General features: G+C 36.1%; 1 protein-coding gene across 10 annotated transcripts; it reads right to left on the minus strand.

Annotated features, from left to right (window-relative positions):
• Positions 1-14,753: 14,753 nt before the first annotated feature.
• Positions 14,754-48,457, minus strand: LOC129278928 (X-linked interleukin-1 receptor accessory protein-like 2). Of its 10 annotated transcripts, none has more exons than XM_064111726.1 (12): positions 48,247-48,457; positions 41,218-41,272; positions 36,573-36,736; positions 35,343-35,422; positions 32,139-32,340; positions 30,856-31,036; positions 28,552-28,679; positions 27,710-27,853; positions 24,739-24,894; positions 20,943-20,960; positions 17,284-17,365; positions 14,754-16,773 (listed from the first exon to the last, which is right to left on the minus strand). In XM_064111726.1, exons 3-12 carry the CDS (start codon positions 36,721-36,723, stop codon positions 16,320-16,322), a joined length of 1,596 nt encoding a protein of 531 aa, XP_063967796.1. In that variant the 5' UTR covers positions 36,724-36,736; positions 41,218-41,272; positions 48,247-48,457; the 3' UTR covers positions 14,754-16,319. The 10 variants fall into 10 exon arrangements, with proteins under 10 accessions (XP_063967796.1, XP_063967794.1, XP_063967793.1 ...); XM_064111724.1 differs by lacking the exon at positions 48,247-48,457 and adding an exon at positions 41,431-41,668; XM_064111723.1 differs by lacking the exon at positions 48,247-48,457 and adding an exon at positions 41,600-41,626.
• Positions 48,458-72,089: the final 23,632 nt, after the last annotated feature.

Raw genomic sequence — 72,089 nt, forward strand, 5'->3', positions numbered from 1 at the left:
TTGTTACCCTTTGGAGGACGGAGCGGATCCAGGATTTTCCAAAGGGGGGGGGGCAAATTTTCCTCCGAAAATTTTTGACACGCAGAAAAAAATAAAAAAATTCAATTACAAATTAAGGATATTTCGTACCCGCAAAAAATTGACAAGCAAAACAATAGGGGAAAAAAAGGTCTTCAATTTCAAAAGAGGGGGCACACCTCTGTTTTAATGGCATTTTTACATTACAAATTTTAATTTTGCTTCTCAAAAAAAGGGGGGGCACGTGTATCCGCTGTGCCCCCCTGGATCCGCCAGTGTCCTTTGTAATTCTGCTTTTTACTTGTATTACTCCAATCCTTACATCTTCTTCTTTCTTAAATCCTTTTCTCATTCCCATCCTTCTGCCGTGTCTACCATTTCTTCTTCTGCTCCCTTTTTGATCATCATACTCCGCGGGTTTTTTTTAAATTCAATTCGATTCATGAACTTCTAAGAAAATTATATACCAAAAAGGGGATATTTATGATATGGAACATTTTGAAAACCCCAGTGACAGTGAAATTCATGCAATTGATATCTTGACAGTTTTCGAAAGTTTTCTGACCGCGTCCTCATATCAATTGTTGATAATCATCGATTACGATGAACAAGATGAAAGATCTAAGATAGGACTTGTAATATGTCAATCATAAATTGGAAAAAGTACTCATGTGAAACTTAAAAGGGGAATCAATTTTTACACCGCAAAAGTGGTAGTTACGAAGGAGGAGTGAGAAGGGGAAGTGATTCCCCTTATATGGGGGAAAACCGATTGACTTCTATAGCTGACCAAACTATTTTGCTCTTCGTTAAATTTGACTTGATAGAGCTCTTAATAAGTATGTTTACAGTATATCCTGCCCAATTTCTTTTTTTAAATTCTATATCCATTCTTATATGTTTTTTTTTTTATCCAGCCAATCTCTTGTTAATATTGTAATTCTTGTTGATTTATAATAAAAGCATACATAAAAAAAATTACTTGATAGAAAGACATATAGGGGTGGAGAAGATTATGCCGTGTTGTAAAGGGAAACTAGATATCATGTTTTACATTGAATTTCCAAAAAAACTTTGAAATATGCATTGCCTTTTCCTCAGCGTGCGTCCTTAAGCATGCGCTAGGTAATGTAATGTCGCATACATTCGTAATTCCGAAGCTTCGTTATTCCGAAGGTTCGGATATTCCGAAGGTTCGTTATTCCGAAGGTTCGTATATCCGAAGGTTCGTAATTCCGAAGGTTCGTTAGTCCGAAAACGAAATGAGGTTCGTAATTCCGAAGGTTCGTTAGTCCGAAAAAGAAGTGAGGTTCGTATTTCCGAAGGTTCGTTAATCCGAAAACGAAATGAGGTTCGTAATTCCGAAGGTTCGTAATTCGTAATTCCGAAAACGAAATGATTAACGAACCTTATTTCGTTTTCGGACTAACGAACCTTCGGAACAACGAACCTTATTTCGTTTTCGGATTAACGAACCTTCGGAACAACGTACCTTATTTCGTTTTCGGATTAACGAACCTTCGGAATAACGAACCTTCGGAATAACGCCACAAATGTTCGGATTAACGAACCCTTTTACGTTTTCGGATTAACGTACATCGAGGTATAGGCAATTTACGTGTTTCGGAATTACGAACCTTCGGAATAAAGAATCTTCGGAATTACGAACCTTCGGAATTACAAAGTGTAACCATGTAATGTTGCAAGAAATTAACGATCAATTATTTGGGTGTTGCAAGAAAATTTAGTTGCAATATTGCATGTAAATCAACTCATTCAAGACTTATGCCTGATTTGCGGACTCACATTTTACTTGGGATTGAACACAAGCTTCTTGTAACGCTTCATTAAAATTATAAGATCCTATTTTTAGAATTTATGTTTCGATAATCAATGAAATTCATATTTTTTTTTCTGGAGGTACTGTGTTTCACCACTATCGAGTAATATCTCGAGTCATCAAAAGTCATCATTATGAGTGTGCTTAATGTATGTTTAAAGTGTAAGGTGGGTGGTATGTATTTTCCCGCACATTCATTTTCGCTTTTAAACCCTTTTTAATTCAGCCTTTTTGTCTATTTTTAACGTGTACTTGATAATTATTTACTTCCAAAGTGCAATGTGGTGGTCAATTGTTTGTTGGTAAACCTATTCTTTGATAAGGAAAACATCATGTGATCTTGATTTACATTCGGTTTGATGAGAATGACGTCATTTCAATTGTGAGCACTGATATCACGTCATGGAGCCGACCATTTTTTTTTCAGATGGGGGGGGGGGGGGGGGCTGATAGTTAAGAAGCCAGCAAACTCGGTACAATCTCTGAAATTTAAGTATTATAATTTGATTTATGTTTATAGATTCTGAAACTATTACCAATGTTTTTTAGTATTATTATTATCATTATTATTATTATTATCATTATTATTATTATTATCATTACTATGTTATTTTCTCTCTCTCTTTCAAAGCTTTTCTGTAATAATAATAATAATAATACTTCTCTTATATAGCGCATAATAAACTGAAAGTTTCTCTACGCGCTTTACAATAAAAGATACAAAGTACACATATGCGTGCTGGCCCAGTGGATTAGTCTTCAGACTGTACATCAGAGAGTCGTGGCAGGGCCCAGGGAACGATTTTTTTGACCGGTGCTGATGTAAATTTATTTAGCAAAAAACAAAAAAAAAAACAGGTTTCATTCCTAAATGAAGGCCCTTTTTTCGTCCCGAGAAACTCGACAAGCAAAAAACTAAAACAAGTGATTTCGACATTTTTGTTACATTTATCCATTTTATTGTCATACCTTTCAGAATTCTTCCAGTAAACATTCAAACCTCGAATTTCCTCTTTACTATTTATGATTTTTTTTAAAGTGCCACTTTAACACACGAGTCTATGGGAAATTAATTAGGCGCTGCACAGACCCGGGGGGTGGGGGAGGGGGGGGGGGCGGGGGCACTTCCATTTACGAGTTACGAGTGGATACCATGCGTGATCATGGGGTTTTGAAAAGCACCCCAAACAAGCTAGTATTTTCCCTGTTCTGAAAATGCACCCCTTAACAGGTATTGGCGTGTGAAATCTTATATCCTTATACAAGTATTGGAAACAAAACGTTATACCTTGACAATTATTCCCTGAATGGACCCCTAAAGAAGTATATCGATATCTTAATGCCACTGACTTGATCACGGACGTCGGCTTTAAATTTACTTTCATTGAAGTGTGAAGTGTGGGGGTTTGCGGAGGGAAGGGGGGGGGGGGGGTGGGTAAGGAGGGGACAGGTACAACGCATATACTTTTATAAGTTTTTTTCTCTGATATTTGTTTGTTAAACTCATCTGGTAGTGGTACCATGCAGTGTCTTATAGAATATTATTTCATGATATGTGCATAATGCATGAGTTTAAGAAATTTGTTCGAATTATTATTTACAATAAATTGTTTCTTTGTACACTGTATTGTATGAAATTTGATTTGAGAGAAAAACAATAAAGCATCTTTAAAAAATGGGTTTAGTCGCACCCCACACACCTCGCTCAAACATGCAGTGTTGGCCTGTTAGGGCAAAAACGACATAATTTATAAAGTATATTGTCTTTTTATACCCTCGCAAATTGGACCGTAAACACGCAGTTTTCCTAGCGAAATATATACCCTTTTATTTTTATTTTAATATTTTTGACATCCTTATCCCCCCCCCCCGGGTGCACAGACCAGTTCGTAGTTACTTCATGGATAATTTTGGTCAAACGACCTTTCATTTCTTTCATTATGATAGGCAGATTTCAAAGGAAGATTACGTAAGCATGCCTTGCATAGCAGGATGAAGAAATTGAATAGACCAGGTGATTAGAATAGCACACCAATGAACACTCAATGAAGGTATATGTTGCATTTCTACTTTGAATGCATATTAGGCCTATAGCATGCTGTACAATGTACTTGGCAAACTGTGAAATAGCAGTCGTTCGTGGACGCATTGTTGTTTTTTGTTGATGTAAATGAAAAACGAAATTCAAAAGAATACATGAATAATCAAGACATCAAAGTTGGTGCTTATCTCATTAAATTTAAAACCACCATGTCACTTCTGTACCAATGACCTTCCTCTGATCATGCGCAGAATCTTCTGATCATGAGCAGTGTGGAACAACGCAGTGCACATAACAGCTGCACTCCAGAAATTACGTGATTTTTTTTGTTATCTGTTCTCTCGACTCCATGAAAGATTAAATTTTCTACAATCGAAATGAGAGGGTCATATCCAAGCTACCTTAGGTCTGCACTAATGTTGGTTCGCTTTTTTTTTAGGGGGAGGGGTGTAATAATTAAAAACTGTCATTTTATGTGATGACTAAACTATACTTTAGATCAAGGGCCGCAAAACGGTTTTTGACAGTGTGTGTGTGTGTGTGTGTGTGTGTGGGGGGGGGGGTTGCAATACAACCCCCACAATAATATGATAATGTTCAAGTGTCGTAAACGTTTTCTTTAAAAAGTGGGGCAAATGCCTTCTCAGCCCCCCCCCCTCCCCCTTGATTCCACAACTTTTGTACCCTGGCTAGTCAAATTGTTGACATATATTCGAATTCGAACTAAACATCAAATGTATCTATATTACCAGCATCATTTTCAAGCGCTACCTATGAATTATTGCTGTCAATTAATGAAATGACCATTTTCCCGTTAACCAGATCGCCACTCATACTTCCATGGTTATAGTTATTCGGAGAAAGCTGAATCTTGCACTTTTATTTTCCTATGAAACCTCAACTAGCCAGAAACACATCCGCGTTGTAATCATTTGACACCATACCCCCTTTTATCTCTCTCCCGGACTCATCTTTCTCTCTTTTCATATCCCCTTCTCTCTCTTCCCCTTCACCCTCTATCTCGACCTCTCTTCCCCTCTCTCTCTCAAACTCTCTCTTCTCATAGTTTGTGGCAATAAAACCAGAATATTTCTCATACAGAAATTTGTCCACTTCTGCATAGAAATTTCAAGATCGTACTTTCAACAGCTAACTCCGTCTTGATCCTCTGATCAGCATCGAAACACGCAATACACCAACAACTGGTTTTGATATCATTGTAGCTATAGGATATGGGTATTGTAATAGACTATTATACCCATTCCAAAATTATCAAATACATTATTTCAATCATCATAAACTAAATACTACTTATAAGTCTAATCTACCAAGTCTTTTTTACAAATAGGTGGATAATTTAACTTGGCATTGGAGGACTATTCAGTTTATGATTTACACTATTAGAATTCATATTGTAATTATGATAGGCCAATTTTACACCAATTTCAATAATACAAATTTGATATCAATTTAAGTCATTTCCAAGGGTGCTAGAACGAAATGAGCTGTTGATACACGATAATACAATACACACTAGCTCTTAATGAAGATTTAGATATAAATGGCAACCACTAAAAGATAAATCATTAGATAAGAGTAGTTTTATGCAGCCCCAGATTATGAAATAAATTAAACCTACAAAATAAAGAATATATCATCATTACAATGAGATACATCTAGAATCTAACATATCCATTTAGTACCTAACTTTATTCTGAATTTTTTGTTTTTAGATACTGCAGTACAAGAGGATCCAGTAAGATACTGCCTTCCAAAACAAACCAATCATTGGTGCATACATTTTGAGAAATAATTATTAGATAAGTTTACTATCAAGCTCCCATACAGTACAGTCTAACAATTATTATCCCAGGCAAAAAGGATGGATATAATTTCCATAATCACTGTTAATGTTTAGTAATCATAACTAATTCAGGTTTAATTTGATTTAAAAAAAACACATACCAATTCATGCGGTCTGCATTTGAAAAATATCTAACTTCTATCATTGCTGTCATCGAACAATCTTAATAAAGGCCAAAGAGATTATTAAATATTTGAGATATGCAAGAAATGGCTTAATACCAAAAAATACTTGTAGCTATTCATGTACATGTAAATCGAGAAAGATATAACATATAAACATATCGAGAACTAGAAAATGAAACATCAGTAAGGCATATAAACAAAAGCAGTAGTTCCTTGGTACTTTTATGTGTTGACATGCCACTTGAGTTCTAAAAAATATACAAATACTCACACTTTCTCTTTACAGCTTAAAGGTCAAGTCCACCTGAGAAAAATGTTGATTTGAATCAACAGAGAAAAATCAGACAAGCATTATGCTGAAAATTTCATCAAAATCGGATGTAAAATAAGAAAGTTATGACATTTTAAAGTTTCGCTTATTTTTCACAAAATAGTTATATGCACAATTTAGTCACATGCAAACGAGAGAATCGATGATGTCCCTCACTCACTATTTCTTTTGTTTTTTATTGTTCGAATTATACATTATTTCAATTTGTGCAGATTTGACAATGAGGACCAACTTGACTGAACCATAAAATGTTAAGCAATGGTAATTTAACATGTTCAGGGAGAAATCAAACTTTGTTTCACAGGACAATGAGGAGAAAATTAAAATATTTCATATTTCATATAATAAAATACAAAAGAAATAGTGAGTGAGTGATGTCATCAGTTCCCTCATTTGCATACCGACCAGGATGTGCATATAACTGTTTTGTGAAATTAAGCGAAACTTTAAAATGTCATAACTCTCTTATCCGATTTTGATGAAATTTTCAGTGTTATGCTTGTTGGATTTTTCTCTTTTTATTCAAATAAACTTTTTGTTGGGGTGGACTTGTCCTTTAAAGAATTCATTATGGATAAAAGAGTTTGTATCACCATAAGATAGAGCAAAAAAAAAAAAAAATTGGGGGGGTATTTTATAGTCCATCACAGGGAAAGTTCTTCACATGTGACATCGCACATCTTTGTCGCATTGCCAATAGGAGGATCTGCATAGCATTAGTGATCGCAATATTCAAATGCTCAGAACTTTCTCATTATTTGTCTGATTTGTCTAAAACTTTCTTTGATCTTATTCTTTCATTTTTCTCTTTCAACACAAGCCCACTTGTTCCAAAGGTTTAATTCCCCTTTAAGAAATTCTAAACCGAGTAATTGCCCTTTGATAAAAAAGGATCGAGTTTCACTACCCAATCAAATGTAGGCCTAATGTTTTTTTTCTTTTTCTCTGAACACAGAAATAACATCCCAGATGATTCTCTGCAGCTTATTTATTTTGGTACTTTTGAAAATAAAGAATGAAAGTTAAAAGAAAAGAATAATCGCGTTTACAAGGACTTCAGAAGGGTATGATGAAAACATGTCCCTGTGACCTTTGGACCTCAAAATCAATAGGCTTCTTGGGATCCCTGCTAGTATCACCCACCAAATTATATGAGCCTAGGTTAAGTTAAACTTAAGTTATCGAGTACCCAAGCGAGGACCCTTTTTTTTTGCTTGTCAAATTTTTCCTGGGACCATTTTAGAATTGAAATTTGAAAACCTTTTTTTTCTTAGAATCAAATGACTTCCATTTCAGTTGTGAAAATATGTTTTTTCCTTGAACAAAATGACCAAATCACCTCAATTTTTTTAGAGAAAACCTCTTCTTTTCCTTGTCAATTATTTTTTATACATAAATGCCCCCCCCCCTTGGAAAATCCTGGATATGCCCCTGACCTGAATGAATTATTATATGTTCATTTTCTCAAAGAAAGAAAAAGGAGCAAAAGGGCAGAAAAGAAAGACAGAAATATGAAATCCCACAAATCATAAAGCAAACATGTGACAATTAAAAAATACGATGTCATTGTAATCATACTTAATTGTCTGACAATTCAATTTAATTGCATAATTCTTCCTGTGTCCCACATGGTTAAAAATATGTTAGTACTGCAGTTCAGTACAACCAGTATATCATGGCCAATAGATATATCATATACCGGTACATTGAAATTTTTCCTCTAAGTTACACCTTTAAAAGAGTACTCACAATTATACAGAAAACAATTTACACATGAGATTAATACTACATCGACACTTGCTAGTATTATAGCTTTAAGATAAATCATCTCATTATTGAACATACATTATAACATCTACATAATTAAATTCCAACTGTTCATTAAACATGATTAAATACGACACATACATTTATTCACATAGCATTATAGTTACATAATATCATTATTACATCATTTCATTATTGAAAATGTTGAAGTATAAAAAGACACCTTCAGAAAGTATTCGAACTGAATATAGAACATACATTTATATATCTTTCTACATCTACAGTTAAGGCAATTTTTTTATCTTCTTTCAGTGTTCGCAATGCGCCTTAATGCCCTCTACCTTCGACTTAACGTCTAAATGTGTATTATAACGGAATAAACCCATTCATAGACTTCGCCCTACGTAGGATGTATGTATGCATATATATATATATTTCTCTACATCTGTGTTTAAGGCAAATTTTTTTGGTCTTCTTTCGTTGTTCGTAATGCGCCTTAACGCCCTCTACCTTCGTCTTTACGTCTATATGTGTATTATGACGGAATAAATCCATTCATAAACTTCGCCCTTTCGTAGGATGTATATATGTATGTATATATTACCTCACATTGCTAGAAGACATTTCTAATTTGTGATGCCATATGCTAGCAGCTGCCCCATGCGTCATGAGATATAAATTCCATTAAATGAAGATTTCCTCAGAAAGTTTCGACGGCCCTACCTGTACATTCAATATCACCAAACACCTCTGGGCCCCGTCTTACAAAGACTTACGAATGATCCAATCAATCATAACTCTATGGAAAACCATCAGTGTCATAATTTTGTCTACAGAAAATTTGCAAAATGTCCTTTGTAAACAGAGGAGAACACCAAATTGTCAAGAAAATCAATGGATTAATGGATATATATTCATATCTAGAAAACTTTTTGAACAAACATGCATTTTAGACGTTGACGTTGCTGGCTTTCCATAGTTGAGGTTGATCGGATCAATCACAACTCTTTGTAAGACAGGGCCCAGTTCATATTTGCCTCCGTGAAAATCCACTTTCCAAGCGTCATAAACCAATTAGAAAATAAGAATTCATGGAATTTTATATTACATGACATAAAAAGGAGCTGTTCACATATGATATTAATCCGAAACTTGAAAAATTCACAACTTCTTTATTCTTTCACTCTTGCTGCGCTGATGATGCAATTTTGCACATTCGTACAATTGAATTCAACAATTGTAATAATTATTTTTCTCCCTGAACTTTATACCGGAGTATGTGATAAATAGCTAAAGTTCTCGGGTAGGATCTATTCAATAATAATCAATATCGATGGTGAAATTTTGAACTCTATATTCAAAGAAAATATCATCAGTACAATTGTCATTATTATTTCTCCAAAAATTCATTCAACGTCCAAATAGTTATTGGATTTTTTTTCTCTCATTTGTATGTCTTCATTGAAATCATCTTCTTGTCAAGGGGAACATCCTCTTGATAAGATGACCCAGAGCTCAGGGTAAAGGCGTAAGACTTTGAAAGCAGGGATTTTGAGATGAAAATGTTTACTTGAATGCAGAAGAAGTCACAACTGAACATTTATTTTTTTATGATCTACCAGTTGCAGCATATCTTAAGTTGTGGGGTCTTGTTTCATCCTATAAATAATTGTAAAAGAACATTAAAATTACAAATCCAAACAGTTCTGAAAATTAGAAGTACAAAATAGTAACATGTAGATTTTACACAATAAAATACAATACATTGTTTATTGCACAAATTTAGCTGAATTAATTTTGTATAGAGGATCCATCTACAATGAACTCGTAACTATGAGAGTCATCTTGCTAAGAAAGGCACATTATGTTAAATAGTTAAACAACTTATAATTACATGATTGTTTAATAACCAAATTAATTAGGAATTTTTGTAGCTGTGATGCAATTGTACATACCCATTGGCCTGGCACCAACCAATATGTTTTTCAATCACATCAAAAGTTTCAAAAGTCTTCAAAATAAAATGCATTATGGATATCAAATATACAGTAAGAAATACCATAAAACAAACTAGATAGATTCATGACAATTATTGTGCAAATGTTCACGTTTGTCTGTGGTGCCTTTGGGGTCCTTACAAACTGGTGAAAAAAAACCCATACATACATGATTGAAAATATAATTCTAAGGTCAAAAAAAAAAATTATGACTTTTGAACAAAATGGATTCATTTGCGAAATTATCAGAACCTAAGAAATGGATGAGTCGTGGTCTTGCGTTTCTGACTCTCGCATTTTTGAACATAGGGTCATGGGTTCGAAGTCCAGCCATGTTTTCCTTCGGCAAGAAATTTATCCACACTGTGCCGCACTCAACTAAGTTGAGGTAAATGGATGCCCGCTAGGATGAATTCATTGAATGTATTGAGTTCTGCTGATAAACTGGTAGCTCGAGCTGAAGAGGGGGTAATAATAGTTTTGCTTTGTATCATCCGGCAAAAATCACAAGATAAATCATTAATATCACCATTAAACAAGTAGAATGTCATTGGTATATAATAGTTAACAAGAGATGTTCATACTCAATTTGTTTGAAAGCAATCGCATTAATAATAATAGTTACATTCATATAGCACTTAATACTTTGCATTTCTAAGCGCTTTACATATACGTATTTTACCCCAGTCATCGGATCCTGACATGCCTGCACACAATGTATGCACTTTCTCCACTCCCTGGGGAGCATTCCAACAAGAGTTCCAAGACTCAATTGCTAGCCAACCTACAGGCGTTTACGTCCTACTGGGTCCCCATTTAACACCTGGGTGGAGAGTGGCAAAGTGTGGATTAACGCCTTGCCTTAGGACGCTAGGCCGTGGTGGGATTTGAACACACAACCCTCTGATTACAAAGCGAGAGTCAGAACCACTACACCCCAACACTTCCACATAGTGCGATGACAGCAGTGTCCCGTAACACAAAAGTTAGCAATTAATTGTACGCTTGATTTTTATAATTGATTGTATGATGTTGTCAATGCAATCAATCATAGAAAAATGTTCTACGATCATCGAATCCCAGCCATGGCGTATTTCCTTCGGCAAGAAATTTATCCACATTGTGCCGCACTCGACCCAGGTGAGGTGAATGGGTACCCGGTAGGAAGAAATTCCTTGTATGCTCGAGCGCCCGATCAAGGTAGCCGTGCAATTAAGCCGGGGTAATAATAATAGCAGGGCCCGCTGGGAGAACAGTTTTCGGAACTGAAGTGGCTACCCTGGGTAAATATGCCGATATTATTATTATTATTGCTAAACTTTGTGTTACGGGCCTCTGATATGGCAGAATGGCAGTGATGCAGCTTTAGATATAACTTCACTACATTCTACATTAAAGATAAATTCCAGTTCTGGTAACGATCTCAAAATGACTTTTTACAGAATCTAATATAATGACCACCCAAATGTCTGTTTAGCCCCTTTCACAATTGACGTACGACCTGTTTACGACCACCTGCAACAGTTTTTTCTAGTTGTTGCACGATCGATCCCTTGGTGTCTTGCGAGCACTCGCAGTCGTTGTAGACGATCGCACAAACTCGAGGTGGTCGGAGGTGATCGTGACTGGTCGCATCTGAACCTTGAACATGTTCAAAATCCAAACGCGATCAAATACGATTGATTCACTCGCAACAGGTCGTACCATCGGTCGGGCGATCATCGTGTGAGTGTTGTTCAACGTTGTACGACTTGGTGCGAGAGGTGGCACAACTAAGTATAGTCGCATTTAGTCGACTGGAGGTCGTACAACACTTGCACATGTGCTGGAGACCTACAGAGACCAGTCTTGCGACTGGGTGCGATAATATGAGACTGTTGCAAGACCGATCGAAATTACGGCTTACTACATTCCACTACCGTTGCATTCGCATGTATGCGACCGTTCGGCCCCTTTCACAATTGACGTCCGACCAGTTTACGACCGCCTGCAACAGTTTTTTCTTGTTGTTGCACGATCGATCTCTTGGTGTTTTGCGAGCACTCGCAGTCGTTGTAGATGGTCGCACGAACTCGAGGTGGTCGTGACTGGTCACATCTGAACTTTGAACATGTTCAAAATCCGAACGCGATCAAATACGATTGATTCACTCGCATCAGGCCGTACCCGGGGTCGTACCATCGGTCGGGCGATCATCGTGCGAGTGTTGTTCAACGTTGTACGACTTGGTGCGAGAGGTGGCACAACTAAGTAGTCGCATTTACTTGACTGGAGGTCGTGCAACACTTGCACATATGCAAGCGACCTACATGTACAGAGACCTGTCTTGCGACTGGTTGCGATAATAATATGGGCCATAAGACTGTTGCAAGACCGATCGCAACGGCTTACAACATTGCACTACCGTTTCATTCGCATGTATGCGACCGTTCCACTCGCAATCCCTCGTGCAACACTCGCATGTGATCGCACGAGCACAATAAGAGCATATGCGACTTACTCGTGCAACGGGGTTTCCTGGTTGTTTTTGTTGTACGACAGCTGTTGCAACTGTGAAAGCCTCTGTGCGATCTTATGAGATGACTAGCGATTGATGGCTGTTGCAACCTGTCGCACGACCAAAAGGTCGCAAATGGTCGTACGTCAATTGTGAAAGGGGCTTTTGTATGAATAAAAAATATGTGCCAAAGGATTCTGGAAGAAATTGTGTAATTGCTGAGAAATAAGCAAAATAAGCGCGGATTCGGTCACTTCCGTCGGGTCTTTATTCCAGCAATAATAATACACTGTCCCACGTGTGCCTATCTGTGTTGGTGATTTTCAGTGTGATCGTATTTCAGCTTAGATTTTATGATTTCACAAAGTTCAGGTTATGTAACTGTACCAGATCTAGATCCACGATGATATATAGTCTTACTTAACCTTGGTTTTACAGACTTTCTCACAAAATTTGTGTTTTACTGCAACTACTATCATTTAGCTTTAAGTGTGCCTCCCAAACCCCCACATAAGTAATTAATATAAAGTATGTTGCTAAATAGTACTTATTGCCAACTTAAGGAGGAACAGAAGATTACTATAGACATTAATTCATCTATGCTTTGCAATGGATTTATCAGCAATTTCAGGAAAATTAGAAGTCAATATTCAACTTTTAACATTTTTTCCTTGGATAACATGAAAAATTATATATTTTCTGAAGCACATTGAGGACATTTCAGAGAGAAAAAAGAATTTTCTAAAAAAAAATTAAAGGAAAAATTTCAAACCATTCAAAGTGTAAACTAAAAGTTAAAAACTCAATTATTTGACTGTAATTTTCACATTTTTTTGTGGCATGGTAGGATTAAAAAAAAAATTTCTTGTGGAAATATCAAGATGAAAATGCTCGCTATACCAAATAAATGATAATCGGTCACATAATAACCATGCGGGTTTATCCAAATTCAACAAATTAAGGCAAGTTTCTTTCTTCTTCATATCTCTTTTTTTGTTGTTCTCATCTAATCAATTCAAATACAGTTTTCCAACCACTATGACTCTTCAGATTCTGGGTTTCACAAAACTTGATGTCAATGGTAAGCCACTGAAATCCATCAGTTTGATTGGTTGACAGTTAATTTGCAATGCCATTTTATGAAACAGGACCAGACTTCTACAATTCTGGAATAGTATACAAATAATGCACAAAAGCGCGTGCATGCAGGGCCAAATAATGAACGATGTGCAAGAAGAGCCTATGGATATACCGCACCGAGGTCCGCAGGACTGATCGCGGTATATCCATTTGGCGAGTCGAGCACAGAATTCATTATTCAGGTCCTTTATGCACAAGAATGCATGCATTGTTTTGTTTTATACAACCCCCCCTCCCCCATGTTACTGAGTTGCCCCGAATGCTATATTTGATCTAAATTCTAGATAATTCCAGACCTCGCTCTCTCCCGCTCTTTGACGTCAGAGTGCAGGATAGTACATTTGGTATGACGTCAGAGTCCAGGATAGTGCATTTTGGATGCCATAGTGCAATTCGCTGAATATCATGTGATCCGATTTGGACCAATCAGATTACAGGACATTCTTGGGAGTTGTATATAATTGGATTATGAATTATTAACTTTTTTTGGACATGTATATTAATTTTGGTCCCAACAACATAGATAGTATCGTATAAAACCTAATGGGCCCGCTAAAGAAGGGAGGGGGGGGGCAAACGTGTACAAATACATGTACATGACCATCAGACTGTGAGCTTATATGTGATCCAGCACCACAAAACCAACAACAAGTCGCCAGGGAAGGTTCTCTGTAATTAGCAAAAATAGTAATTTGGTCTTCGGAAGGTAACAAATGAAAAATTAATTATTTGAAAGAACAACTCTTCTTCTTCATACTGTTAAAATTTCAAGTTGTAAAGTTGAATAGAATACAAAATACAAAAGTTTCTTGGACACAAGTTTTTGAAGAAGACTGCTTGGAAGTTTTATTGAATTTGCACAGGGTGCACTCTCATGCATGGGCGGAAATCCCAGGGGGGACGCGTCCCCCCTACCCAAAATAGTGGGGGGGGGGACACAATATCAAATGTCCCCCTACTATTTTTGGTCTTTTATGATGGAGAAAAATTCATCATTCACAATCAAAATAATACATGTACTTTGGACTAAATGACCTTACATTTCGGGGTGAAAACCTTTTTTTTTTTGCGTTAAAATCACCTTACACTTTGATTGATAACCTTTTTTTTTTGCTTGTCAACTTTTCTAGCCCCTGGTCCCCCCTACCTTTTGGGACAGATTTCCGCCCATGCTCTCATGAACCAAGAACTTTTTTTACAAATTATACATCATTATAAAGAGTAGGATGTGCTTGTTCAAACTCAATAAAAATCTCAAAATTCATTTTGGGCGACTTATTGGTTTTGGGGTGACTGATCATATATGTACGTTCAAACCCCCCCTTCCTCACAGCCTCTGCATAATTTGAACATTAACGCTAATAGCACCAGTGAAAATGACAATATACTGCTTTTTTTTTGGTATTACTATCTGATAGTAAATTATACGTAGATGAACAAAAAGTTGGACAATGACTAGTCAAACACATACATTGGCAGGTTTTCAATTTACATAGCATAAAAAAAGTCCAACAATACTACAGAACTTTCCATAGGTTTGCAATTATTACTTAAGAATATATAACATATATTTGATCAAGACTTCTAACTATAAAAGCATTATCAGTTACATAGTTTGAGTTGATAAAAGTATTACAAAAATTTCATTCATGATATAAATGTGTGGTACACAATGATAAAACAACATAACTTGGGCAAAAATTGCGATGAAAAAGCAGGCAAAAGTCGAGTTGCAATGTAAAATCGAAGAAAAAAATGTAAAAGCAAATTATGACACGGCAGAAATATTGCTGAAGATTCTCAGACATATATACATGTAGATAAAGATTAGTTGATTTCACATCAATCATAATTCATCCTAAGATTGACCTCAACTCTGAGTTAAGGTTAACCATAAAAGAATACGGGCCATGGAGTCCAAAGAGCACATGCTGTAGCACATACATGTAGTGAATTACCATGCTCAAGTCAGTATTCATTCACTTGTGCTGATAAAACCTCCTTGATACATCAAAACTTACACATCTACAGCCCATTGAAGAAGAGAAGCATTCAAACGCAACTAAAACAAAGTCACATATAAGCCATCAATGGATACTGCTGATTGGTTGAACATTGAGTTGTGTTTGATTACATCTCTTCATGGAACAGGGACCTGGGGCCCGTAACACAAACTTAGCAATGATTGAAGAACAATTTTCTACGACTGATTGCATTGACTACAATGTACAATCAATCGTGAAAATCAAGCGTAGGATCGGTCGCTAACCTTTGTGTTACGGAACCCAGAACAGACTATTTAAAGATCCAGGTTAGAGATAAATTACTAGCTGTGGTGATGACCTAAAAATAAGTTCAAACAGAATCCAATAAAACAACCACCCAATCGTTTGTAAGGATAAATGCAAAATGTGTTGAAAGTGATTGGGGCAGAAACAGTGTTTTTGCTGGGAAATGGACAATAGCATTGTCTTTTTTTTAATCAAACTATAAAACACTCGGTCCCACATATGCTTATCCGTGTTGGTAATCTTCATGGTGATCATCTGCATCTTAGCTTTCATGATTTCTCGGGTTTATGCACATAAACCAGATGTAGATCTTCCATGATATGGTGACGGTTGATTTTTAAAGATTTCCTCATGAAATCATTGTTTGCTTCAAGTATGTGTACTAGGATTTAACTGCAACAATTGCCATCACACCACACAAGGCGACCGTCTCATTTCAGGTTTTCTCCTAGGCACAGAATCGTCCTGCAAATCTTCGATCCAACTATCACGCTCTTCACTCAGGAGCGGCTGCTCCGTTGGACTGGAACGCTGCCTTGGAATAGGTGGCATCTGCAATCGGAGCATCCTCCAGACGTGCCTCTCGGCTCTCCTCAGCTTCGGGGCTTCGCGGATGGTTGCGCTGGCTTCCAGCTCGATAGCGTTTCCATTGTCCATCGAGTGGGTTCTGACGGGCGCCTCCAGGGATCGGGTGTCCTCGAAGATCTGCCAGTCGAGTCGTGGGTGAGTGCTGATGATGTGGTCGAGGGCCACGTAGGATTTGATGACGTCGGGTGAGATCTGTCGGATGAAGATTGGTATGATCTCTTTCTTGTGCTGCTTGATGATGTCAAGGCACTGCTCCGTCTCAAGTGACACGTACCTATGAATAATGATAAACATTATATCAATAATGGTGATGATGATGGTGATAATGACGGTGATGATGGTGACGATGATGATGTTAAATTGTTGGTGCTGCTGGTGATGAAAATGATGAAGATTCTACTAGTACTGCTACAACTACTACTACTTCTACTACTACTACTGCTGCTGCTGCTTCTGCAACTACTACTACTACTATTTCTATTACTACTACCACTACTACTACTGTACTACTACTACTACTACTTAACCTGCTACTTCTTCTTTCTATTAAACCTTCCAAACGACCACTTACAATGGCAGCCACCACCAAAAATAACAACTTAGACCATGATAAATCATATCAATAAGCTGAAACATTAACCCCAACCAAATAGATAAATAATTTACATTACTTAACTTTCAATATGCAATGTAATGATTAAAGAATACTAAAATCCCAATGCTCATGAATCAAGTTAAGAGTTTGAATGGCCTTATTCTGCCATGGGGGTAAGATATTTTTTACCTGTATGTCAGAAACTGTGGAGACAAAAGAATGATGTAACGACGACTCCTGGTCAATGACTCAACGATTTCTTCTGATGTTTCTGCAAAGAACAAGGTGTAAAAATAAATGAATTACATTTTGTCCGGCAATTCCCTATACATGCACGGGACCTCCCTGGAATGAATTAACTTTTTCTTAAAATTCATATGGAACTTTTAATGCTGTCAATTATCTTGGCTTGGACATTTCATGAAATTTAAAATGGTGGGTGAGGAGTACCAAAAGCTCAAATATTTCATTTTCATCATCACCATCATCAATCACCATCACCATCACCACCACCACCACCACCACCACCATCATCATAATCATCACCATCATCATCATTACCATCACCATCATCACCATCATCACCATCATCACCACCATCATCACCACCACCATCATCACCACCATCATCACCACCATCATGACCATCATCATGTCCATCATCATCACCACCACCACCATCATCATCATCACCACCACCATCATCATCATCATCATCATTACCATCATCATCATCATCACCAACATCATCATCATCATCATCATCACCATCACCATCACCACCATCATCATCATCATCATTGTCATCATTATCACCACCACCACCACCACCACCACCACCACCATCATCATCATCATCATCACCACCACCATCACCACCACCACCACCATCATCATCATCATCACCACCACCACCACCACCACCACCACCACCACCACCACCACCATCATCATCATCATCATCACCACCACCACCACCACCGCCATCATCAACATCAGGGAAGGTAGGTGCAAAGTGTACATCTAGGTCTTGATTATTATTTAAAAAAAACCTTGGTGCTGCATTGGGATTCGAACAAATGACCTTCTAATAAAAACCACAAACATTCTTCCAAGTTGCTTTGCAGGATGACAGCACAGCAAGGGCATTTGGAAATACAACTATGCAATTTTATACCACAATCACACCAACAAATCAAACCGACCAATGGTAGGTCAAGATATAGTCAGTCGGGACCCTGTCATATAAACCTTAGCAATTGATATTTGGGCTGATTTTACGATTGGTCAAATACAATTATCAATGCCATCGTTAATTTCCATGTTACAAGATCATGGAGTTTGTTTTGTTGGTGTAACTGTTATATTCATAGTACACAAGCTCTGGGGCCAGCAGACAGGGAAAAAATGGGTATGATTGATCCATTGTTAGTATTCAACAGAATCTCATTATTCCATGCAAACTTCTAGCACAAGTTTGGTTCCAACATACTGCCATAGAGCTATTGGTGAGGGTATGCCAATGTATTAATGACCACAGTCCATTAATAATAATAATAATAATAATAGGCATTTATATAGCGCCATCTATCTAGAAATATTCTATTCCGAGGTGCGTTGTTATTATTATTATTACCCCGGCTTTAGCTCGAGCTGCCATTCAGCGCTCATGCATTCAAGGAATTAATCCTGCCGGGTACCCATTCACCTCACCTGGGTCAAGTGCAGCACAACGTGGATAAATTTCTTGCTGAAGGAAATTACGCCATGGCTGGGATTCGAACCCACGACCCTCTGTTTCAAAGTCAGAAGACTTATCCACTGGGCCACAACGCTCCATTAAGCAACTACAGTAGTTGAATCACACATATAATAAAATAACAAATAAATACATTTATGTTCAGAACCCTGTAAATCATTTGATTGATATCTTTGCTGAAAGATGGTATAACTTATTACACTATGGGTAAAGGGGTCAGTAAAATGGTAAATTGCAAATTTGTCTACTGCTAACTCATCTACTCACCACATGGTCTACTTTCAATTACCGTAGTCTAATGCCATTCCGTCCATCAACATTCCGTCTAACAACCATTTGGTCCAATCATCACTTCGTCGAATCACCATTTCGTCTATGACCATTCCGTCTCATAACCAGTTGGTCTGATATCCGTTTCATTTTCATTCATTTTGCACGATTTAACACTCGGTCCAATTAGACCAAATGGTATATGGACCAACTGGTTATTAGACGGAATGGCATTAGACTAAATGAAAGTAGACTATGTGGTGAGTGGACAAACTGATGGTAGACCAAATGTTAATTGACGAATTGGAAATTGGACGAATTGGCATTGGACAAATTGGAAATAAACCAGTAAAATACCCTACATGTACAGATCATCGATATAAAAAAGCTGGATAGAGCTACAACCAAGGAGTAACTCCTTGTTACAACACACTCTTTTTGAGGACACACTTGTTTTATCTAACATGTGCATGTTGTTTCTTATGCGTTGGTATGGCCCCATATACTGTTAATCGTGTCATGGAGTATTTTTACTAGGCTTCAAGGCCATGCTTGCGGCAGCAGACAACAAGCAGAACATCAATGGGTAATTAAATCAACATTAAAATTATTTTATCAATTTTGCTTGCAATTTTTTGCATCCTCAAAATACCGGTATTATATTTGCAAAGATGAAACCTGAATTCTTTTTATTAGGAGATCGATAACTAATTTTCTCTACCCAAAAGCCCAAGAATATACCATAGAAAATATCAATAAGATTAATAAAGCACTTTTGGAAAAATATAAGGATGTAAAAGGCCCAGTTTAGCAAAATACAGCATTGAATAAATATGCAGTTTGGATGGATTAATCATGTTCCAGAAAAGAAGATATAGGGGAAGGCGGGGTAAGTTGTGACACTTTTTGCATTTTGCATGTTAGAATTGATATGACTAATAATATTGTAGTATTATTAAAGTACCTTGCCTTTAAATTTGATTCTTGGGAAATATTTTTCACCCATATATAACTTTCTACCCCCACACTGAAAGTCATTGTGACCTTTGAAAAAAACGATGTCAAATGGCTCAACTTGCCCCATCTGTGGGGTATGTAAGTTGTGCCACCTTCTGTGGTAAGTTGAGCCACAAAAACTATGTACAAAATGTATACGGGAAGAACCGGCATGCCATTTTTTTTTAATTTAAAGTCTTTTCACTTGCTAATTCTCTATAAATACTAACATCCTCTAAAAGTAACAGAACTGTCATGTGAATTTGCTCTGTTCTGCCTGCATATCAATGGCTTTTTAAGTTTGTTTTTTTCATATTATACATTACCATAAGAATTACCATGGCTCAACTTGCCCCATGTTGGCTGGCACATATTACCCCATTCCCAACATAATGCGATATTTTCACATCCACACATTTCTTATGCATCCATCATGTAAAAGACTATGACAAGAATGAGAATCCATACATGGACTGACAAAATTGTTCTTATTTCTTTATTATATTTAAAAACGTGTGTGGGTAAAAAGCACTGATCTATCTACACCCTTTTAAAACTTTTTTGGCTGAAATTTGTATTTTTCTCTCTAAAAAAGTACTTTTTGTTTCAAACTTGAAAACATTGTGGTGGGGTTAAGTGTTATATAATGGGTCATCATTGCACGACACTGACACAATGTCTGACTTATTCATTATTGGCATGGGGGTGGTGGCTCAACTTGCCCCTATGCTCAACTTACTCCGCCTTCCCCTACTGCATATAATACATGTATGAATGATTTCTTTTTAATTCATGTACATATACAGGGCACCCAATTACTTACGAACGAGTCTCTCATTCTCTGCATATACAAGATAAATGTCAATTCATAAATAAATCAGTGATGAAGTATAATACCGGGTATACAAATATACCAGGCTTTGAGTAAGTATAGCGGGAATTATTCATCAGAGGTTGGACTGGCATTACTATTTTTCCCCGAGGGGCGAAGCCCCCGAGGGAAAAATAGTGATTTTACCAGTACAACCGAGGATGAATAATTCCCTCTATACTTTCGAAATAAAGGCCTGGTATATTTGTTTTATATCCTACTTTAATAAGTTATAGGAATAGATCTTGATAATCTAGTTCTTGTACTCTTAGTTCATCTTTTTTTCAATCTAAATCAAACTAGCCGCGCTGACTGACCTACTTTTCCTGAAGTGCTTAGCTACGCACTCAGTGCGCGGAACGCGTATTTGTGCTTGCGCTATCATGATCTGTGACGTCAATGATGGAATAGTCGACTATTCCATCATTGACGTCACTGAACAGCACATTTTCTTCGGTGGGCATTTCATTTTCGACATCATCGCAAAATAGTGAGAATATGTTTGGTCACATGATGTTATTTAAAGTAATCAGCAGACAGGATTTAATTTATGTAGGATATAATACTTTTTAAAGAATGGGTATCGAAATCCTTGCTATCTGATTGGTCAATTGTTGTAAAGTTTATTTTACTGGGCAGATATAAACGTGCTATTGTGAAAGTAGGATATTTGATGGCATTGTGCATGAAAGCTGATGCACACGACATGAATTGTTCACACTCAGATAGTGGGCATCCATATTTTGCAGACCCCTTTAATAACATCTTTTTATTGCTGATTCGCATGCCCACAAAACCAATCAATGTACACATGTCTGTATACTATTCATATGGGTCTCATATATGATTTGCGGAAATCGAAACTTCTCTAGATTTGCGTGCTTTTTCAGACCAAGTATTATGTTTTTAATTGTAGTATCATGACCTTTCTTGTTGATTTTGTCAAGAATAAATTCTTCAGATAGAATGCAAATTTATATGATGTTAGTTTCTTAGATGTAGTAGTAAGGGAGGGGAAATAGAAGCGAAATAATTCCAGGATAAGTCCACCCCAACCAAAAGTTGATTTTAAAAAAAAGAGAAAACCCAACAAGCATAACAATGAAAAATTCATCAAAATCAGATGCTAAATAAGATAGTTATGACATTTAAAGCTTTGCTTAAATTCACAAAGAGTTATATGAACATCCTGGTTGGTATGCAAATGAGGGGACTGATGGCATCACTCACTCCCTATTTCTTTTGTATTTTATGATATGAAATATTCTAATTCTCTCATTGTCCAGTGAAACAAGGTTTTATTCCTGATTGAACATGTGGAATTACCACTGTGTTAACATTGTATGGTTCAGTCAAATTGATCCTTAATTTTCAAAAATCAAAATCTGTAAAAATTGAAATATTGTATAATTCAAACAATAAAAAACAAAAGAAATTGTGAGTGAAGGATATCATCTACTCTCTCATTTGCATGTCACTGAGATGTGCATATAACTGTTTCATGAAAAATAAGCAAAACTTTAAAATATCACAGCTTTTTTTGTTTTACATTTTTTTTAAAGGAAATTTCCGGCAATATAAATTGCTTGATTTTTATCTAATGATTGAAATTAAACTTTTTGGTGCATAGACTTGACCTCTAAAATGAAGAGAGGTAGAAAAAAGGGGAATAAAGAAGAAACAAACGGGGGGGGGGGGGGGGAGGGGAGGGGGAGGAAGAAAGGTGAGGAAGGGGAAAAAGAAAAAAAAAGGATGTTTCCGAGTGCTGTATACATGTAATTACTACATTTTAATCCAAACTAAAATAATAACATCAGCAAGAACAAAAAAAAAACAAGTGGAACGCCTCTGGCAGTCTCGCCTGCATTACGCAATCTAATATAGCAGCAGTGCTAACTTTGAAAACTACTATAAAATAATCATTCACAAAAACATCATTCATATAATGACATAATACCACGTTCATTGACCATAAATGACATTTGAACGGAAACTTAAGACTGTCAACTACACCCATGTCCACATTTCATTCACTCTATCCATAAACTTTCAAAGTTATGATGGCACTTCAACACTTGCCCCAACATGGCCTAAGTTTATTGACCTTAACTGACCTTTGACTTGGTTTTGTGACCTGAAACTCACAGGGGATGTTCAGTGATGCTTGATTACTCTTATATCCCAAGTTTTATGAACTAGATCCATAAACTTTCACAGTTAGGATGGTAATTCAACAAATACCCCCAACACGGCCAAAGTTCAATGACCTTTAATGACATTTGACCATGGTCATGTGACCTGAAACTCGTACAGGATGTTCAGTGATACTTGATTACTCTTATGTCCAAGTTTTATGAACTAGATCCATAAACTTTGAGAGCTAGGATGGTAATTTAACATATACCCCCAACACGGCCAAAGTTAATTGACCTAAAATGACCATTGACCATGGTCATGTGACCTGAAACTGGCACAGGATATTCAGTGGTACTTGATTAACCTAAATGTCCAAGTTTCATGAACTAAATCCATAAATTTTCAAAAATATGATGGTAATTCAACAAATACCCCCAACTTGGCCAAAGTTCATTGACCCTAAATGAGCTTTGACCTTGATCATGTGACCTGAAACTCAGGCAGGATGTTCACTAATACTTGATTAACCTTATGTCCAAGTTTCATGGACTAGATCCATAAATTTTCAAAGTTATGATAGTAATTCAACAAATACCCCCAACTTGACCAAAGTTCATTGACCCTAAATGACCTTTGACCTTGGTCACGTGACCTGAAACTCAAGCAGGATGTTCACTAATACTTGATTAACCTTATGCCCAAGATTCATGAACTAGGTCCATATACTTTCTAAGTTATGATGTCATTTCAAAAACTTAACCTTCGGTTAAGATTTTGAAAATAATTTTCCCAACATGGTCTAAGTTCATTGACCCTAAATGACCTTTGACCTTGGTCATGTGACCTGAAACTCAGGCAGGATGTTCAGTAATACTTGATTATCCTTATGTCCAAGTTTCATGAACTAGGTCCATATACTTTCTAAGTTATGATGTCATTTCAAAAACTTAACCTTAGGTTAAGATTTGATGTTGACGCCGCCGCCGCCGCCGTCGGAAAAGCGGCGCCTATAGTCTCGCTCTGCTATGCAGGCGAGACAAAAATTACAGAAAAAATCTGTCCTTGAACTAAATGGTAAATGTGATCATGATTTGTTTATGGTAATAATGATGATGATGATAAAGATGGTGATGAATAAGGTGATTATGATAAATATTGATGGGGATTATTAAAGATGATGATGATGATGAAGATGGTGATGATGATGGTGATGATAATGATGATGATGGTGATGATGATGATGGTGATGATGATGGTGATGATGATGGTGATGATAATGATGATGATGATGGTGTCGATGATGATGATGGTGACGATGATGGTGATGATGGTGAAGATGATGATGGTGACGATGATGATGAAGATGATGGTGATGATGGTTATGGTGATGATAATGAAGATGATGATGAAGGTGATGATGATGATGATGATGATGATAATGAAGATGATGGTGATGATGGTTATGGTGATGATGATGATGATGAAGATGATGGTTATGGTGATGATGATGGTGATGATGATCATAACTTAAAATGATAAAGATGATTTAATGAAAATGTGATGATAAAAAGATGATTATAATAATAGTTACATCAATGATAAAAATACCTACCATTTCCAGGAATAAAGTCTGTCTCAGCGAGGCACACATTATAACCAAGCTTAGTCAAGCGTTTTTTGAGATCAAAGGCATAGATTCTATCTGGGTTCTCAGAACTCTCACTGTCTGACCAGTAGTAAGATATATACGCATCGTAAAGTCGACCATCTGAAAGAGAAAATAAATTATGTATTTTTCAAAAACTCCCCCATACATGATTACCAAACGAGACAACGTAATTGTTATCACCTACCATCACCCACACAATATTAGCAAAAAACTCTTTCGTCTCTTTTGGACCAGTGTATTGGAAGTCACTGCCCAATGACTTTAAAGAATCACCAAGCATTAATATTTTCAAGCGCAAACATAAAGAGATGCTAATTTGTCAATACTCCACACTAGCAAGTCACCCTGACATATAAAGTTATGTAACTAACAGTATTTAAATCTAATCTTTAACTATCAATAAATTTGTCTAATATTATATATTCTAAATAATGTCACTACAGTGCCTAACGACCTGTGTACCTGCCATGTTCCTCTTTTCAGTTTCAGTTTTATTTGCACCACCCTTTTCTCCCTCCCTCTTTCCTTTGCCTCCCTTTTCCCCTCTTATAATTTCTACTTAAAATTTACCATTACTATTTGTTATCATTACAATTATTATCTAAATTATTTTCAATTTTTTGTTATCGCTTATTCGCTCTATTTTGGTATTTGGTAGATTACTTATTTTAGCTCGCATTCCGTTCGTCTCTTGTATATAGGTTATGTTAACTAGTATTGGAACTAAGTTTAGGGACTTGCCTTTATTACAAGCTCTGCTTTTCTTGGCAAGTCCCTCCCGTTCAGTTAATTTAACTTCAATATTTGTTATGAAATGTCACTGAACTGTATGTTATTATTTTGCACATGTATTTGTACTGTTACTCCGACTATATTTTTTTGTTGAACGGAAATAAATAAATCTAAATCTGAATGTTCAATTTAGGGAATGGAGATAAGGGGGTGTTTCACAACAGAGTTGAGTGTGATACTAACGTCATGACAGTGGCGTACCTGGGATTTTTCACAGGGGGGGCAAAACCGTCCGCCAAAAAATTTGACAAGCAAAAAAAAAAAAAAAAAAAAAAAAAAAAAAAGGGTCTTCAAGCTCATCAGGGGGGCAATAAAGGTCTTCAAGCTCGTCAGGGGGGGCAGGGATACGTCCTTTGCATGGGTTGTGGCTCGTCAGGGGGGCAGACTGCCCCCTCTGTAGGTACGCTAGTGCGTCATGCTTAGTGCTGTTGCGCACATGACAAGTAACGCTAATCTCATGGATTAATCATATGCTATAGCGTGCATCCTCTAAGCACGATTGGACCAATGCAGCGATGCCTTTTACACCTCGTGTTACTGGGAATTACTTCAATCTTTGCGACACACCCAGACCTGCCAACCTCTGGGAATGAAAAACTGTATTCTGTGATTAAAAAAACTGTATTTTTCACAAAAAAAGTGGATTTCATAAGAAAATGCTTGGCGCACTCGCTCATCGCGGCGCTCAAGCTGCATGCAAGCTAAAATGCGCACTGCTCTTGCAGATGAAAAAAAAAAAACATTAAAACATGTGTATATCTTCACCCTGGTTTCAACAAAATGATTGAAAAAAAAAACAAGTTACCTGAAATTACATTGATCTAATAACCATATTTGTGCACGTTTTATGAAATAGAGACATATAGAGATTATTTTTCTCAATTAATTACGATTTAGTTTAAAAAAAAATATTAAAAAAAAACGTACTAAATACGGCTAACACGTACTGGTTGGCAGGTCTGCACACCCTCCTGTATGTATAATACAAATATACATGTAGTCAAGAGCATTGGTAAGAATCACAAACTTGAGGTACCTTTGGAACCATTCACCATTCTAAAAGGCTGGAGGCATAGCTGAGGGTGTATGGACTATTTCAAAGGTGTCAAGCATGCATAATTACTCCTATTATTATCCCATCTATTCTTGGTGTTTCAACAAAACTTGGGGCCCATTTCATATTAAGAGTTACAACAGTGGCCCATTTCATAAAGTACTTGCAACTGTTGTAACTTTATCATTATGGCAACTACCATGGAAACCTTGATTTTGATTGGCTGCTGAGCCATGTTACCATGGTAGTTGCCATTATGGCAAAGTATCAACAGTTGTAAGTCCTTTATGAAACGGGCCCCAGTGTAACTTTGCCATAATGGCAACTATCATCGCAACAGGGCTCAGCAGCCAATCAGAATCAAGGTAGCCATCCATGGTAATGGCAAAGTTACAACAGTTGCAACACATTAAGAAACGGGACCTGATTTTGACATGAGATAAACTTTGCATGCCGATGCTCGTTTCTGTAATTACAGTGATTGGATTTCAAATGTAGCTGATGGGAATTGAAATGCTTGATGGACTAATTAAGCACCAAAGAACAACAGGAGAATCTCTTGAAAGAAATAGTCAGTGACTTTCACAGACAACTGTTATAAGCTACTGAAATCCTTGCATCTGATAGGTTCAGGATAAGTCAGTGAAAATTTCTGAGTAATTGCTTCACGAAACACTCTCCAGTCATCAATTATACATAAAGTTGTGTGTAACTTGCAAACATCATCTGTGAAACATGTGGAGCGTTGTGGCCCAGTGGATTAGTCTTCTGACTTTGAAACAGAGGGTCGTGGGTTCGAATCCTAGCCATGGCATTATTTCCTTCAGCAAAATATTTATCCACATTGTGCTGCACTCATCCCATCTGAGGTGAATGGGTACCCGGTAGGAAGAAATTCCTTGAATGCTTGAGTGCCTAGGCAGCCCAGCTAAAGCCGGGGTAATAATAATAGCAGGGCAAACTGGGAGAACAGTTTTCAGAACTGAAGTGGCTTCCCTTGGTAAATATACCAATATTATTATTATATTATTATTAAACATCCCACAGAATAAAAGCCTGAATACTTACCATCTTTTTCTTGTTTTCCAAACTGATCTTTTAAGAGAAGGCGTATCTCAACCCTGTTGATCCGGTAGATGATACCGATGAGGATAGTGACAATGACGAATGCTACCAACCCGCTGATGACAGGTATCCACCATCTTGATTTTACTGTTGTAGCAAACAAAGAGAGGAACCTTTATCTACATCATCATCATCATCACTACCATCACCACTACCAATACCAACACTGTCATCATTAATATCATAACCACTACCACAATCATTATCATCATCACTATCTTGATTAAATTAAATTCATTCATTCATTTGACAATCAAAGGGATAAACAAAAACAAGATTAAAGATTCACAAAGTAGCAAAAATATAAAAAGATGGCTTGGAGACCCCATTATCATCAGCATCGTCATCATCACCATCATTGTCATCATCATCATCAAGACTATTAGGAACACAATCACCACTATTATCACCATCATCAACATCATCATCATCACCACCATCATCATCACCACCATACCATACCATCATCATCATCATCATCACCACCACCACCATCGTCATCAACATCATCATCATCACCACCATACCATCACCATCACCATCATCAACATCATCATCATCACCACCACCACCATCATCATCACCACCATACCATTACCATCACCATCATCATCATCATCAACATCATCACCATCAACATCATCATCACCACCATCATCTCATCACCACCATCAACATCATCATCATCATCACCACCACCACCACCACCACCACCACCACCACCACCACCACCACCACCACCACCATCTTCATGATCATCAGCATACCATCGAATGCCATCCTACCTTCCAAAACAAGTGTATTAAAACTATTAGCTTCGCTGGTAGAGCAGTAGAGTGTGTAGTTACCCGCAGCTGACTGATTCACATTGTGTAACGTGATGCAAGATGCCAATTCCTCTTCTGGATCATAACTGCCAATCAAAAATATTAATCATTAATAATGAAGACGGACAGTCAACCTGCCCGAAACGTCAAGTAACCTCTCTTCACTTCATCCTGCTACTACTCAAACCATCGCTACTCAAGCCATATTCAGCTCATCTCATCTGGTTTACAGTCCTTTTCAGGACTTCACTCACTTTCAAGAAAACAATATTTCTAATTTCCTCTTGTCATCCTTTCTCGTCTTCCATTTCAATCTTTCTGCCTGTATTCCCTTCCCTTCTTCATATTACACATGGTGAACCGTAAACCTTCTCCACGATATAAACTCCACCATGCAAATCTACAAAGATCATCGAATAATTAATCATTAGCAGGGTTGGGCTCAGTTACTCAATTACCATGGCGTAATTTCCTTCAGCAAGAAATCTATCCACATTGTGCTGCACTCAACCCAGGTGAGGTGAATGGGTACCCGGTAGGAAGAAATTCCTTGAATGCTTTGAGCGCCTAGGCAGACCAGCTGAAGCCGGGGTAATAGTAATAGCAGGGCCCAATGGGAGAACAGTTTCAGAACTGAAGTGGCTACCCTGGGTAAATATACCTACATGTATATTATTATTATAATTAATTACTTTCTTCAATAACAATTATAATTAAGTAATTGAAGAAATGTTCAATTACTTTTCAATTAAATTACATTTTTTCAATTACAATTACCAATTACTTTTGTCAATCAAAATTACAATTTCAATTTTACTTTCTATAAAAGTCATGAATGAAACCAATTTGTATTCTATATGTATCACAGGCTATTTCAAAAATAATTCTAAGATACAAAAAAACTGACAAGATGAAGGTTTATGTTAAAGAGCATGGATTCTGCCTAGTACACTCTTTGATGCTAAAGCAGTTGACATGAAAAAGGTCATGATATTAAATCATAAATTATTGAGTTTATTGTAACGTAATTGAACGCATTAAAAGTAATGGACAGTAACTGAAGTCAATTACATTTTTTTTTAATCACATCACATCAGGTACGGAAATGAAGGACTTCTCCTGTAGATTTTCCGATCTTAACTTCTGGTAATTGACGATTATCTAGACAGTTTAAACTTGTGAGACTTTACGTACGTTGAGAAATGGAGGTTTTAAATCTTTCCCCCCACCAAGATCTATCCAACAGATGTTTAAACATTTCCACTGATTTTGCTTCCACTACTCCTGTAGGCAGTTTGTTCCAGTCAGAATTACTTTCCCTTTCAAAAAAATTCAAATACAATAACAATGACTCACAAAAATGTAATTAATTACACATTGATCAATTAACTTGTTATGGAGCCCAATCATTAGAGACAGCAGGTCACAAGGTGCAGGATTAAAACAACATTTTGGCACTTACATCAAGGGATTCAAGGTTTATTAATATCGTTATTTCACATTTTCACACATCAACAACTCAATACAAACAATAACTTATGATACAAATTTTCATAGATAAACATACATACATATCATAGTAAATAAAGAGGCTTTAATAGGAGGTAATAATAATTTGTAAACAAATTTTCGGCATTGCTCGATCTGTAATGAAAATCATAAGTCAGACAAAAACTGGAACCAGTGGGATTCGAACCTGCCATCTACTGCTTGCCGGGCAGCGACTCAACCACCAGGCTATTCTGGTTCACGGCTAAGTCACGATGAAGTGGAATACAAATACCCTCGATCCTCTTCTTTCTGACTCATTAATATGCAAATGCAGGCTTTAATAGGAGGTAATAATAATTTATAAACAAATAAATAAAAATTTTAAACAAATAAATAAATATCCTTGAAAACTATTAAATGCATACATAATCAAATAACAATAAGATCCTCAGGCAAATTATCATTGTGTTCACAGCAAGACATCAGTAACTTTCTCTCTTTGAACAGTATATTGCTAGCCTCTTGTTTATAACACTCATTTCATAAATCACTATGTATCATTGTTATCTCTCTCTCGTTTCAGTTCCTCCGCTGTTCGGAGATCGGCAGGTATCACTGCAGAAGTTGAGTCAATGAGTCTGGTAAATGTCTAGTCCACAGGGATTAAAAGACAGGCAGGTTACTGAGAGTTGACAGGTGTAGGGGACAAGAAAAGGACATGCGACATCATCATCAAAATTGTTCTCTGGAGTACGGGAAGGGAATAATTACCTCACACGTTTTTCTGCCTCTTCGTCATCAGGCACCATGTCGTCCATGTTGAGCCAGTAGGCAAAGGTGCTTTCGGAGGTTGCGCCGACCTGACAAATACAGCAAAATGTCACATCTTCTCCTGGGTATGCAATCTTATCCTGACACTCCTCGTTATAAGTGATAATAGGAGGCTTTGGTTCTAAGATTAGTAAAAAAAAAAAAGGAACACACACACAAAACATATAATGAAATAATCAGGCTTTTTTACACTGTGAGGATTTTTATTACAAGTTAATGCCCCATTAGAAATAAGCCACCTCTGTTTTCATTGGCTATCCCATCGAGGTTTTTTTATTTTGACAAGCTATACATGTATCTTAAATTTGTTATTGTAATACCTGTCACATAAACAAATAAATTAATAAAAAATCTACTTATCAGTCAGTCAGTCAATCAATTAGTCATTCATTCAGTTAATTAGTCAGACAATCAGTCATTCCGACCGACCGACCGACCAACCAACCAGCCAATCTATCCATCAATCAATCCATCCATCATTCCATCTGTCAGTCAGTCAATGCATCCATCCATCCATCCATCAAACAATCAATCAATCAATCAATTTAAAGACAACTGACAGAACAGAAACAAAGATGTTTAAAGGAATGGTCCGGGCTGAAAATATTTATATCTAAATAAGTATAGTAAAGTTCACGAAGCAAATTTGCTCAAGATTTCATCAAAATCGGATAACAAATAACAAAGATATTGAATTTAAAAGTTTATCAATATTCTGTGAAAACAATTATATGCACACTGTCATGAATATTCATTAGGTGGGCTGATGATGTCACATCCCCACTTTCCCTTTTCTTATGTTAATACATGAAATCATAAATGTTTCATTTTTCATACATGTGTAAATGATGTGTCTCCATTAAAATGAAATAAGTTGCAGCAAAAAATAACTAATGCACTTATTCAGTTGTCAATCCAATTGTTTTAGTTCTTGGTAGAAAATTTTGAATAAACCAAATTTCAAATAAGAAAATACAAAAGAACAAGTGGGGATATGACATCATGAGCCCACCTAATGAATATTCATAAAGACATGCCTAGAACTGTTTCACCGGAATAATGCAAATATTCAAAATTAAATAACTTTGTTACTTGTTATCCGATTTTGATGAAATTTTCAGCATTTTGCTCTGTGAATTTTACTTTATTCGTTGAGATATATTTTCAGCCTGGACCATCCCTTTAAAGACAACTCACAGAACAGAAACAAAGATCTTACTCACCTTCATCTATGTCCACTCTCAAATGATATGATTGTGGCAGGTTGTCTCCTCCACACCCCTCCACTCCTTGACAGGTATATATTCCAGCATCTTCCAAGGTAAGGGATTTGAAAATCAGAGCTCGGCAGTTACACTCAATATCACAGAAGATATCTCCGCCTTCTTCCAATGGCAGTGGTATCCCTTCCTTCAGCCACGCAACCTTTTTTTGTTGACGGAGAAAAACAATGGGACTCAATTCATCACCTTAACGTCACAACCCGGAGGGGCCACTTCCATTGACGAGTGATACCATGCGCGACCATGGGGTCTCAAAAAGCACCCTAAACACATATTTTCCATATTCTGAAAATGCGCCCCTTAACAAGTATTGGCATGTGAAACCTTACCCTTAACAAGTATTGGAAACAAAACGATACTATCGGCAAGTATTCCATGAATTGAACCCCTAAACAAGTACAGCAATATTTCAATTGTAATATCACGGACGTCGGTCGTCGGTTTTACGTTACCTACATCATTGGGTTCAGTACACCCCCACCTCCCACACCTCGCACATATCGTACTCTTAACACGTAGTGTTGACTCTTGGGGCAAAAAGTACACCCCTTTAAAACATTTAGTCTTAATTTTCTATACCCTCGCATATTTGACCCTAAACACGTAGCCTTCCTAGCAAAAATAGATACCCTTTTTCATTATTTTAGTGTTTTTTCACCCTTATTACGTTACGTGCCCTATCTTGAAAAAGACATCCTTTTTACATGTTTTTTTGGTCGCGCATGGTATCCACTTGTCAATGTAAGTGGCCCCCCGGGCGTCACAATCAAAAAGGAGGATAAATACTCTTGTAAGTATCTGCAATTATTTGTGCTTGATCTAAGCAGTATTTTGATTTGTGAGTTTGACAAATGGATACTTTCAACATAGAAATGTGTATTTTTAACTCAAAATTTTGTCTTGATGCAATTATGCAATGCTTTGACTAATGTTGATTTGACCTACATGTATGCAACGTTCTACTCTGGTGAGATATAAGCAATGATCAGACCTGTCAACCTCTGGGAATAAAATTGTATTCTGTGATAAAAAAAACTGTATTCCCCCCAAAAAACTATATTTTATAATAAAATGTGCACTGCTATACAGATAGCAGGCCTGCCAACATTTGAAGAAAAAAAAAAGGAATCTCAATCGCGGCATGCACGCTCATTGCGGTGCTCAAGCTGCATGCAAGTTAATTCTATGCCGTAGTAATAATGGCAAGCATTAATTGATTCTGGAGTAATGGAGACCTGTCAACCTTCTACAAAAAAAAAAGGATTCTTAGAAGGGAAAAAAGTATATTTTGACAAAGTAAAGAGTATTTTTAAAAATTTGTCTCAACGTAACAATCGGCAGCCTGTTCTCTGATAAAATGCGAAATGCTCTTGCAGATGAAAAAAGCCCAAACATTGACACATGTGTATTTATCTCACCCTGGTTTTAACAAAATAATTGAAAAAAAAAAACAAGTTACCTGAAATTACATTCATCTAATAACCATACAGTATATGTGTATTAAAGGTTTACGAAATAGAGACATATAGAGACGATTTTTCTCAATAAATTACGAATTTATACAATTTTCTTTTAAATACACCAAAAACGTATTGGTTGGCAGCTCTGAATGATGCTCTAGTGTGAGTTGATTTCTGCTATGTCTATTCGGGGAAAAGCCTTTCCCAGGTTTAATTCAATATAACTGACTGAAAGAAGGGTGACTAAAGTAGAGTATTCACTTTATATCTAAAGGCCACTGCACACATGACGACTGTTCGCGATCCGATTTTGGAACAAATCGCATTTTGCTAATTTTCTGAGAATATGAATGGAACATATCATTTTATTAGAGGTTGAAATTAATTGAAAGAATACTAACATAACCATTTTGAAATATTGCAAGCCTTTAATTTGGAATAAAGGCCAACTTAGTTTCAAATCAATTTAGTTTCGAATCGTAGCCAATTGTACGACTGCTATGACGTCATTACGACTAGATATTAAATTTGCTTTTATTTTAAGAAGGATGATAGCATAGTCACTGATTTGAACATAGGTATTAGGACAATGATTTCAAACATTACGCAGTAAGATATTTCATGTCTCAATATTAGCATCAAATTCTACTACGTGTTATTCCAAAATCGGGTCGCAGACCGATCGTAAGGTGTGCGGTCGCCTTAAGAGAGTATAACGCAATCAACAATGAATTCCACTGGGAGAGATTTATAATTCCACTAGGGAATATTTAAGCGAACCTATTGTATGCGGGGGGGGGGGGGGGGGTGGGGGGAGGGGTGTCCACCCCCAACTTGTGTACATACATCCATGTTTAAAGCCAAATTAGACCGATCACCCATATGACCGAAAAAATGACATTAAAGGAGAATGAAACTCTTGGAGCAAGTTAGCTTTTGTGTAAGCAGAAAAATCAAAGAATGAGATCAACAAAAGTTTGAGTAAAATAGGACTAGCAATAGAAGAGTTATGAGCATTTGAATGTCGAGATCACTAATGCTATGGAGATCCTCCCATTGGCAATGCGACCAAGATCTATGATGTCACAGATGAACAACTCTCCCCTTTTGGACGCTGAAAATATACCCCAAAACATATCTTTTTGCTCATTCTAATCATATGACAAACGATTCATCAATGATATAATGTTGTGAAACCTCTGTACTTGTCCTCTCATAAAGAGAACACCTCACCTTGTGATAGACTCTATAAAAGTGAGAATATAAGTGAAATAAGTACTTAAGTAATGAGGGAGTTGTACGTGTGTGACATCACAGATCTTGGTCGCATTGCCAATGGGAGGATCTACATGGCATTAGTGATCTCAATATTCAAATGCTCATAACTTTCTTATTATTCATTCAATCTTCCTCAAACTTTCAATAATGTGTTTCTTTGATTTTTCTCTTTGATATGGATTCAGCTGGTTTCAAGGGTTTCATTCTCCTTTAAGAATCATACCATCACTGGAGACCTTCCAATCTAAACTGAAGTCTTATCTTTTCTAACAGGGAATAGTTATTGGCACTTTGACACTCATCCAAACTTTCTCATTCTTTCTTTTCTTGCACGCCTCGGTATAGAACATTTCTAGATAGAGGGCGCTATATAAATGCCTATTATTATTATTATTAATAATCAGACCTTACACTCCTCCTTCACTTGACAAATGATGTCTTTGGATTCACCAACGTCTCCAATCTCCAACGAGCTGGAATTTGTCTCTGAAATGAAAACAAACATGAAAATCAAGTTTAATATAGACTGAAAAAAATGCATAAATGACCTTTCATGTCATATCAATACAGGTTTCAAAGTTATATCACATATTAGCTGGTAATATCATCTAGCATCACTACAGGTTTTAGTTTCATGTACCCATTGATAAATTGGAAATAATCAAAGGACCAACTTGACTGGACCAAAAAATGCTTAAACAATGGTAATTCCACATGTTCAGAGAAGAATTAACTGTGTTTCATATGACAATTAGGAGAAAATAATAGTATTTCATATATTATATATACAAAAGAAATAGTGAGTGCGTGACACCACCAGTCACCTAATTAGTATACCGACTAGGATGTGCAAAAACTGTTTAGTGAAATTAAATGTCATAAATTTCTTATTTTACATCTGATTTTCAAGAAATTTTCATTGTTATGCTTGTGTTTGTAACTCTTTGTTGGGGTGGACTCTTTTATTATTGAATACAGGCCCAGGGGGGTGTTTCACAAAGATTTAAGTATGACTTAAGTCGCACTTAAATGCAGACGCGTATACGATATGCAACGCTCGATCTTATTGATAGATACGCAGTAGTGTGCGTCCTCATGTCACGATCTGACCAATGTGGTCAAGCCTTTTATACCGTACGCAACTCTGTATTTAAATGCAACTCTAAAGGCCACCGCACACCTTACGATTGTTCGCGATCCGATTTTGGAACAAATCGCATTTTGCTCATTTTCTGAAAATCAGAATGGAACATACCATTTTATTTGAGGTTAATATCAATTTAAGAATACTAATAAAACCATTTTGAAAGATTGCAAGCCTTTATTCTGGAGTAAAGGCCAAATAAGTTTCAAATCGTAGCCAATCGTAAGACTGCTATGACGTCATTACGACTAGATATTAAATTCGTTTTTACTCTAAAGGATAATAGCATAGTCACAGATTTGAACATAGGTATTCGTACGATGATTTACAACATTACACAGTAATATATTCCATGTCTCGATAATAGCATCAAATTCTACTACATTGTATTCTGAAATCGGGTTGCAGACCAATCGTAAGGTGTGCGGTCGCCTTAAGTCATACTTAAATCTTTGTGAAACACCCCCCAGGTCTGCAATAACGTATTCTTACTTCTTTCAGGGCACTGGGATGAGTTGCGCACCAAACAGAGCATTAGAAGTAGACCTAGAACCTTACGCGACCAGGAGTAGGTCCAGGATCTGGTCAAAAAGTAGGCCCAGGAGTAGGCCCCTCTGCTACACGTCATCTTGGTTTTAGGCATCCACACATGCTTTCTAGGAATAAAGTGATCGACAAAGAAAACAACTGTAAGAGGCCGTTCTCATTACGCTTTCTAAAACTAGTTTACTGGAAACCGATTCAGGAAACCACTTTGGAAGATCGCTTTGCTAGCGTTCCCAGTAGATCACACGAAAGTGGTTTTCAAAATCACTTCACGTAAAGCGCTCTTGTTGCTGTGGAAACGCTCTCAGTGGGGTGACACGTTTCGCGCGAAATTCGAAACCGCAGCATAGGCATTCTACACCTGTTGTGTGGAGTAGCACGCTCAAAATGTGCGAAGATCGCTTCTCGAAGAACAGTTGTGTCCTCACTTACGCTAAAACCAGTTTAACGAGGCAAAGCAATCTTGAAAACTACATCGCGAGGTGGTTTTCCAAACTGGTTTGGAAGATCGCTTCGAAGACCGCTTCGACCGTTCTCACTACGCGCTAAACTAGTTTCCACTAAACTAGTTTTAGGAACGTAGTGAGAACAGCCTCTAAGACACCGTTTTCACTACTGTCCTGAAACTAGTTTCAACTTGTAATGAGAACGGTCGAGGCAGTCTTGGAAACGATCTTCCAAACCGGTTCAGAAAACCACCTCGCGATGTAGTTTTGAAGATCGCTTTGCCTCATTAAACTGGTTTTAGCGTGAGGACACAGCCGTTCTTCGGGAAGCAATCTTCGCACATTTCAAGCACGCTACTCCACACACTGGATGTGGAATGCCTGCGCTGCGGTTTCAAATTTCGCGCGAAACATGTCACCCCACTGAGAGTGTTCCCATAGCAACAAGACCGCTTTACCACTTTCGGGTGATCAAATGGGAATGCTAGCAAAGCAGTCTTCCAAACTGATTTCCTGAACCAGTTTCTAGTAAACCAATTTTAGAAAGTATAATGAGAACGGTGTCTCTGTTACATGTATAAGATTAACATGGATAGCACACAATTATAAATATGATTTCTAATGTTCAGGAGTTTGCTTATTATAGTGCTTTTTTGCTGTTGTTGCTCATTTGCTATTCTATGTTCTGTTGGTAATTACTTTGTGCTATGCCATTCTCTGCATTAAAGCAAACACTACAACAATGTTATTATGAGGGGTCCACAGACCACTTGGTCCCTTCATTTCCAAAGGTATCGATGATGATGATCTTTTGGTCGTTTTCCAATTTCATTTTATCTTGTTATTGTTATTCTTTTTCTACTTCATCATTTTCTGGTTACTTGATGCCTTTCAATATATTTTGTGTAAAACATTCAATGTAATAAATATGTATTCCGTTTCCACATTTGTTCGCCCAAAGTAACAACTTATATTTTCTCCCAATGGGAGCCTAATTTTCTACAAGATCTCCTTTTTATTTAGGCTCCTCACTTTTTTTACATTTTATAGTGTACCTATGTTTAAATACTTATGTTAGATATTTAATTTGATCTTTGATACACTATGTTTACAAATACATTTGTTATGTATATTATGTTATTTGTTTTAAAAGTGGAATCAATAAATGAATGAATGAATGAATGTATGGTAATTTGCTTTCATACTGTAAATAGTTACATTTACTCAAGAAGAAGAACAAGTGGAGTGCCTGTGGCTTGGTCGCCTGCATTATGCGATTCGATATACAGTGCTGACTTTGAAAATATCTATATAAAAAAAACCCCACAATTTATTATATATAAAACCTAAATGATATTTGACCTTGATCATGTGACCTAAGACTTGTGCAAGTTGATCAGTGATACTTGATTACCCCTATGTCCACATTTCATGATCTATATCCATAAAATTTCAAAAGTTATGATGGCAATTCAACAAATACCCCAATATATGGCTAAAGTTCATTGATCTTATAAAATGACCTTTGACCTTGGTCATTTGACCTGAAACTCATGCAAGATGTTCACTGATACTTGATTACTCTTATGTTTAAGTTTCATGAACTAGATCCATATACTTTCAAGTTAAGATTTTATTTTGATACCCTACATAAAGAAAGTTCATTGCCTCTACATGACCTTTGACCTCAATCATTTTCACTGATTTTCACTGATACTTTATTACTCTTATGTCCAAGTTTCATGAACTAGACCCATGAACTTTCAAAGTTATGATGGCAATTCAACAAATACCCCAACATGGCCAAAGTTCATTGACCCTAATTGACCTACATGTATGACTTTGGTCATGTGAACTGAAACTCGTGCAGACTCTTCAGTAATACTTGATGACCCTTATGTCCAAATTTCATGAACTAGGTCCATATACTTTCTGCGTAATGGTGACATTTCAAAAACTTAACCTAAGGTTAAGATTTCGATCTTGATTCCCCAAACATGGTCTAAGTTCATTGACCCTAAATGACCTTTGACCTAGGTCATGTCACTTGAAACTCATGCAGGATCATCAGTAATACTTGATGACATTTTTGTCTACATTTCATGAACTAGGTCCATATATTTTCTGGGTTATGGTGACATTTCAAAAACTTAACCTTAGGGGTTAAGTTTTCAACGTTGACGTCACCGCCGGAAAAGCAGCGCCTATAGTATAGCTCTGCTATGCAGGCAAGACAAAAATTACATATTTATACATTAATTTATATTGTTTGAATGATTTATGATTATATCATATCACAGACAATGTTATTGCATTTATACTATAGATACAATTTGGCTAGCACCCAATGGAGATCCTCCCATTGGCAATGTGACAAAGATGTGTGATGTCACATATGAACATCTTTCCCTTTGATGGACTATAAAATACCACCAAAATGTATTTTTGCTCTTATAATGGTGATACAAGCTCTTTATACATAATGTATATTCTTTGAAAATCTGTATAACATGACCTACTGTAGAAAGAATAGATGATCTCCTGATAGATTTGTTAACAGTTAAAGTGAAATAAACCCCTCAATTTTTTTTTGGAAATCTGTGTTTGGCCATTAATTTCTCCCAACTCCCAATTTTACACAATGCTTATTTGATATCATTCAAAAGACCATTTAATTCTCTTTATTAAAAATGATACCATGCTTGTTATGATTATGCCATCATGAAAAGAGCAGGATTCAAAAGTGTTGGATGAGGTCTGAATTGAAAAGCTGCAAAATGAGCAGAAATAGTAATGGAGGGTCAATAAAGAACATGATTCTTTTGTTTGTGTCAATAGAGATGAAAATCCATTCAAATCAAGCCCCTGCTTCTTCATTTTCGATGTTTTGTTGTGGTTTATGTAAGGATGGTTCTGTGAGATAACATGGTTTGAGTCATGGTTTGAAATACCCATGCATATTTGTTTGTTTTTTATGTGTTTGCTTGTGCAGAGGTGTGTTTGATTCCATGTTAATGTTGATGTTAAGGTGTATGAAAACAAAAGAAACCGCTGAGAAACTCACTCATCACCACAGAAAAAAAGAACAGTGATGTTCAATATTGTGTCATTTTGCAACTTTTGAATTTTGACCTTGCCCCACATTTCAAGGCATTGCACCTCTATGTGAACCATAATCATATCATGTAGGGTATCATTTTAAAGAAAATTGAATGATATATTCATTGGTATCAATCACACATTAATATTCACTAAAACCAAGGAAGGATTATCGATCAAAGTCAGATTTCCAAACTTTTTTTAGGAGTTTATATACAAAAGTGATGGGAAATTTGTTCACATGTGACATCACACATCTTTGTCGCATTGCCAATGAGAGGATCTACATTGCAAATAATATCTAACTTTCAAATGCTCATAACTTTCTTATTATTTATCCAATTTTGCTCAAAGCTTTCATTGATCTGTTCCTTTGATTTTTCTGTTTTCACACAAGCTATATTGTTCCAAAGGTTTCATTTTCCTTTAAAGGAAACCAAAACCCAAGAAGAGAAGCAATCTTATTGGAAGGAGTAAAATTAAAGGAACAATTTTAAAAAAGTTTCATCAAAATTAGTTATGAAATAAGCGAGTTATGGATGTTTAAAAAGTCTTGTTGTACTTTCTATGGGGATCCTCAAATTGGCAAACGTGCATCAAAATGGCTGATTTTGGGGACAACTCTCCATTTGTTTTGTACACAAATTTTTAGATTTTCCCCTTTATTTTACATATTCCGCATTATCTTCTCCTGACCTTGACATATGTGATGTGAATGATATTTTCTCATGACATATGTTGTGCTCAGAAGGAGGCAAGATGCAATTTGAAAGATAATGAGGAAAATCTGAAAATTTGTGTACAAAACAAATGGAGAGTTGTCCACAAAATCAGCCATTTTGAAGCATGTTTGCCAACTTGAGGATCCCCACAGAAAGTAAACAAGACTTTTTAAACATCCATAACTTGCTTATTTCATAACCGACTTCGATGGAACTTTTTTTTAATTGTTCCTCTCATTTTACTCTTTCCAATAAGATTGCTTCTTTTCTGGGCTTTTGGTTTCCTTTAAAAATGCTAAATAAAACATTTTCTCAGTACTGTACCTGCTTGCTTGCTGCCTCTAAAAGCAGTCAGTCAGTCAGTTGGTCCAATATAAATCTGTTAACAAAATAAAAACAAAACAAATGAGTGAAATTTCCAAAATATTAAATCATCCAAGCGACAATATCATTGTGTGCATACAGCATGCTTTTGTCCACAAACAAACTCAAAATAACAGATACCTGTACATATAACACCTAGTTTGCAGTACAAACCCTTGGTTTCACTCGAGTATTAGTGGTCTGAATATGAAGCCTTTAGTCCCTGTCAGCGACTTGTTCACTCAGCTAATTGTATTTTTGCTAGTCTTATGTCAAGATCCACTTCTTGATCAAAGCTTCAATCAGGGTCTGTGCGTGCAGACTAGATAACAACTGCATTTACTTCGTAACAGCAAATGTTTACAGTAGGCATCAGTGTGATTTAACTCAAAGCTCCTGCAGTCTTTTCTGTGTACATTAATGATATTGAGAATTGATAATGTGTAAGAAACAGATCGACTCTGACATGAATGACCTTGTTAGATAGCTAGCGTTCCAATGATAGGCTATAAACACGCCTTACTGGTATTATCATATTCATGTCTCTACAGCCCCTTTCACAATTTGTGGTGCGACTACTTACAACCGTTGCGATTGTGTGCATAATATATTTTGACCAAACGATCACACGAGCAAATGTGAAAGCCCCTTAAAATCCCTTTAGAATAAAGATCCTGGTTATTGCTACATGCACATGTAAGGGCCATTCAACACTAATATAGGATCCCCTTCCCACTAAATAGGATATGTGTCAGTTTAAATTACTGGAGATCTTGTTACACTGTATATTAAAGTTAAGTTTTTGTTTTGTGGGTTTTATATGCATTTTATGAAAAATAATTTAATTATCATTTCTTGCTCTAAATTCCCCCACCCTTATACATCCTGGTAATTCAAACTTCACAAGTTAGAACAAAAGATGAATAACTTTCAGGCGTCATTTGCCCCCTCCCCCAGACATTCAAGGATATGCCCATAATAAATAGGAAGTATATGATAGTGCTATTAATGCCAATAACATATTTAAGTAGAGACTTCTGTTTTCTCTCAGGCTTCATTCCTGATTCTCCCATAATTATGGTTTCAATTTAAATCATGTTTCAGCACAAATTATGTTTACGTTTAACAGCAATCTTGGTCCATTTTTAATCATGACTTAATACGCAATCATCGACTATTATCAAACAAAAAGATACATTTTAATTCTTCTAAAATCATTGGATGGTCTCGAATTGCTTGAATGAACTTCATAGTCATACACTGCCTCACTGCAAAAAAAGCTGCAAAATGCTTCCACAAACAAAACCTGTGGTATTATACTTTGACCTATGAGGTCAATCTACCCAATACGCTGTGCAAAAAGAAATATTAGACTCGCAAGTCGTAATCAGAAGTGCAATCAGGAACACTGGATAGTCTCCTTGGCAGAAACAACATTTTAAAATGTAACAAATTTTGCTCTCAAAAATTTGTATAAATGTAGACTTTTAGAACAGCTAGTATCCTCCTTCTCATATTTTTTTCTCAAAAATCCTCCAATTAAAATGATCCTGGAACTTTACACGAAAAGCGCTGCTGAATCATTTTCAGCCACCTACTTTAATATTATCTGCAAATAAACGGATGACAGACAGTTCAAAACAGTAACTGTGATCTTGCACACGATGATGGTGCACTATTGTACCTTTGTTGCTGTGTCAATATCCTGGACCATTGATTCAAGTTAATGCAGTGCTCTGAACTTCAGGGGGTGTTTACACAAAGAATATCAAGCTGACATAAGTACCAATGTGCACATGCTGTTTAATATGATCTCATTGATTAATACAGTGCACCATCTTTGCATGATCAAACCGATGCAATGATATGTATGCACCTGGAAATTTATTTGACAATCCTATATTAGAAAATCTTAAAAACCATAATTTAGACTAAATGTTTATCATACACTATGGTTGCAAATGAAATAACTGGCTTTTAGGCTATAAAGGTCACAACCCCCAAAATTAGCCTGGTCGGCGACCGGGTGGAAAGTTTTAAACCAATTTTGCCCGGGAACTGAGCAGTGGCCATCCGGGCACCTCTTTTTTGGGGGGGGCATCACTCGGTCACTCAGATCTGGCGGTGTCTGCTCACTTTTCACTCGTCGCCCTTAATATGCCCGGTGCCCGAGTGGCCATCATCGAACAATTTAGGTAGAAATTGAACTCGTTGGATCGAGCGGTCACTGGCCGGTCGCCAGCTGCTCAGAGATCAGTCGATGATCTCACAGCGAATTCAAGATCGGCCAGCGGCCGACCGACGGGGGAATCGGTGGGTCGTTAGCCGATGACTGCTCGGGACGCCAAACAGAAAAGTCCCCAGATTTGGCCTTGAGTAATGGGTAATCGAAAGGGCACTGCTCGGCCATCGATAAGCCTTTACAGCCCGCTTGACTTATAAAAAATCGTTGGGCAATGGCTTATTTCCAGCGGCGCCCGAGCAGGCTACTTATTGGTCGGTCACCACTCTGAGCTAAGACTGAAGCCTAAAGTTCGGATTGTAAAAATAAATATGACAAAACCTATTAGCAGAAACTTCCTGTACATTTAAAGTTGACATATGATACTTCAGGATTGCCAGTAACATACATTGTAAGTATCCTGAAATTAATCAGTAAGCGTTTCATACGGCTGAGGTACTTTCACACTAGTCAGATCGAAGAAAATACCTGATATTTTGCCAGTGTCAAAGCATATAGATCCTTAACATCCCTGAAAGAAAATAACCCACATGTTTTCAAATTTCAGATAATATTTGCATATAATTCTCCAAATGAATTTATGCAGTGTGAAAACCAATAACTAGCACAGGATAATTTTACTTTTCAAATATAATTAGCAGTTTTGATCATTGGGAAAGATCTCATCAATTCTCTGTATAGTCTGACTTCAACTACTTTAAAAAGACAAAGTGGTCTTGAAAACCACACTGTTAGGTGGTTTTCCAAACTGGTTTGGAAAATCGCTTCTTATACACTGTTCTCACTACCGTCCTAAAACTATAGTTTACTGGAATCTAGTTTTAACGTGCAATGAGAACGGTCGAAGCGGTCTTGGAAGCGATCTTCCAAACCGGTTCAGAAAACCCCCTCATGATGTAGTTTTGAAGATTGCTTTGCCTCGTTAAACTGGTTTTAGAGTCCAGACACAACCGTTGTTTGGAAAGCGATCTTCGCACATTTCGAGCGCACTACTCCACACACTGTATGTGCAATGCCTACGCTGTGGTCCCATCTTACAAAGAGGTAATAATAATAATAATATTCCGCATTTATATAGCGCTTAACACATCGGAACGACGTCTCTAAGCGCTTTACAGACATATTATTACCCCGGTCATCGGATCCTTGCATGCCCGCATACAATGTATGCACCTTCTCCACTCCCTGGGGAGCATTCCAACAAGAGTTCAAAGACTCAATTGCTAGGCATACTACATATAGGCTTTCACATCCTACCGGGTACCCATTTAACACCTGGGTGGAGAGTGGCAAAGTGTGGATTAACGCCTTGCCAAAGGACGCTAGGCCATGGTGGGATTCGAACACACGACCCTCTGATTACAAGGCGAGAGTCAGAACCGCTACACCACGACGCTTCCACACATTACATGCAGGTACATGTACGATTGATTCAATCAATCAACCTCAACTTTATATGGAAATCCAACAATGTCATCATTTTTTTCTACAGGAAATTTGCACAATTTTCTCTTTAAACAAAGAGAAGCACACTGAATAAAAAAAAATAAAAAAATAAATGTTTGATAGTATATGGTACATCATAATTAGAAATGTTTTGTACAAACAGGGCCCTGTCTTACAAAGAGGTAAGATTGATCGGATCACTCTCAAATATATGGAAATCCATCAATGTCATAATTTTTTCTTCAGGAAATTTGCTCGAAGTCCTTTGAAAACAAAGAGAATCATACTGAATTGTCCAGAAAACAGTGAATGTATGAATATACATCATTTCTAGGACCAAAGCTATGGAATCAACTGCCTATCCAATTACGCCAAATTTCATCAACAGAAGCATTCAAGTCCCAATTGAAAACTTATTTAATCTCCCATTAGCAGTTTAATATTGTGTTTATTCAGGAGAATTCAAATTCTATTCTTTTTTTTGTTTTCTATTGTTGTGTTTTGTGTTTATTGTCCTTGAAGCGCCATGAGCACCGAAAGGTGGACCTGTGCGCTATATAAGTAGCCACCATTATTTCTAGAAAATGATTTGAACAAACATGTATTTTCTATGTTTATGTTGCTGGCCTTCTATAGTTACGATTGATCGGATTAATTGCAACTCTTTGTAAGACGAGCCCAGATCTTTTAAGTGACAGTGACGTTGCTTGCTTTCCATTGTTGTGGTTGATTGGATCAATCGCAACTGTTTTGTAAGACGGGGCCCTGATGTAGATGGTTTATGGTTCAGGCAAGTGTGAATACTCCCTTGTTTTATATTGAACTGGTGTAAATGCACCCTGAGTAGTAAAACCAGGCAGCAAAGTACACTTCATCATTTATAAGGGTACTTCAGACAACTACAGCATTCTAATGATTTAAAGGACAAATACAGTTTTGATGGGCTCCAAATATTGATTCTTAGCTTCTTATCATTCGGCAAATTATGGTTCTAAATCTAATGATCCAAATGCCAAATATGGGGTCCGTTCATAAAACTTGTTAACAAATTCGCAATAATAGGACAAGTCTACCCCAACAAAAGGTTGATTTTAATAAAATGAGAAAAATCCAACGAGCATAACACTGAAAATTTCATCAAAATCGGATGTAAAATAAAAAAGATATGACATTTTTAAGTTTTGCTACATTTCACTAAACAGTTATATGCACATCTTGGTTTGTTTGCAAATGAGACTAATGATGTCATCCAATCACTATTTCTTTTGTATTTTATCATATGAAATATTTTAATTTTCTCCTCATTGTCAAGTGAAACAAAGATAAATTCCTTCCTGAAGCATTATTTTAATATTATATGGTTGAGTCGAGTTGGCCTTTTTGTCAAATCTGTAAAAAATGAAATAGTGTATTATTCAAACAAGAAAAAAAGAAAGAAATAGTGAGCGAGGGACATCATCGACTGTCACTTTTGCATGTCACTGAGTTGTGCATGTAACTGTTTTGTGAAAAATAAGCGAAACTTTAAAATGTCATAACTTTCTTATTTTACATCCTATTTTGATGAAATTTTCAACGTTTGCTAGTCTGATTTTTCTCTATTATTCAAATCAACATTTTTCTAGGGTGGACTTGACCTTAAAGGAAGTTTTCTCTCCAGGTTGAATACCAGACAAAAAGATGTGAAAATGTCATTTTTTTCAAATGCTTATGTCAATTCCAGTTATCATACACCCTCAAGAACATAACCTTATTTCAAGTATAAAGACATTTTAACCGAAAATGACGGCTGCAAAGTTTCCCTTTTTTAATCTTATGTTGAACAAATATTCAAAATTACATAAGCAAGAGGTAAACGTGCAATCCATTGTTATACAAAATTATGATGGAGGTACAATGTACAGTAGGTCAAGGAGATATTGATGTCCTAAAGCAATATTATTGATCAAGAATCTTGCCACCCTTTCACAAGGTAAAAAAAATTTTGAGTGATGATTCCAGTGAAAATAAGGCTAATGACGATTTTTTTTTTTAACATGTGTAAAACCAAACTAGAATCACGAACGCTAATCACAATCACGAATTCAAATTCTACTCCGGAGGTGAATTCCAGTTAAATTTCACTCAAATTACGGTACAAATTTTTCTGTGTAAAAGGTCCGATGATTCTAAAGACGAATTGCAATCATCACTACAATGATGATTCCAGATTCACATGAAAAAATGCCTCTGATTCCTGTAGTTCTAAGCAAATCCTTGGTCATGGGCAGTATTGGCTTCAATACTTGGCTTGGATAATTTTTAAAAATATTTTCTCATTTGTGCTGTACATAATATAAATAATCCACCTTTTGAAAAGTAGCCTTGCCCTAACAATATCAGAATTTTCACGTAAGGCCTACATTTATATCAGAAAGAGTTACGTTTAAACGCAAGTCAAAAAATCAATCGCAAGTCCTAAATGCGCGCTGTTGATTGGTTGAAAATCAAGTTACCGGTACACATGATTTTTAGAGTTGCGATTGATTGCAACTCTTTCTGCAACGGGCCCCAGAGCTGCCAACCTTAATTGTGAAAAAATCCTACTCCTTTTCTCTTTATTTCACCCTATTTTCAAGCCTAAAATCCTATTTGATTTTAAAATTTTGAAAAGTACTGTACACCAAAAATCATAATTCTAACAAGTTTCAAAAATCCTATTTCTACAGGAAGGAGTGTATTTAGTGTCACTTTCCCATTAAACATCCTACCAAACGAGATAAAATCCTACTAATTGGCAGCTTCGTTATATGCATATTTTCACCAAAGGCAGAAATTGTTAGCATTTATCAATTATGTATTGTTGTTTTCAAATGATATGCACTTCTTGCATACATGTATGGGACTATTTACTTTAATATCCACTTCTACACTCACAACGCAAAGATGGGCCGACAACAATAATGATTTATGATCATTATTGTGAAGTACCTACATGTAATATGAACATTTGATGGATACAGTAATATGTAGTAATATGTATAGAGAGTAGAATAGAAACTAATAAAAGAACTTCACAATCAACATTATGAATAGTGACTGCATGTATGAAGTCAAATCCGTGTCAATTACAAATTCCAGAGAAATCTCACAACACAACTAAACCACAAACCAAAATCGCAAAGTGACTTCTTCAGGGGTGTGTGTGATCATAAATAAAAAGCGCTGAAACATGTTGAACAAAGCTGAAATTGGAAGAGCTCCCATAGTACACTGCATGCAAAGTACAGTAGGCCTACACTGCATAAAAATCCCATACATACCTAGGAAAGCTATAATAACCCGACTGGCTGACATACGCTGAAAATCAAAACCACAAATAGCTTAAATCAGTTAATAAGCAGGTCTCCAGCACGCCTCTGCTTCTTGATTTTGCATGCAGTTGTCTGGCATAGACCTGTAATTGTTACAAATGAGAGCATCTCCTGGAATCAGCATGCCTGCTAGAAGGGTTCAGGGAATTCCCCTTACTCTAGCAGCTGCTGAAAATCAGTTTCCATAGAAATATATAAATATCCTGGAGTAAATAAATATAGCAAAACTGATTCCAACATAGCAACCATAGTCAATGAAAGAGGCAAGTAGAAAATATATACAGCATACATGTATGAGTTAATTGTGTGGGGTTTTTTTTTTATGAAAAATTATATTAATCAAGAAAAAAAAAACAGAGTTGAAAAATTGATTCAATAATCTAATAATCAATGAATGCATCTGTGAACTTTATAAGCGATACCATGCTGCATCATACAGGAAATTTTGACAACACAGGCCTCTACAAAAAAAAAATCATCACTTGCCCTGTCGGGCAAGTGATAAAAAAATTTGCTTGCCCGATAGAGAAAACTGCTTGCCCGATTTTTTTTCAAAAATTCTTTTGCTCTTAATTATTCTTTTCTGTCCTGGCTGAACTTGATTTACTGGCGCTGCCCTTGGCATTTCTTTTTCTTGACTCTTGTTCATAGCAAGTTGTTCTGGTCGCCGATCACGACAACAAAAGTTGCCTATTTTAGTCTGACGAATCATTGTTTATTTGGTTTGAAGTTGAAGCCAAGTCCTGGCCAGGGTGACCAGATTTCACAAAATGAAATACAGGACAATCGACAAAAAAAAAAGATCAAGAAAGAAGGCTACACAGTGTTAGACTTGTGAAAAAATATACAGAATTGGAAGGGAGGGTGAACGAAAGAATGAAGGAGAGAAAGAAAAGAGATGAATTGAGAAGAAAGAAAGAAAAAATGAAGGGGAAAATGAAGGAAATAATAAAAAATATAAGAAAGTTCTAATAAAAGAAGGATGAGAGAGAGAATAAAAATAGATAAAAAGGTTTCCATCATTCTTTGAATTGAATATAGAAAGAAAAAAAGAAAAGAAAAGAAGGGAAGATGAATAAATGTGTGAAAGTCAAAATAAAGAAGAGAAAGACAAAAAGAAAGTAAAAAAAAGGAGGAGGAAAGAAAGAATGAAGGAAAGAAAATGTTTCCTTTGTTCTAGGAAAGAAACAAAGAAAGAAGAAAACAGGAGGGAAGGAATGAAGGAAGAAAGGGAAAGAAAGTATAAGGGAAAAGAATAAGGACAAAATGAAATAAATAATGAAAGAAAGAAAGGAGGAAAGAGAGGGAGGAAAGAATTAAGGGAGGCCAGAATGAAAAAAAAAGAAGAAAATAATGGAAGGAGAGAAAGAACAAAAATAAAAACGAGTGGAAGGGAGAAGGAATGAAGGAAATAAAATAAGGAAATGTAATAAAGAAGGCAAGTAAGAGAAAGAAGGAAAGAAAGAAAATGAACAGAGAGAGAGAGAGAGAAAGGATCAGAAAATAAAAATAGATATGTAACAAAAAAGGGCAAGAAGGAAGGATAGAAAAGAAAGAGGAAAAAGTTCAAACTTCAAGCAAATAAAAACAATCCAATCATATAACAAAAATCCTAATGATATTTGGTGTTTTTTTAAATATATCTTTAAAATTAAAAAAAAACTAAAATGTTTTAGAAATGAATAAAATACCGGACGTCTGGTCACCCTGGTCCTGGCCGAGTCAGTCCGAAGCTTGCATGCATTCAGCAATCTAGCTCGAGAGTCGACTGGCTCGCGATCGCTCGTGTACGTCCGTACATATAGAGCATGCGCTCAGAGGGCGAGAGAGGGGTTTCCCCAGCTAGCTCCTTCGTCTATTAGTAGCGCATGCGCACAGTGTAGTTTAGAAAGTAAGATGGCAGCCCCCATCGAACGGGACCGCTGGCGATAAATTGTCGGTAAATTGGCGCTGATTTGACATGTTTCCACTGTTTTTTGACTGGTATGACATTGTATGAGAGATAATTGGCCGATAATTGCAATTTTTCAAAAAATTATTAAACTTTACTGTCAATTTATCTTTTTCATTTTCAAAACAACCACTTGCCCGATCGGGCAATTGACTTTGAAAATGCTTGCCCGCACGTCAATTTCACTTGCCCCGGGCAAGCGGGTTTGTCGCGCCCTGCAACATTCACATCTTACAAAAAATAAAGGAATATCTTCTTGATTGATGATAATCCTCTAGTTGTACCAGAAGGGGAACAAGAACCAAGACTTAACTTTCTCAATTACATATCCTTTATAATTGAAATGAAAAATAGACCTGTATCATATAGGACAACAAGTGGAATGCCTCTGGTGGTCTCACCTGCATCACGCGATTCAATATAGCAGCAGTGCTGACTTTGAAAACTACTATAACTCGCACAAGATGTTCAGTGATACTTTGTTACTCTTATTTCCACGTTTTATGAACTAGACTCAATACACTTACAGAGATATGATGGTAATTCAACAAATACCCCCATTATGGCCAAAGTTCATTGACCTTTGACCTTGGTCATGTGACCTAAAATGCGCACAGGATGTTCAGTGATACTTGATTACTCTTATGTCCAAGTTTAATGAACTAGACCAATATACTTTCAAAGTTATGATGGTAATTCAACAAATACCCCTAATTTGGCCAAAGTTCATTGACCCTAAATGACCTTTGACCTTGATCATGTGACCTGAAACTTGCACAGGATGTTCAGTGATACTTGATTACTATTATGTCAAAGTTCAATGAATCAGATCCATAAACTTTCAAAGTTATGATGGTAATTCAACAGATACCCCCATTCGGCCAAAGTTCATTGACCCTAAATGACCTTTGACCTTGGTCATGTGACGTGAAACTCATGCAGGATGTTCAGTGATACTTGATTAACCTTATATCCAAGTTTCATTAACTAGGTCCACATATATTTTCTAAGTTATGATGACATTTCAAAAACTTAAACTTAGGTTAAGATTTTGATGTTGATTCCCCCAACATGGTCTAAGTTCATTGACCGTAAATGACCTTTGACCTTGGTCATGTGACATGAAACTCAGGCAGGATGTTCAGTAATACTTGATTAACCTTATGGCTGAGTTTCGTGAACTAGGTCCATATTCTTTCTAAGTTATGCTGTCATTTCAAAAACTTAACCTTAGGTTAAGATTTGGTGTTGACGCCGCCGCCGTTGGAAAAGCGGCGCCTATAGTCTCACTCTGCTATGCAGGTGAGACAAAAACAAAAATAACGATAAAATGACAGAAAAAACAGAGAAAAACAACAAAAGGATGGAATCACCCATATCATGATAGGTTGCAATGTATTCTATTTCAAACACAAACACGTACTAGACATTCCACTTTACATGATGATTATTAAAGCACTTATAACATAATTTAAAGTAACGTCTCCTTGGTAACTGTCCAGACTAATAAATCAAGCAAATGTGGGAAAAGTACAGTACACTGCATAAAAATCCATAAATTCAAATTTATCTAGTTTTTATAAAAAGGAAGGCTTGTACTAGGAGTGATAACACTGTAATTAACACTGTAATTATATAATTACTTTGTTGGATGATGAAATGAAAAAGTTCAAAATAACTATATAATCAATTACATATTTTCATTTGTTTGAGCAAATTTTATTCAGAAATGGCTACTAAAAATACATTATTAAATGAGAAAATTTTTCTCTCTTGACAATTGTCCACTTGCATTCGAGTACAGTACATATACCAACACACATAAACACATTTACACACAAGAATAGAAGCATTGTGTCATTTCATGCCGAGTTTGTCGGCATGAAAGAATCGATTCCATCACTGAGTTTGAATTTTGCGTCGTCTCTGCATGCAAAGTCAATACGCGCATGCATAGAGACCGAGCAAAATATAAATAAATATACCTATCCCTTCCCGATATTAAAGGAGAATGAAACCCTTGAAACCAGCTGAATCCATATCAAAGAGAAAAATCAAAGAAACATATTGTTGAAAGTTTGAGGAAGATTGAATGAATAATAATAAAGTTATGAGCATTTGAATATTGAGATCACTATTGCCATGTAGATCCTCCCATTGGCAATGCAACCAAGATCTGTGATGTCACACACGTACAACTCCCTCATTACTTTAGTACTTATTTCACTTATATTCTAACTTTTATAGAGTCTATCACAAGGTGAGGTGTTCTCTTTATATGAGAGGACAAGTACAGAGGTTTGAACACAACATTATATCATTGATGAATCGTTTGTCATGTATGATTAGAATGAGCAAAAAGAGATGTTTTGGGGTATATTTTCAGTGTCCAAAAGGGGAGAGTTGTTCATTTGTGACATCATAGATCTTGGTCGCATTGCCAATGAGAGGATCTCCATAGTATTGGTGATCTCGACATTCAAATGCTCATAACTCTTCTATTGCTAGTCCTATTTTACTCAAACTTTTGTTGATCTTATTCTTTGATTTTTCTGCTTTCACAAAAGCTAACTTGCTCCAAGAGTTTCATTCTCCTTTAAGAAAATCTAGGGCAATACGGTTTTGTAAATGACCAGCTCAGATGTCTGATATGGGAAATATTCCATATTTTTTAAAATCTGCTGCATCTGATCCACATCCATAAATCCATGAAAGGGGTACAAAACAGTCACATCGGTGAATTACAAACATGATACACAATTAAATGAGGGAAGAGAAAGCCAAGTTACAAAGAAATCAGAAATGACAAGGATTTTGCAAATTATGAGTTCCATTTTTCTTTGATAATCGATCAACAAACAAATTTCAAACAATGGACGTTGAAACGGAAAATCTGATGTCATGTGGTGCACAGAGTGCATCCTTGTGATACTTGAGCACATCCTTTTGCATGCACGTAACCTCAAAATAATGGCCTGGGTTTCATGAGAAAGAAATTAAATGATAAAACACACAAGCCACAAGTTCATAGGCCATGATGGTTAACCCTGCTGCTATCAAAATGTAAACTTCCCCAGTGTGAGAGAAGTTTCTCTTTGTTACTTCTTTAGTCTGCTGACATGATTTTTCAAAATTTTGGCTGGGATTTTGATAGACCATTTTGAAAAGTTTACACTTTACTTGGTCTGCAATCAGTAGGTCTACTGACTACTTATCTTTAAAGGACAAGTCCACCCCAACAAAAAAATTGATTTGAATAAAAAGAAAAAAATCCAACAAGCATAACACTGAAAATTTCGTTAAAATCGGATGTAAATAAGAAAGTTATGGCATTTTAATATTCCCCCTATTTTTCACAAAATAGTTATATGCACAACTTACTGACATGATAATGAGAGAGTCGATGTCACTCACTCACTATTTCTTTTGTTTTTTATTGTCTGAATTATACAATTTTTTTCATTTTTTACAGATTTGACAAGGGCCAACATGACTGATGCATATAGTATGAAAATGATGTTGATTCCCCATGTTCAGAGAGGAATTAATCTTTGTTTCACTTGACAATGAGGTGAAAATTAGAATATTCAGTATTTCATATAATAAAATACAAAGTAAATAGTGAGTGGATGATGTCATCAGTCTCCCCATTTGCATACCGACAAGGATGTGCATATAACTGTTCTGTGAAAATAAACAAAATTTTAAAATGCCATAACTTTCTTATTTTACATCCAATTTTGATAAAATTTTCAGTGTTATGCTAGTTTGATTTTTCTCTATTTATTCAAATCAACATTTGCTGTGTTGGACTTGACCTGTAAGTCTTCTTCTTTTTTATAATTGTTATTTCTTATTGTTATTGTTACTGTTGTCATTTATTCAACCAATGTGTTGGCTCGGTTGGTAGAGTCTCCGTCTCACAACCCGCAGGTCGGGAGTTCAAACCCCGGCCGTGTTGATTTATTTCATTTGGTCAACTGCCAATTGGTCCAATTGCCAACTCGTCTACTATCATTTTGTCTACCATCAGTTTGTCCAATATCCACATGGTCTAATTGCCATTTCCTCCACTCACCATTTCGTTTAAAAACCAGTTGGTCCATTATCCATTTAGTCCATATACCATTTGGTCTATTACACTAAGTGTTAATTGGGCAAAATGAATAAATTTCAAATGAATATTAGACCAACTGGTTATGAGACGAAATGGTCATAGACGAACTACATTTACATGTAGTGATTAGACGAAGTGATGATTGGACCAAATGATTATTGGACCAAATGGTTGTTGGATGAAATGTTAATGGACGGAATGGCATTAGACTACATGAAGGTAGACCATGTGGTGAGTGGACGATTTGGCATATTACTGCCAAGACAGACCAAAAGACGCTAAAATGAGCGGAGTTGCTGCTACCCTGTTTGGCGGTCAATGACTAAAGGGATAGATCCATGTCAATTTGGCGCTGCACAGCGGCTGCCGGGGCCCATTATCAATTGGGCAAAGCAAATTTCCGGAGTATTCCATTCCATGTCTATTTTGATCAATAAAATATGGATGGATTTTTTCCCATATTATCACCATCACCACCACCACCACCACCATCATCATCACCCTTAGTATTATTATAGTTCAATAGCACATGGGCTAGAAAATTTGGTCTACATGTACTATCAATTTTTAGGATACACTGTAAATATGAAAAGGCAAAAATAAGAACATATTATATATTTTGAACCCAAAGCATCCTACATATGTACTTCTAAATTCTATGTTAATCTCTAGTATTATCGAAAAGGGATCTCCAACCCCAATTTTCAAAATAAATTTCTTTTAACAATTAGAAGAGGATCTATTAAATACAATTTATCACAATGTGGAAGTCATGTGTTTACATTGGCAAATATACAGTATGTGATCTATGCAGTCTGTTATGCAGGAAATGTTTGCTTTTATAAGCTCATGCAATGCTACTGGAGAATACAATCTTGCATAGCAACACCAATACTATTAAAGGACAAGTCCACCCCAACAAAAAGTTGATTTGAATAAGAAGAGAAAAAATCAAACAAGCACAACACTGAAAATTTCATCAAAATTGGATGTAAAATAAGAAAGTTATGATACTTTTAAGTTTCGCTTAATTTCACAAAACAGTTATATATGCACGTCCTGGTCAGTATGCAAATGAGGGGACTGATGACATCACTCACTCACTATTTCTTTTGCATTTTATTATATGAAATATAAAATATTCTAATTTTCCCCTCTTTGTCCTGTGAAACAAAGTTTTATTCCTCCCTGAACATGTGGCATTACCATTGTTATAACATTTTATGGTTCGGTTAAGTTGGTCCTTCATGTCAAATTGGTAAAAATGGAAATATTGTATAATTCAAACAATAAAAAACAGAAGAAATAGTGAGTGATGGACATCATCGACTCTCTCATTTGCATGTCACTGAGTTGTGCATATACATGTTTTGTGAAAAATAAGCGAAACTTTAAAATGTCATAACTTTCTTATTTTACATCCGATTTTGATCAAATTTCTGCATTATGCTCATTTGATTTTTCTTTGTTTATTCATATCAACATTTTTCTGGGGTGGACTTGACCTTTAAATACTCATACCTCTAACACAGCAACAACAACAAAAAAAGTGTAAACCAGAGTACATACAGAGGACCATCACCAGTCATTTCTGGTTTTCAATTTACAGCATTAGTTCAACACCTATTAAGGGTGTTATTACAACACTTTTATACTCTTTGGTGTTGTGTTAAATCTCTAAAGCTTTACATAAGTGAATCCATATAAAGTGCATACTTGACAATGCACACTGCCACGATCCATCTGCATGGGCAGAGACGTGAAAAGCGTAAGGGGGGGGGGGTCATGCACAATTTTAAAATTATTATTTTTTTTTCAAAAATGTACAATAGCAAGAGGATGAGGGCAGTATTCATGCATGTAGTATGCACATGCCAAGAAAAAAAAATTTTGATGGCTACTTTTTCACCATACTGCGAAATTTGCTACAAACATGTATCCCTGATGTATGTGCATAAACAATTATGTTTATGTATTACGTTCGGATAAAACAAAAGTGAAGTTGCGCGACAGACGAAGTAAGTCACTGTTTTTTCCCCTTTTAAGTTTATTTTTTTCCCGTTTTGGTGCATTTCAGGCCAAAACGGAATAATAATCTTTATTTTGGTACAGTTCTTTTTATATATTTTTATAAAATAAAGAAAAAATCGATGAGCCCCGTAGGGGGTATTTTGCATTGTTAACACCCTAATGGTGGCTGCACGATAGCGAGCAGTCTGTGTACGAGGAGAAATAATAAAAAATAAAAAATGTTAAAAAACTCCTACAGTCTATGTAGGTCCATGGTCGGATCGGACTACACATCTACAACTAGTTTGAGCTCCAGCACCTTCTCTTTGAATAAGCGGCCAGGGGCCCGTTTCTCAACACATGGACAAGTTAGTCATATCTATATCCACCAACCACGGAGTTAGTTCCAATCTTACTAAACCTGTTTCTCGAAAGGCTTCCTAACTAGAATACCTAGATATCGATACTATCTGTAAAAAGAGCAGACGAGACGTAGCCTTAGTCACAAAATAGCATAATATTCCAAAAGAAAAATTATGACAAAATTGCAAATATTGTGATAAATTGGGAAATAAATCTTTTCAAAATAATAGCACAGGTGAATTTAGACCAAAAGCTTCGGTCTCTGTTATGTTGGTTGTTCCGCTGAACTACGTTGGCTCCACTCACCAAATACATATGAGGAGAAATTTAAAAAATTGAAAAATGTTGAAAAACTCCTCGAAACAGACGGCTGCCAGCTGTCTAAGGTGAATTATGCATCATAAATACTTAGACCATGAAGACTTGACCATTTAATTGCAGAGAAAATTAAATTATGAATAATTCATTTCATGACTAAAAAATCACTTGTGGACGTTGAGATGGGTATACCCTCGGGATATCCAATTTTAATAGTTTACGAAAGTAAAATGATTATAATTATGCGGTCTTTTACGATTCCGAACGTCATCAACATATAGTTAAACAAAACATTTTTAATCATTGATACCGAAACATACAATATTTGACAAATTATATGCATAAATTAGAGATAGAATTTATCCAACTGTTAATAGGGGTCTGAAAACAACAAATACGAGTTCAGTTATGGATGGCCTGACGTGGTAGAATCTTTATCGATTAAACCATTTTACTATTTCAAAATAAATGGTTAAATTGTGGCATTTTACCAACAGTTTTTATAGTTTCTTTGTATTAATTACAATTATCATTGATGGCATTAGCCATTAACCCACTCGTTTTGTGATGTAAATTTTTCAACCTCTATGATTGATTGACGTAAGATTATCATTTAAAAATTTCTAGGCACTTTTGCATGTCATAGTCTACCCACTCATCCTACGAACGAGGTTGAGTCTACGTCTTACCCACGTGATGCCACTACCGAGTGAGTGACTACGTCATTAAGAAAGAAGTTATGACAGGTTCGGAGGTGTCATAAATATTTAGTGAGGTTGTTGTACCCTTGGTAAAGAGGGCTTCGTGAAACGGTAAGCGGACAAGTAGCTCACTATCTCCGATTTAGTCAAGAAGTTGGACAAATGACGGTGTTGAGAAACGGGCCCCAGGGCGCCACGGCGAGAGACACCAGCGCCGCCGACCTACCGGCACCGGTACCTGACGCCCAAACCGAAGACCTCGCTCCCTCCAACTCCAAGTCCTACAATACATTTCACCGTCTCAAGGCAGCGTTGCTTTAACTTAAAGAGTTTAATTTTCTCAGTTTTCCCCTTCTCCCACACTTATTATTTCCACAAAGCTAACATCACATGAGAAAATACAAGGCAAACAATACAACTCACCCAAATTAAAGTTTCGCTCTGCAGGCGTTAACTCTAAGCCAAGATGATCGAACGCATACCGGTACGGTACCGGTGTATACGGGTACGCCCGGTGCATGCACCGCTCGAGCGAGGAGCATGGAGCTAGGATTCGGGCACACAAATTCCTCTTGGTTTTTAGTCCCGCTTACATTTCACAGAGCTACATGTATATATGGATCATAGAGATATACTGTATACTAATATACATCTCTATGATATGGATATACTTCACGGATGAAAGTGGGTACATTTTTATTTGTAGGAGTCCACCGTACCCAACAAAAAGCTGATTTATAAAGAAAAAATCTAAAGAGCAAAACGCTGAATATTTCAGATACAAAATATAAGAAAGGAAAGCTATGACATTCTAAAGTTTCGCTTAATTTCACAAAATAGATGATATGCACATATCTGTCATTTGGAAGCAATAAGCAATACCCCGCCCCCCCCCCCCTCTTCACTTTAGAGTGAAAACTGTTTTGTTCTTTTTGCAAACCAGCACCCCCTGTCATTCGTTCCCAGGACCATGCCCTGCCAAAGGGGTCAAACCCCCTGAATCAGATATACACAAGGGGGGGGGGGGGGGGCAGGCCTCGGCTATAGCCTTCTTTTAATTAAAAGATCATAAAAATGACCATATTTGAGCCCATATTTTCTCAAACATTGAAGAAGAAAAATCAAAACAGGAACTAAAAAGTAAAGTCTTGCCTCTTTTGTGCTTGTTTGATTATAAGTTCAAGTCTTAGTGACTATCATTTTATCAGCTCATCGCTATAAGATAGGACCATAAAGTATTAAATTGGTATCAAAATAAAAAAAAATGCTTAATACTATGAACATAGTATTTTAAAGGAAACCAAAACCAAGGAAGAGAAGCAATCTTATTGGAAAGAGTAAAATGAGAGGAACTATTTAAAACAAGTTTGACCAAAATCAGTTACAAAATAAGCAAGTTATGGACGTTTAAAAAGTCTTGTGTAGTTTCTATGGGGGTCCTCAAACTGTCAAACATGCAAAATAGAAAGTCAAAAAGGGGCCTAAGCTTTCGATCCTAGCAGAATCTTCGTCGGAGGCAAAATGGCTGATTTTGTGGACAACTCTGCATTTGTTTTGTACACAAATTTTTCAGATTTTCCCCTGTATTTGATACATTTCACCTTATCTGAGATCTCCTCCTGACCTTGACATAATTATGTGGTGTGATTGCATGTGAATTATATTTTCCCATGACATATGTTGTGCTCAGAAGGAGGCAAGATGCAATTTGAAAGATAATTGGGAAAATCTGAAAATTTATGTACAATTAAAACAAAATGGAGTAGTCCACAAAATGAGCCATTTTGAAGCACGTTTGCAAATTTGAGGATCCCCATATAGGAAGTGCAACAAGAGTTTTCAAATTCCTATTACTCGCTTATTCTATAACCGATTTTGATAAAAACAAGTTTTAGATTGCTCCCCTCATTTTATTGTTTCTGATAATATGGATTTTCTCCTTGCATTTTGGTTTCCTTTAAATAGGTTAATGTCAAGAGCACTATCATATAAAGAAAACACTGCACTGTTTGGCATGAGCCTACCATGAATCTGGCGAATAAATATTATTCATATTATTCATGCATTCGTGATTGAACTTGCTTATTCACATCAATTTATGAATTAAACACAATGAACACGCTTCAATCTCCTGCAACCCTATCTACTGCATGCCAAGTGATGGCGTAATACTCAATGTGTTCGGTGGTGGCTTTGATCATTCCTGAAAATAATGACATTGACTCCGCTGTAAAAAAAAATATTGGGTAAAAATTTAACCAGCACGAGGGTAATTATGCGTTCAACCAATTTGAGGGCAGTATTCTACCCAATATGGGAAGCATATTGTCCAGTAAGTTAAAAAAAATAAGCAGCAATTACTTCAGAATGGGCAAAATTTTCATCACACTGGATAAATAAAAATGCCCAAAAGAAAATGCCCAGTGTTGGTTGGACACATTATTTCCCTCATGGACCATTTTTGCCCAATATTTTTTTAAAGTGTATGAAGAGGAATAAATATAGAGATCAGAGTGTTTTTTTATAAATCGTTTCAACGACAAACTAACTCATTCACAATAGTTACATATAAACTTGTGCCTTTATAAACTCGTTCCCACGGCGACTATAATGTAAGAAGAGAGAACAATCAAGGAAAAGAATGACTTTATCGAGTATTCACTGCAAAAACTCTGGTGTTGATTTAACACCAGCTCGGAATCTATATATGTCCACACCAGAGAAGTGTTAAACAACACCAGTATTATTTTGGTCTAAAACCAGATATAGGTGTTTATACAACACCAATACAGCATCAGTTTGATTCCAAACTGGTGTCGTTTCAATACTTCTCTGGTGTGGACATACATGGATTCCGGGCTGGTGTTAAATCAACACCGGAGTTTTTGCAGTATAAATAATTCGTGAGAACGAGTTATGCCGTGAACATGAGTTATAAATCGAGGAAACAAGTTAGTATTTAAAGTCATCGAGAACAAGTTTAGTATATAGAACATAATTATCAGGGGCTCCGTATATACACCATGCATGGACATCAATATTCGCCAGATTTATTTTGGGACATACACCGACCTTTTTGCACATTCGACTTACTATCATATAAAGTGAATTATATTGATCCCAATGCAGTTTATGATGTCCCAACAGTAACAATCTTTTTTTTTTTCATCCTTCAGCAGTTGATTTCTGTTTGATCCGTTTGAAATTTATAATTTTACATTACAATTTTAAATAATTTATATCTTGACATTGGAAACTTGAACTTTTGATTAAATTGTTTTGTTCACTTATCCCAAATTGCTATCAGAGGTAATTTCTGATTTCTCTGGAGGAAATATTTTCTTTTCATGCTTGATATATATTTTTTGTTTGTGGTAATTTTCTTTGATTAATGGCAGAAGCAATTTGTCATCTTTGAAATATATATATATATATATATATAGCAAAATACAAAGTGAATAAAACAACCGTAGAGAGAAAAGTTTTCTCTCTACGGTTGTTTTATTCACCTTGTATTTTGCTTTATACTACCACAACCGACGCAGAACCTTTATTTATATATATATATATATATATATATATATGAAGAGTTTGGTTTCAAAAGGGGTTAGGTCCACTTTTGACCATTCCGAGAAAAATCGTGATTAAAAAAATCATCATTGTGGACCTAACCCCTTTTGCAAGCAAACTGAAATGAATCCAATATAATTTAAATTTTCTTTGGTATCATGAAAGCGACTATAATCTATAGGTTTTGAGACAGAAAACAATTAAATTTATGAATAACCTAACCCCTTTGACAAATGAGCTCTTCAGAAGATTTTGGTTGAAAGGGGGGTAAGGTCCACTCCAAGAAAATCATTTTTTTATTCTCCCATATATTACAATATTCTTATGCGAAACTAGATTTTCATGATACCCTACCATATGAACATACAATTGGGTATAAAAGAAATATACCTCTCTTCATATTTTTAAAAATATTCTTTTCCAAAAAAAAAATATTGGACCTAACCCCTTTAAAAAAAGTAATTTCTTTTGCCATTTTTGTTCACTTTTAAATGGGAATTTCAACTTTTCTTTGGTATCATCTTATAAAGATACTAAAAATCTATACATTGAGAACAAAAAGTCAACTTTGATGAAAAATGGATCTAACCCCTTTTCCAACTGGGCTCTTTATTATATATATATATATATATATATATATATATATATATATATATATATATATACATATATATATATATAAATTATATATATAATATATAATTTCTGATTTATGTTCGATAAGTTGATAAAACATATATATGTTTCATTATATTGCATTATAATATACTTTCATTATGTTAAATTTCAATACACTTTATGTCTCTTTGTGTATATATATTTTTTTCCCCTTCAATAATTGAAAAATCAGTGGAAATTGCATTATGCAATAATTGATGTTTTACAGATATATCATAATATATACAATATACTGTTATAATAATGATTTTTTATGTTATCATTGTATTATTGTAGTGTCAAGTGAACGAAGTTTATAGGTCGGAATCGCAACAAAAATTAGATTTTACGTTGAATCGTGAATGACGCCAAAACAGTTCTATGATGTTCATTTCTGGAACTATGCTTATATTTTCGTGATTTTAAACCAGGTAGGTACTAGTGTTAATCCAGGAACACTAGTAGGTACGAACCAATAGCGCCATCTCGAGTCCTCAACTACTCATACATGGCCAGTTTCCTGACCCATAATGCTAATGTAGTCTAGTAATATAGACCCACTTAAGTAATGATCATGCTAATGAACTACTCAATACATTTATACCACAATAATCATGTTACCAAGTAGCAAAACAATCACTTTTCCTCTCAAAACATTGTAGTTTCTCTATACAAATACAATCATATTTCAATTTATTCTCTGCAGTATTAGTAGATATCTAAAAATGTATAGTTTAAGACTATGTATTTATGACACACAGTCAATGAGAGACCACCCCGGGGAGACCACACACAATTCACTCCCCTTATAGATTAAAAAAAAATATCAGGGGAGGTGGGAATTGATAAGAAAATGACATCCAGAGTCTGGTATTGATGAGACTACCGTACTTGCCAACAAGCACAAATGAGTTAATTAAGGACAGTAATATTTGACCAATAGCGACGTAACGATTTCTTTGTCTAACTTCCCCTTTAGCTTTTGAGAGCGCTGATTGGTCGCCAAGTGATAATGTCTGGAGATACCGATGTCACGTGGTTTTGTTTTCTTCGCACAGCTGATCGACGAATAATAACAAGAAAAGCTCGCGTGGCTGTGTCGCATGTGCGTATCGCATGCATGCGACTCGTGTGGTCTGGCTCTTTGTCGTCTGCGAAATAACGGGGCCTAATCCGGACCAAATTATTCGCCTGCACTCAGTTTTTTTATTTTCACACAAAAAGGACAGTTTAGGACAGTGCTTGTAAGGTTGAATGTATTGTTGTTGGTCTATTTGTGGAGACTTTTACCGAGATTACTCTTCAAAATCAACTGCGAAGTGTTGCCTGCACGATCGAGGACGAGGGACGATTTTCAACCAGCACTTGATCTTTACGAGGCCAGCTGACGCGGCGGCACTGCAAGGCAGGCAAGACCAAACGATTGTGAGTCATCTCCACTACACAGTTTACGTGAACTGGAACCTAAAATAGCCTTTCTTGTCAGTAAAGAGACAGGGCAACATTTTCATATTAGTTTTACCTGAACTTGGTCGGGCATATGTGAGTATGAATAGTTGATATTTCTGTGTGTTCATTCATGTAATAATCTTATAATATTTGATGTCATGTTTTTTATAGGGGCTATATAGTGAACCTTCTTCATCTGATTCTGAGTGCCGTGGACTCCTTCAGTAGAGCTTGAAGTATTCAATAAGGATGAAAAGTGCTCTATAAAAATTCTGTTTAGTATTTTATAATCTTTAGATATTACTCATGACTTTAAATATGACTATACATTATTTAATGCTTTTCTATGCATCTGTGGCTGTGCATAACTAAGATGATGATGATTGTGATGATGATGATTGTGATGGTGGTGATGATGACGAAGGTGGTGATGATGATGATGATTGTGATGATGATGATTGTGATGGTGATGATGATGATGATTGTGATGATGATGATTGTGATGGTGATGATGATGACGATGGTGGTGATGATGATGATGGTGATGATTGTGATGATGATGACGATGGTGGTGATGATGATGGTGATGATGATGATGCTGCTGCTGATGATGATTGTGATGATGATGAATGTGATGAGATCCAATTATGTTTTCTGACCCTTAATACATAAGAATGATGTTTAAAATTCCACATGTGAACTTGTTAAGCATTTATGTGGAAGCATTTTGTCCTTTTTTAAATATAAAGATAATCTCTGGATAACTACATTGATTTTATGTTATAATTTCCAAATTCACACATTCATATAACAAATTTCCTTCTTATATTGTTTTCTCATTGAACTGATTTGAAGTAAATTCCTTAAACCTTCAGGAATTTATTCGGTTGAATGTTTCTGCGAGTTTGACGTTTGGTTGCTGGTAGCGACGCCATTCTGAGACACCATATCCTGTCTTTGTTTTCTGTTGTATAGGATAGGAAACTAACCATTTCCTTAATCATAAAATGGGTATTCAGGGTTTTCCCTCCCATTATCCCCACAATTGATTTCCTACTAATACTCCTTATGGATTAAGATTCCCAATTAAGACAGCTCACATATAGGATAGAGAGAAAGAGATGGGGGGAGGGAGAGTGCAACATATGGCCATTTCACACCTTACAAGGTGTTGCTGCACCAGCCCTAGTTTGCTCAATCTCGAGATTTTAGCCCGATCGGTCCTCTTCGTGATTAATTTCAAGATTCAAGAAACCCCGTCTCCACCATCGCAAGAAGAGCGATTCCTGCTTGAGAGAGGCATCGATGCATTATGGTCTGACGCCGTGAATGAATAATCCCGAGTGTGTCTGCACCTGCGAATTAGCAGGATAATTTGTAAAATAAGGTGCTATTTTGCAAATAATCACAAGTTGACTTGTAATTGCAATCTCGAGATTAATGCTACGAACTAGCGTGATAATTGCGTCTCCATTACAAATAATCTCGAGATTGTTCAGATCGGGATAATTTGCCGGATCAGAAATAGCGCACTAATTTGAAAACTCGGGTTGATGCAGACGGCCCTATTGAAATTTCTTCATACTTTTGTCATTGCTTCTTGATCTAAAGGAGATATCAAACCTGTGATCAGGGAGCTCTTTAAATTAGAATGTAAAGCTCTTCAACATCTCAAAGAGAGAGATAATATTTTAAAAGTAGTATACTAAATGATATTTATTTTAAATAAGTGTTTTCAGAACAGCAGATGGGAATAAGGTCTAGGGTAAATGCAGAGTTAATTTCATTTATTCATTCTCATATTGAAGTAGTGGGAGAGAGAGCACAAGAGAAACAGGGAGAAAGACAGGAAGAGGCAGCACCAGGGGCCTGTCTTACAAAGAGTTGCGATTGATCCGATCAATCGCAACTATGGAAAGCCAGCAAAGTCATCATATAAAACACATGTTTGTTATAAAAAATTAGATATGAATGTATATCCATAAATTCATTGATTTCTTGACAATTTGGTGTGATCTCTTTTGTTTACAAAGGACATTTTGCAAATTTCCTGTAGAAAAAATTATGACACTGATGGATTTCCATAGAGATACGATTGACTGGATCAATCGTAACTCTTTGTAAGACGGGGCCCAGGATTTTAAATGGGGGGGGGGGGTGAGTTAAGGGCAAAATAAAATATTGGAGACAAGGATGGAGAGTCTGTAATTGTTTTTCATCGTAATTGGTAATTCTTATCTAAAAAATTGTGTTGCTCATTTACATTTTCAATGTTGATATTAGAAATAGATATCATTCAGATTTTTTCTCTTCCTTGAAATGTAAATGCATTCATTTGTAAGTTAAAATCATTGTTTACATTAGGCATTTAAGAGAATATGAGGAAAGACACAGCCGTATTTTGAATCAAACTCATAATACATAAAAGCCTGATATGGGCCTGAAAATGGAAAACATGAACAAACCGGTAAACTCCATCTGTAGAATCAGCATCAAACCATTTGTCTTTGTGTAATTATAATGCTGAATAGACATTTACTTGAACCCCATATGGTTTTTTTTTGCAATGAGTAATCAATACACGTCAATAAATTCTGTACCAGTCAAAACAAAAGGTGGTTACATGTAGGACAATGAGACCTTGCGCAGGAAACGTTTTGTCAGCGAAATAATTAAGGACACAATTACAACAGTACACTGCACACATTTAGTATTAGTATGTGCAATGGAGGTGATAGGGGATGGGTATACATAGGGCTAATGGAAGTTTCTGTTGAGTTCATTTCAAATGAATAAACTAGCCCCCGCCCCCGCCCCACATACTCCATATTAAATTTGTTATTTTAGCCTAAATGTGTTGTGGACTTGTGTCTGGACTGTAACAGTAGGGTGCTGGTTCAAATCTGAAGCTTAGGAGATCAACCAAAAGTTCTGGACCTTTGCCGGGTCAGTATTGGCTTTCTGTCAACTATATAAAAAAAAAAATGTCTCCCTTAGCCTGAATCCTCCCTTTTTGCTGGGCAGAAAAGGTGAATCAGATCTGCCTTATGGGTCAAACTTGCAAGCTGGAGTTAAGTGTAAATGTGGCAATGGGCAATTTTGATGAAGCCAAAGTGATAATAAATTGTGAAATCATCCCTTTCATTACTTTGAAGTGCCAGGGGTGTATTTAGCTGAAAGACTATTAGCAGGACGTGTTTTTACCTGGGAACCTTGTGTACATAAAATATGTAAATAAATAGATCAAATCCTCAAATCGGCCCCCAGCTGATGGAATTGAAAAATCGAGTAATCGATATACCAGCATAAAAGTGAAGGATCTTCGCAGTTTCCTCTACTTTTACTCTATCAATAATATATTTTGTACCTGTATGTAGATGACATTGAGTCCCTGTTTTTTCTACGTGAACTTTCCTTCAGGATTGTTTGTAGATTGATCACTCACTCTGTATGGCAAACTTGATTGCATGGTTGTTAAGAAATTTATCTTGAGGACTCTTCCACCTCATAATATGACCCATCGATTATGCAAGTATATTCAAATTATACCTTCTACAATGATGAGGCAAAGTCTATTTGACCATGTTGTCAGCATACTTACCGGTACTTGAACAGGTTTCCCTTAAACCATGGACCTAGGTCCATGCTTAAACAAGTTTAGGAAACCATTTTAGAAGTTCGCTTTGCTAGTGTCTTCGTCGCCACCGGTTTCCAGGACCACTTCACGTAAAGTGGTCTTGGAGTCACATGTTTCATGCGAAATTTGAAACCGCTGCGTAGGAATTACACACAGTGTGTAGAAGAAGTGTGCCGGACATGTGTGAAGATCGCTTACCGAAAAACGAATGCATTCTCACCTACACTTAAACTAGTTCAACGATGCAAAGCATCCTTTAAAACTACATTGTGAGGTGGTTTTCCAAACTGTTTTGGAAGACCACTTCGATCACTTCCTAGACAACTTAAGATTGCTTCTCAGACCACTTTGAGCATTCCCATTACACAATAGACTAGTTTCCATTAAAAATGGTTTCCCTAAGCTAGTTTTAAGACTGTTAATGAGAACGAGGTCTTAGGAAGCCTGTTTGGCACAAGGTCTTTCTGCAATGGTAAGTTCCATGTAATGATTTGTATTAATTTGAAAATAATACCCTGATTTGTTTTGTTGAAATCTGATGACCCAGTTTTCAGGATAGTATACTTTCAAATTGGGCAATAATTAACTTACTCTGTATCTGATGATATTGAATATGGTCCATATTATGGTGAAATAGAATCTTTGTAATGATATTAAATTGCGACAGAAATCATGAAAGATTAATTTGAAACATGATGCTAAAATTGAACCTCTACCTGTGTCATGGATTAGTGGGGATCAGTGATATACATGTAATCCAGATACTTCATTTAGCCATGTATGTATGTTCATATACATGTATATGAACATACATGTTTGCAGGAGGTTTCATTAGTTCACCATTTTCTTTATCAGGGAAAGCTTCAATTTTCTCTGTCTTTTATTTTCTTTTGTAAAGAAACTAACTTTTCTGATATCTAGGAGAATAAAGAATATGTCAGTACAGTTTCCCCGAAGCAGCTCTCATTTTTTCTTACACCCCACCCCCCAGAATTATCACAATTTTATCAAGGGGAGGGGGGGGGGGTCGGGGGACTCTGCCTTTCTGTTTCCCTCAGCTACATGTGTGTTAGTGATGGTCAATATAATTTATTATAATAAAGCCTATCATTTGCATCATAAGCATCATCATCTTGATTGTAGTATCATCTATTATTCAAATTCAAAGACCACAATGATGTTATCACCTTCAAATAGACAGTTCATATTTTTAATGTCATGTAGTTATTTTTTTATTCATGAGTCAGAGGAGTAAGGTTTTATATTTGCAGACAGTTGATGTTGGTTTATGTGGTTTGTTATGTCATAGCAATTATTTAATTGGATTTCATTTCATTTCATATTAAATTAGTATTAGATTACAAATTCTATTTTGATATTCAAATCCTTTTATTTTAATTTACATTATTCAGTCGGTGCAGGATATTGTTTCTGTTTGGTGTTGATTTTGTTAATGAATTCTATGTTGGATTTAATGAACTTGAACTTGAACATGGATGAAATTAATGAAATACTTGATGTTCTTATATTTGTTCTGTATATATCTCTTTATATATTTCATCCTTCAAATGAATTTTTTTATTAGTTTGTTGATTTATGTGTCTGGGACAACTCAGACTAGAGAGTATATGAAAATGTGTGTTGTTTTGAAATCAAAACTTCTACATGTAGTTGTTTTTATTTTCTGTTTAATTTCTGTATATTGTATGGATATCTCTATTTCATTCATTTTTATTTGCTATCTTTTTTACTCATTGAATTATTTTGATGTTTGGTGATGAAAACTGATTAACCTATTACACCTTGGGTAAACTCAGACTTGTGTCTACAGAAAATATCCTGAAATAAGTTTGTGTTCAGTGAATTAATATGAACTTTAATTTCTTGCAAGATGAATGATTGCAGCTAAATTTTTTCATGTTAATAGTATTTTTTAAAAAGAAGCAAAACAAAGAAAATATAACTTGATGGAAAGAAGAATTGGATCAAAATGAGGAGTGGGAGATAGAGAGTTTGAGAGGTGGGGGGGGGGGGTTATAGAATGTTCAGAAGACTATACATGTATGAGCATGTCACCTTCATTTCTATTTCTGCAAAGAAAATTAAAAAAGATATCAAGAATTATTGTTGAAATCTGATTCCTATTCTCTAAACACAGCCAATTTTTTGCTTTGTTTCTGGTTTTGTTATGAGAGATTATATTTTATTTCATAGGACAAAGGGGACATATGCCTACATTTATGCTGGTATTGTGTTTGACGGAGAAAAACAAACAGTGCACTCACAAACACCTCAATATAAACATGAGAATAATGACCCGATGATCTAGTTCACAAACAAAATATTGATGTATATCTACATGCGCTCTGCTCTTTGTTGCAGTTGGACAAAGAAATCGTGGAAAACCATTGGAAATGACGGAAAATTTAGGAGAGGGAGATATGTCCCAGCATGCTTTGGAATTCGCAATGTCTCCTTAGAAATATTTTCTTTGTCCAAGTTGGTGGATTCTTGCTGAGAAATGGATGGCAGGATTCCAAAAATGGAACTCTCCAGCCAGCCTTTTGAAGTTCAACAATGCATTATAGAGATGATATCTTGCTTGCCCCCCCCCCCTCCCATCCCGAACAATCTCATCCTACTCCCCATTTTATCCTCTCACTCATATTCTCTCTCTTTCTTTCCCTCTTTCTTTGCCAACAGTCTTTGGGCCTTTTCACACGTGAATCTTGAATCATTGTATTGATGATTGCAATTCGTCTTTAGATTCATCGGACCTTTTACATGCTCACTCGAAAACTGTGATTTGAATTCGAATTCCCGAGCGAAAGCGGTATGTGTCCATGGTCAATCAAAGCACTGCATCGATACGATGAGTGCATGACAATTGTATTATCTACAGAAGTGCTTGAAAGGATACGTAAGCACCGCCCTAAAAAAGATGTTTTGGAGGTCAAGCCTTTCATACGTAAAATTCGTACCGTAATTTGAGTGAAACTTGACTGGAATTCACCTCCACAGTAGAATTTGAATTTGTGATTGTGATTAGTGTTCGTGATTTTAGTTTGGTTTTACACGTGCTAAAAATTCATCATTATTTTCACTGGAATCATCATTCAAATTACCTTTTTTTTAGCGTGTGAAAGGCGGTTTCTGTTGCCATTTTCTCTGTCTCTTTGTTGTTCTTTCTGACCACTGCTTGTCTGTCTTTCTGTCGTTCTGTCTGTAACAGTTTGTCTGTCTCTCTCTCTCTCTGTCTACCTCTCTTCCTCCTTTCCACTTTTTCTCGGTCTATCTTTCTCTCCTCTTTCACCCATCTTCATCCCATCCCTTTTTTTCTGTGAATATGACTAGGTTTTCCTGTTCATGCTACCTCCAGCTTTACAGTCTGTTACAGTCACACCGACCCCAAACCAACCGATTGTCCATCATTGGTAATAATGTTGGGGCGTGGTGGTCTAATGGGCATGACTCTCGTCTTTCAATCTTAGGAACATGGTTTCAATACCCAGCCATGGCGTGTTTTCTTTTAGCAAGAAATTTATCCACACTGTGCTGCACTCAACCCAGGTGAGGTAAATGAATACCGACAGGAAGTATTCCTCGAAAAGTTGTGTGCACCGGAATCGGTGAACTAGCTTAGCCGGGGTAGTAATATAGGAGCGCCTTGAGCACCTAGCAAGGTGGATACGTGCGCTATACAAAACCTATATTATTTATTTATTGATGTATTGTCACAAAATATTAGCATTCAAAAGCACATGTAAGGGCAAGGGTGGATGAAAATTTCTTAGGAAATGTAAATGTTTCCTTGACACTTGAGGAAGAATATCCCTGTCCATTAATAAATAATGTTTTCAGTTGGAATAGTAGCCCCAGACTTATCCGTATATACCAACAAAGGACTGTAGGAGTGTATTGATATAAAAGTGACATTGCACTTTACAGAACGCTTTGTTGCAAGGCAAGGATAAAGCCTGGTATTTCTTTGTGCCTGAGGAGTGTTATTGGTTTGTTTACAAGTCAATATGCAGTACATTTGTTGTAACTCTGTCTGTACACATTGTAAGAGACTGGTGAAAGGAATAACGAATGCCAAGAATCGTAACCATAGCACTGATATTTGGCATTGTCTCTCTTATACGACTTTCCAGATACATTGTACATGTGAAATTGATATGGGTTTATTTATGCATTGCATATATTGTTAATATATGACATTGTTGATGTGTTTTTAATAAAGATGATTCATGATTGTATTGTTCATTAGTTATTGCTTTTTTTGGGGGGGCGGGGGACTTCTGTATTCATCATAGTACCAAAAAAAAAAAAAATTGTGAAAGTGCACCAAAGTTATTCTGGTATCACGGATGACACGTCTGGTTGGAAATAAACTCCACTCCCCCCATGCACTTAGTTTACTTGAACCAGTATGAAAACAGTTGATTTTGAGCATGATTTGACTTGATTGAGCAAGAATAGACATGTTCCATTCAGATATTTTGTGTAACCATTATCCACCATTGCTGTTGCAGTCTAGGTAAAGTAGGAATACAATGGGACAAAATATTGTCAACAAAGCCATGATGATGATTGTTCGTGAGCTTATGGTTGATGAGTTGATTTTAATTTAATTGTTTATTTATTTATTCATTGCAAACATGGCAGTTTTGGTCATTTACATTATAAAATGGATATACATGCAGTAAAAATATATAGCACAATTAATTTCAAGTTCATAAAATAGAAAATGTATTACAATGTATGTACTTGTTTATTTATTCTTTGCAACCAGTTTGATTATTCACAATATAGCATAGATATTCATACTATATTATCATGAGTAGGAAAATCCATATCAAATCCAGAGAAGAGTGAAAAAAAATTTTTTGATTGATTTAAATTTATCAAAACATGAATCGGCAAAAATGCATAAATATTTGCATTCATGTAAATCTAGTGCAGAAGTTGTGTTATTTTTTGTTTTGTTAAATTCCTTCTTTTTGTGGGGGAGGGTAT

This window comes from Lytechinus pictus, chromosome 16, assembly GCF_037042905.1.
Source record: "Lytechinus pictus isolate F3 Inbred chromosome 16, Lp3.0, whole genome shotgun sequence".
In the NCBI taxonomy this organism is placed as follows: Eukaryota; Metazoa; Echinodermata; class Echinoidea; order Temnopleuroida; family Toxopneustidae; genus Lytechinus; species Lytechinus pictus.

Excerpts from the sequence above, each read along its gene's own strand:
- LOC129278928 (XM_064111726.1), bottom strand. The coding sequence starts at position 36,723 with ATGCCTAAAACCAAGATGACGTGTAGCAGAGGGGCCTACTCCTGGGCC. Across the intron at positions 35,423-36,572 it reads ATCCCAGTGCCCTGAAAGAA|AGACAAATTCCAGCTCGTTG; the intron begins GTAAGAATACGT and ends TTTTCATTTCAG. Across the intron at positions 27,854-28,551 it reads TAATACACTTGTTTTGGAAG|TAAAATCAAGATGGTGGATA; the intron begins GTAGGATGGCAT and ends TTGCTACAACAG.